The sequence below is a fragment of the Ictidomys tridecemlineatus genome, chromosome 11, assembly GCF_052094955.1.
Source record: "Ictidomys tridecemlineatus isolate mIctTri1 chromosome 11, mIctTri1.hap1, whole genome shotgun sequence".
Lineage (NCBI taxonomy): Eukaryota > Metazoa > Chordata > Mammalia > Rodentia > Sciuridae > Ictidomys > Ictidomys tridecemlineatus.
This window is the reverse complement of record NC_135487.1, coordinates 100,808,641-100,868,747: the sequence shown is the minus strand read 5'-3', so window position 1 is coordinate 100,868,747 and position 60,107 is coordinate 100,808,641. Positions and strand designations below refer to the sequence as shown.

The window sequence follows — 60,107 nt, the reverse complement described above, 5'->3', positions numbered from 1 at the left end:
TTAAGGAATTCAGTTCCTGAGCCTCAATGTTAGAGTGTTAGGCCTACATGTTCTTCTGGTAGATGCAGGGTTTCTGGTCTACTTCTCAGGTCTTTGATATGTTTTCAGTTCAGTTTTAAGAGAGAGGGGCTAAATTTCATTTGACTACATATGGATTTCCAGTTTTTCCAGCCCCATTTGTTGAAGAGGCTATCCTCAGCACACTATAGTGATATAGTCACATCAATGTTTTTAGAAGCACAATTCACAATAGCTAAGCTATGGAGTCAACACACACACACACATACATGTATTACTCAGCCATAAAGATGAATAACTTTATAATATTTGCCATTATATGGATGAATCTGGAGACTACCATGCTAAGTGAATTAAGTCAGTCTCCCCAAATACAAATATCAAATGTATCAAATGTTTTCTCTGAAATTTGGAAGCTAATCTACACTAAGGAGGGAAGAGTGGAAAAATACAAATTCCAGGTATTAGACAAAGGGAAATGAAGGAAAAAGAGTACGGTAAGGAAAGGAAATGAATGGTAAGAAAAGGAATGAACCTGACATAATTTTGCTATGTACATATAGGAACACAATGCAGAGAATGTCACCTTTATGTACATCAAAAGCCTGGGGTCCTAATTAGATTAAGATATATTCCATGCTTCTATATGATCTCAAAATGGGCTCTACTCTGATGAAAAACTAAAAAGAAGTCATAAAAAAACATAATAAAAAATGACACTTTAATTTGCATGTCTAAGTTAACAATCCAGGGGGCTGGGTTTGTGGTTCAGTGGTAGAGCACTTGCCTTGCATGTACAAGACCCTGGGTTTGATCCTCAGCACCACATAAAAATAAATAGGCGAAATAGAGGCATTATGTCCAACTACAACTAAAAAATAAATATTAAAAAAAGATAACAACCCAGGTTTGAGTTAGACTTGTTCCCTATGAAAACCTCCAAAGAGAGATCCATGAGCTACTAATTAGGAAAGACTCATTCACAGCAGAAAGAGGTAATGAAGTCAAGGAATTCAGGTACAGAAGGCAAAAAAGTGTAGAAAGTATAGAATTTAAGAGAAGGTAGCATGTGTCTGAAAGATGCTCTTCATAGGGTTTGGACTGGGTTTCCCTGCGGCAGTTATCAAGAATATTAGGAGAGCAGGCATGAGAACAGAGCAGATTTCAGAATGTAAATAGGAAATGTAGATGGAAGGGCAGGTCAGGGCTACAAGGCCATGGGAAGTACAGATAAGACCAAACAGAGGCTCCATCTCCTGTTGGAGACAAGCACAGGTGAAGAGAAATCACTGCAGAAGGAGGAGCTACAATCTTACAGAGTTAAAAGGAGTCAAGTGCATCCCAGAGCCAACATACCTAAAGCCTGAAGGCCAGGGAATCTGCATGCTAGTTTCCTCTTGCTCATCAGAATTTTTCTTGTAATCATCTTCTCTTTGCTGACAACTGTGGCATCATTGAGGACATGCTCTGTAAGTATGTGCAAATAAGACAGGATTTGTCAAATCCAATAGCACCCAGATATATTTGAAAACACTAGAAAATCAGAGTGGAGGTAGGTTGTGCTTTGGGGAAGGAAGAGATAATAAAAATCAAGCAAAATCAAAGGAGAAACACATTATTAAAGAAAGGAAAACTCATCCTAAGGAATTTGAAAATATGCATAATAATGATACACTGCATGTATACCCATTATATATGATAAAGCACATATATAAACAATGTGTAATACACAAGAGGGATCTCTATATTTATCTGATGGATAACTGCTCCTTTGGGCTCTTGACTCCACCTGTGCATGGGAAACTTGCATCTATGATATGTATGGGCTCACATGTCCACTCAAAGGCCCTTGGGCCTTCTCTGAGGAAGTTGAAAGAAGAAGAGGGTTCAGTAACAATCCCAATTCTCCCTTTGCTAACCACTCCTAAAAACCCATTTCTTATGTCCCTGCCAATTGACCCAACCTAGCGACCCAGGCACAGTGACAGAAATCATGTGTCCAATGGAGATGTCATCTTTTGTACATGTGCCTAGGTATTCTTGGGTGTGTGGTGTCCATACAGAAGTTCCTAAAATAAAGTAATCCAATTGACAAAGAGGGCTTTGAAGTAACTATGACTTTATGTTTTGTATCCAAATAAAATTAATCTTAGTCACTATTTCTGGAGAGAACATTCTACAGAGACACCAGGGCATGGGACAAAAAAAGGAATTTATTGATCTTGATCCACAGGCAGAAAATATCATGAATAGAAATGGTGGACATCATATTTTTCTTTGGGGGGGGGGGGGACAACAGTGATTTAACTCAGGGGACTTGATCACTGAGCTACATCCCAGCTCTATTTTGTGTTTAATTTGTTTAATTTACAAATTGGGTTTCACTGAGTTTCTCAGCACCCCGCTGTTGCTGAGGCTGGCTTTGAATTCATCATTCTCCTGTCTCAGCCTCCTAAGCCACTGGGATTATAGGCCTGAGCCCCCATGCCAAGCACAGCAGACATACTTTAAAGACAGAATCAGTCAGATCCACCTGACCTCTGTACCTACTCTGAAACAAGATGGGTCTCCTGCCTCTGCATGCATATATCTCAGCCTACACAGTAGAGTTGAGTGCAGAGAATTTTTGCTTTCCTAGGGAAAAAAGTTAGATTCATTTGAATTATGATAGGAATACTCACTGGCTTCATCCATAGCAGAAGTGACTGTAGGCTCAGCTGATAAGAAGACAGAGCTTCTGACAAGTTCTTGTGTGTTAGATGAATTAGGATGATCCGAGGATAGAAAATAAGTTTTCCCCAGCAGGAGGTCATCCTCTTTCTCCTTCTGCAGTTCACCATTGGGAATGCTGAGACAAGGAAGGATAACAGAAAAAATCAAGGTGGTTTAGAAGCTACAGCCTCCCAGTTGGTTATGATTCAAAGTTGAAGAGTGGAGTCCACTAACAGGTGCCTCCCTTCAAAAATGATCTAGAAAACCATTTTCAACTCATGGACATAGTTTAGGTCCATGGTACAAGAGAGAGAGGGAGAGCCACCAGTGTCCAGTGTACTGGCCAGATAACAAGCTGATGAGAAAGGAGGCTCAACTTCATCTATAAAGTACAACTACAGAAGGATCATACAATGAGAAGCAAAGCTGTAGTTGAACCTAGGGCATGACTGATACTGACACTTGCATATAGATGGCTAGCAAATACAGTCTGGTACATGAGAGAGTGCCCAAAAAATGTGTGCCTTCTAGAACTTTTTCTATCCATTTTTTTGACATAATACTTTTGGGGGGGAGGGGTAGAAAGGGAGCGTATTTCTGTTTTTCTTGCTATGACATACCTGTCCGGGATTATCAGGCCATAGTATAGAAAGATAGTATGCCTCTAATTCTGATTATTCAACTTAAAATAAACAAGTGATTTTGTTAAAAGAAAAAAATGCCCAAGACTGACTGTGCAGTTCTTCTCAGTCAGGCCCACTGTACCAGCACCAGAAACATAAAAGCTAACCTTGCTAAAGGGCTCTATCATACTGGGCTTAGTTAACATCACCACTGCCAACAGTAGTCTTTTTTACATTTGGTCATCAAATGTGTCTACTTTTGACCTCATGGTCTATTCTTTCAGGTTATCCTTAACCCCTTATTTTGCCCTTTCTTACAATCTCCAGATTATTTGTTGTTACCTGGAATTCAGTGAATTTTGGTCTTTTTCATCATCATTTTCATGGTTTTCTACAAACAATTCAAAAACATCCAGGAGTCATTACATAGTGCTTTTTCACCCATTTCAACACAGAGCCCAAGTGGGTTCTTCAGTCACCTTGGCTAGACAGGAAAAAGGATCTGCAGGAAATCTTGAAAGTTATTACAATTTAGATCAGGAATGAGCAGAAAAAAGAGTCATGGAAAATGGAGTGGGCTAAGGGGTGAAGACAAAATGACTTCTGCCACGTAGAGCCCAAATAAAGTTCAGTTGTCATAATCTTTCCCATCAGTTTTCACAATTTTTCTTTGTGTGTTGACTTAGTCCTGTTTCCAAGGAGGGTCCAAGAAGGAGCCATGTGCTAGTGACTTATGAAGGCCATGTTCCCAGAATAAAGAGGCAGCAGAGTCAAGGAAGCAGGGTAGATCAAAAGCCTAGACAGTGTGTGATTCCAGGGAAGGTGGCATGTGTCTGAAAGATGCTCTTCATGGGATTAGGACCCCCAATTAAGCTGGGCTTTCCTGTGTCAGTTACAGGGAATATCAGGACAGCAGATGTAGGAACAGAGCAGATTTCTGAATGCAAACAGGAGGTGGAGATGGAACAGCCTCTCAGGGTGGGAGACCATAAAATAGAGACATAAGACCAGACAGTCTCCATCTGCTGTTGGAAAGAACCAATGGTGAAGAGAAATCACAGCAGAAGGAGCTACATCCTCATAGAGAGAGCTAAAAGAGGTAAGTGCATCCCAGAGCCACAGAAGCTGTCACCACTCTACCCGAAGCTTGAAGTCCTGGGAATCTGCATGCCATTCTCCACTTGCAGAAGAGTTGTTTTCTTTTCATGATCTTCTGTTTCATGACACTCATGGTATCAGTGAGGACATGCAGCTCACATCCAGGTGTTTTGACAGCCAAGCCTCCAAGGGCATCACCCTCAAGCTTGGGAAGGTTCTGCAGTTCAATGCAAGTATCCAAATTCAGTTCTGAAAATAAAACAGGAACTATTATCCTGTGACACAACTATTGACCCCAAAGAGTCACCTAATCAAGAAAGCAGCCTTGCACAAGAAAGTCTAAGTATTGATGTGTAGCTTATAGAGACTGGTACTTTCAGGGCTGGGGTTGTAGCTTGGAGTTAGAGCACTTGCCTCAAATGCATGAGGCCCTGGGTTCTATCCTCAGTACCACATAAAAATAAAGACATTGAGACTGATACTTTCATTTTGTTGATGATTCTGGCATATCCAGTATGATAAACTTGACAGGAGGCAAGTGTGCTTCCAATTCTTGAAAATATTCAAGAAATATGGAAGTTATAGACACCTATAGCTCCCCAATATAAAAGGCAATAATACCACTAGAGATCCAGGCAGAGCTTTTAGTCAGGTAGATCATCAAAGTTAAGCAAAATCATAGTAGAAGGAAAACTATATGAAAGTAGAGAACTGGGGAAGAATCATCCCTGGAATATTTTAAATCTTACTCTGACTGACTTATTTTATATACAGGCATTATTACTAATAGAACTACTGTATATGCCTAACATATAATGGATATATCTGATGAACAGAAAATTATGAACATTCACATGTGGGATTGTATAATATCAATATTCTGGCCACTAGAAGTCAGAAATAATTTAGAAACCTGAGGGAAAAAAAGAGATGTTTGAAAAGCAGATGCTCAAAAATTCCCTGTGAGACACCAGAACACAATCACTCAACTGAGCCTGTAGGCTTAGTCTTGACTGGGATTGTGGGAGCACCCAGTAGAGTCCAGCAGGAAGAAAAGATGGTGAACCTCCGCACGTTTTCACACGTGCTTCAAGAACTACACACCAGTGACACACACTGAGCCAGGGAGTGCTCCACATGAGGCACAGGTGTTTCTTCTCTTGCATGATGCTCAGAGGTTTGTAATGAGGGCAAGGGTGCCCACATCTGTCAGATGAGTGTGGCACCTGACATGAGAACCAGAGGCTCCAGAAGCTGATATTGAGGGAGACAGAGAATCAAGATGAACACAACCCAGATTAAGGGGACAAGGAGGGACTAAAACTCAGTGTTTACATCTGAGCAGAATTGAGTCCTTGTGAGGACACTGGCAACATGGCTATGGAGACAGACGAATGGAGGGGATGGACTCAGTGTGGAATCAGCAAGGAGACATTTGTGAACTTTCTGTGTGAAGGTGTCACATTAATTCAAAGAGATGAGGAAAGGTGAAAAGTGAGCTGGATATGTCAGGACACAGAATTGTGGGCCCAGGATTTATACTATTACTGAAAAACTGCTGTATATCAAAAGAAAATATCTTTTGTGAAATTATATTTATCAAATCACCAAAAGTTATCTGAGGATTTGAGATTACACAGTCAAAGTTTCATTAAAAAATTTTTATTTTTATTGAACTGGTACTATGGAAATTATTTTAATAAACCATGAAAGAGATGAAAGCACTTAAGATATGCACTTGGTAAAGGCCAGCCCAGGACCTGAGAGTGTATTTAACCCTAGACCCCAGGCTCCAGCTCACATCACTATGTCAGAGAATCGCAGCTTTAAGTCTGACCAAGAAAACATGGAGAGGCCCACCATCTCTGCCACCCACAATATTCTGACAACCAACATGTGGATCAGAGCTTACAAATTCCCCTTCCTTTCCTATCTGGGAAGAGCATCCACTGTTTTCCAGGGTCAGTGTTGGCTACACAGCTATCAATAGCAGAGGAAAGACTCAGCCTGGCTCCACCATCACCACAGATTAACTGGTGATCCAACATTGTCCCCTGACAACTACTCATTTGGGCATTTACATCCAGGTGTGCATCTGAAGCTTGCATCTCTGACACACTGGGGCTCACATGCCCACTCAAAGGCCATTGGAGGCAGGCCTTCTTAGTGACACCTAAAAGGAGAAGAGGGTAACTATCCCAGTTCTTTCTTTCTTTAGTACCCCCACCCAGAATGCCCATTTCTTATGTCCCGGTCTGTTGGGGAAACCAGCTTGTATCTCAGGTACAGTGACAGAGATCATGAGTGTGGTGGATATGTCACCTTTGGTTTCTGTGCCTGGATGCTAAGAAGGCCAGAATCAATAAATGGGATGGCAAACTGCAAAGCATCTTCAGAGTAAAGGAAACAATTAATAACATGATGAGAGAACCTTCAGAATGGGAAAAGATTTTTACCACATGCACCTCAGACAAGAGCATTCAATCCTCAGGATGTATTAAGAACTCAAAAAACGAAAAACCCAAAAGAAAAAAAAAGATATTAAATAACCCAATAAATAAATGTGCAAAGCACTGAATATGCACCTCACAGCCGAAAAAATACTAATGGCCAAAAGATACATGAACAACTCTTATTATCTCTAGCAAGTAGAGAAATGCAAATTAAAACTATGCAGAGATTCCATCTCACTTGAATTAGAATGACAATTATAAGGAATTCAAGTAACAATAAATGTTGGTGGGGAATGGGGTGAGAAAGGTACTCTCAAAAATTTGAGAAGGACTGAAAATTAGAGCAGCCACTATGGAAAGCAGTATGAAGATTCCTTAGAAAACTTGGAATGAAACCACCATTTGACATCAGCAACAGATGAATGGATAAAGAAAATGTAATGTATATAGAGAATGGAATATTACTCAGCCATAAAGAAAAATAAAACAATGGCATTTGCAGGAAATGGATGGAACTGGAGATATCATGCTAAGTGAAATAAGCCAATCCCAAACACCAAAGGCTATGTGTTCTGACTTCTAGATGCTAACCGGAAACAAGGGAGATTGAGGAAGGGAATAATAGAAATCTACTGTATTGGACAAAGGAAAATAAAAGGATGGGAGGAGAGGGACAAACAGGAAAGACAATAGAATTAACTGGACTTAACTAGCCTTAACTAGCCTTGTATTTGAATACATAACCAGGGTAAATTCACATCATAAACAAAAAGAGCGGGATCATCCACAGGATAAGTTATACTCTACTAATGTGTAATTTGCAAAATACATTCTACTGTCATATGTTACTAAACAAGAACAACAACAACAAAGGCAGGTGTCCAGAAAAGAGTGTCCCTGAAGAAAAATCATCCACTTAAGATGGCTTTGAAGAAAAAGATGATTTTAAGGCTATTTTCCCAGTATTATTAAACTCCATCACTGTTTGTAGAGAGGACATTCTATTGAGACTCAATGACGTGATTGAAATAAAAAGGTTTATTGATCTCTCCCCCCAGGGAGGAAAGATCATGAAAAGAATCTAGGATACTATGGAGAGGGGTGTCCAGTGGTTGTATAACATTCCTAGTTATGGGACCCTCTCTGCATTTTGGAAGCCTATGACTCCTTGTGGCCTATGTACCACCTACAATCCATACAGTCTGTTGCCACCTGGAGGCTGTTAGCAGTTATAAGCAATGCAGCAGAGGAGCTGGCTCCTTATTGTAAATCAACTGTATGAAACTGTGAAGAGGTATCGGGTCCATAATCCTTATATTTTCCACATACTACAGAGGCAAATTGGACATTACTCCTGATACTATTGAGTTCTATGTCCCTAGGGAAATGAATAATGTCCTCAGAAATTGAGCTGACTGGAGGTTTCCAGCAGCCTCATGTCTATCCAGGTCAGACTCAGGAAGAACTGGGTACAATAGGGCCTGCTGCCCACTACTGTGTTCTCCACACACTCTCCTTGAAAATCCCTCATTCTCACCACAATCTGCTTCAGTTTTCTCAAAATTTCTTCAATCTGACTGTTTGGCTCCATCACCCTGAGAGCACACCTCATCATACTCTCATCACTGGTGTCTAGATTCTTCCACTCTCCTCCTCACTACCTTCTCTTCTTGTGAAGTTCCCCAAAGATCAACTGCCTCATCAGGTTAACGTTTGTTAAGATACAGCTGCACAGTGTTACCCATGCTGGCCTCATGCTCCTGGCCATGAGAGAACCTCCTGCTGGGACCACTGAGCCCAGCCTCATTAACCTCTAACTCAATGTCCTGCTCTTACCATGTTCCCACTCTGCTTGGGAATACTGTATTCCTACATCCCCCTGAATAATTCCAACTCCCTATCCTGCATTTGAAGTCCTCATTCCTGGCCCCACCGGTTATCCAACATCACATCCAAATAGTCCCATACACCATCCTTCCTTGTCAGGCTGTCTCCTCCCTGACTCTCACTCTGCTTCTCTGTCTTCCAGCATTCATGTCTTTGTCTACAGGTGCTGCTCCCTGCCTGTCATCTACTGTGTGTCCCCAAGTCTCAGTTCATCCATTATTAATCATCTGTCATTGAAGACACTCAGTAACATGCATGAGAGATCCTCTTGACCTGAAGGAGAAAGTATCTTAAACCAATATACCTGTTTGTGAAAGCAATGGTGAAACAGAGAAAAAAAGGAGATTAGACCCTGAAGGATTGAAAATGGCCACTGACACAAGAATCTCTTCATGGACTCTTGGCAACGTGGACAGTTTCTTCACAAAGGTCTTGTACAGCATGCTTTCTACCAGCCACTCTGTCCTTACATAATTTTGGTGGGAAGGAGAACTCCTTTTATATGTCCAACCCCTGAAATCCTGGCCCATTCCTTTTCATGAAAACCTATTTAGTATCATTATATCAAATCAAATCTCCTCCCCTTCCATCTACTTCTTTCAGTTCCTTGAGGCTGGATCCCTCAATCATTGGGTACAATATTTATTTCCACTGTGTCTAAACCTCCAGCCCCTCCTACATATAGTATCTATTATGAAAAGTGGCCAAATCTGTGAAGTCCCTTGGGAAAGTCTCACTTTCCCTCAAGGATATTACATTTAAACTACCTTGAACTCAGACTGAAGGGCTTTGGGGTAGTTTGGTCTCAAAGTGGCTGTATTTCAATGTAGACTCACTCTCTCTACCACTTCCGTGAATGACTACAGAGCTACTACTGTCCTCTAGGTCATCTGCAATAAATATTTTAAATTGGGTTAGAATTTTGTCCTGTTTTCGGTTGCCTGCTTTTATCAGGGAGGAACCTTGCTGACATTTTTCAAGGCTCACAGTAGAAGATCCTCTGCAACTATTGGAGCCATTTATCAAACTCTAAAAGTATTGTTGCATGCCATTAGTGGGCAAGATGCAAAAGTCCTCAACAAAATATCAAGTTGTCGCTTAGTTATATTCATGTTGTTTCTGCAGGGCTTTCTATGTACACAGAGGATAGGTCCGAGCAGAGAGGTCAGCACCACTACTGTAGTTACAGCTGTGTCCTGTTCACAATATACACATTAGGGTCAGTGAACCCACACAGGATGAATATTAGTACAATTAGAATGCTCTTTTTCTTCATTTCAGATTCATGTATAAAGGTGAATGTGTCCATCTCTATTTGGAGGGAATGGATGAGGCACTGGCTCTTCCCAGGGACAAAGTATACTGATTAATAGCTCAAAACCCATGTGAGAGGCCTTGTGAATTCTTTGTTCCAGAGAAGCAATGTCTGTTTCTCTTTGAAATTGTCTCAAAAACATTTGTAACATACAGAATTAGAAATGGGTGAACACCCAACCCAGCCTCCTCTTTGAAAGATCAGGCTGCACAGCAGTAAAAATATGTTGGCTGAGGAGCCAGGCAGACATGGGCCCTGTGTTCCCACCACACACTAGTGGAGATTTGGGGGCAGTGACCATGCTGAATCTCAGTGTCCTCAGCACTACTGTAGAGACACCACCAACTGTGAATAGTCTCTCTTGAGGATTTAATGGAGTAGTCTGTATACAGAGATCCCTTGGCAGTGGTTACAGTTCACACATGTATTTTATTTCTGTTTCTGAAATGTTGTGACACTGAGATTAAACTTTTGCATCACTGCACCTCAGTGGAAATGGGAAACAGAAAAAGATGGTCACACCTGAAAAGGCACTGACTAAAGCAAGGGTTGGAAAATAAATTTAGTCAGTTAATTTTACTATAAAACATTCTGATACAGTGAGACATCAGACTTCTGCTCTTCCTAAAAACTGATTTAATGAGTAAAGACTCCCAAGAATTTCAAAAGTTTATCTGAGGAAAAGTTGAACTCTACCTTGAGTGAGAGGCAAGAAGAATATATTTTTTTCTCTACATACTCTATAAAGCTTCTACCACTCATGGCTCTTGTTCAACAAGAGTGACATTCCTGGGAATTGTGGAGCGAAATGCTTTCTGTTGTCTGAATAACTGGGTCAGTTCCCCATCATGTACACTAGCCATTGACAATTTACATGAGAACATAACTCTCAGATGGAACAGATGATTCAACATGTAATCTATGGAGGAAAGAATCATTTGTGCTCCGATGGGTTGAAAACTACAGCAATGTATGGTGAAACAGAAACAGGAATGATTAATTGAAGGATAGCCTTCTCAGAGAAAGTTAAGAAAGTGCGTTAACACTCAAGAACCATAAAAGACCTCCACAATGATTTTTGAATATTCTATCTCATGAAAAGAAGAGAGGAAATCATTAGAAAATAAATGCAATTTCCAAGGACACTGCAGAAGGAATGATTTAACCCCTTTAAAGACTGAGGTCTGACCAATCCTTCCTGGAACAAGTTGTAGTGATGTCTGTGAGATGCTTCTAATCCCCTCCTCCTAACTCCAGTCTACCTGCAACTGTGGCTGGCACATTGCAGACCAGGATTAAAAAAAAAACTGACCTGGCAAGAAAAATAACAAAGCTTCAGATCCACCTGACCTCTACACCTGCTGAGAAACAAAATGGTCTCCTGGCTCTTCAGGCATATGTCTCAGCCTAGATAGTGGAGTTGAGTGCAGAGAATTTGTGATTTACCAGGGAGACAAGTTGCATTCATCTGAATTAGGGTAAGAGTACTCACTGGTTCCATCTACAGTAGAGCTGACTTTAGGCTCATGTGATGGGAACACAGAGCTTATGACAAGTTCTTGTGTGTCACATGAATTAGGATGACCAGAGTACTGAAAATATTTTTCATCCAGCTGGAGGTCATTCTCTTCCTCTTCCTGAAATTCACTGTTGATACTGCTGAGACAGCTGAGGCAGGGAAGAACAAAAGATGAAATCATGGTGATTTAGAAGTTACAGTCTCCCAGCTGGTCCCGATTCAAAGCTGAAGGGTGGAGTCCAAAACAGGTGCCTCCCTTCAAAAATGATCCAGAAAACCATTTTCATCTCAAGGACATAGTTTAGGTGCCACGGTATGAGAGAGACCAAGGGCCACCAGTGCACAGTGTAGTGATAACAAGATAACAAGCTAATGAGGAAGGAGGCTTAACTCATCTATAAGACACAGTCACAGAAGGATCACACAATGAGAAGCATAGCAGGGGCCAACCTTGTGCATAAAGCATGGTGAATTTTAGACACAAGTGTCTGATCAATAGTCTCCTGAATTGAAGATTCTCAGAGACATTTTGCCTTCTTTGCACATCCATATTATGACATAATATCATTTTTATTCTATTTTTCTTGCTATGGAATACCTGTTGATGAGCTCAGGCTAACAGTACAGAAATGATTTTTGAGTCTCATCCTGAGTTTGACATTTACAAAGGGAACATATGAATTATTTAAGATCTAGAAGTGCCCAAGGCTGCTCAGTTATTCTTGAGAAGACTTACTCTTACAATACTATAAAGAAGACAAAGAATTTTGCTAATGAGTTCCATCATCTTGGGTTGAATCAACAACTTCACTGCAATCAGCACTCCTACTGTGCCTTTAAGAAACTTTGACTACATTTGACCTCATGCTCTGTACTTTTAGGATTCCTGCACCCCTTTTATTTTATCCATTTTTTTCTAGCCCCTGGTCATTCATTGTTACCTGAAATAAAGTGACTCTTCTTCATCATTGTCCTTATTGTCATGGTGTTCTGTAAACATATTCAGAAATGCAGAAGTCATTAAATAACTCCCCTTCACTCATTCCAATACAGACACCTCCCTCAGAAGAAGACATAATTCATGTATATATAATTCAGGGAGCAACTAAGGGACTTAACCTGGGAGAACTCACATGTTGAGTTTAAAGAAATGGTCTGAAATGATATGCTGATCCATCATGCACAAGGTCTCTGACTGGGGGGATCATTATGGAATGCTCTTCATGTAATTGGACAAAGTCAAAATGCATTTTGGTCTCCTGATCCCTGGATACTCATCCAGGTTCTTCTGGATTTCACTAACTGCAGCTTCCTTCCTTCCACAAAGCTCATTCCAACACTTAGTGGCTCTGGGCCCCCTCACAATTCTCAAATAGAACCAGTTTCATTCTCTATGAAGAGGATTAAAAGCCCTGAGCCTCATTTTTCTCAATACTAGGGATTTTTTTTTTTTAAAACATCGCAAAGTTCACTTTGGCAGTGTACTAGAAGGAAATTCCTCTTTCAGAACTGTTCTGGTATAAATATTACTACCACCTGATTCTTGCATTTTAATGAAAGCAAAATTAACCATTTCAATGTTCTCTCTCTTTTATGTTTTTGGTACCGGCGATTGAACTTAGCGGCACATGACCACTGCACTACATCCCCAGGCCTATTTTGTATTTTATTTACTGATGGGTCTGAGTTGTTTACTGCCTTGCTTTTTCCTGAGGCTGGCTTTTTAAACTTTAAAAAAAATTTTTTTTTTAGTTTTAGGTAGACACACAATATCTTTATTTTTTATTTTTTTATGGTGCCGAGAGCTGAACTCAGTGCCTCATGCATGCTAGGTGACTGTCCTACCACTTGAGCCACATCCCATGTTCTCTGAGTTGGCTTTAAACTCAAGATCCTCCTGCCTCAACCTCCTGAGCAGCTGGGATTATAGGCTTGTGCTTGTAATCAAAGAATTAAACATGAGCAAGAACACTTAGGAGAGATCAGTTGTCCTAGGTTGTAAGAATAAGGTCATGCAGAGCCCTGATATGCACACACATAAATGGTCCCTGTGAGTAGGTTACAGTCTCTACAACTTCCCTGATCTTGTTAGTTCTAGGTTTACCATCCTGAATTTGTCACTGGACCCTCAGAAATATAATTAATAGAAGTGCATTTGTGTTTTAATGGAGTAGTCATGAGCTGCAGCTAGACAAAGGGAAACTTCATGCTCACCCAAGAGATCATCACTGAAGCAGGGGGGCTGGTGGATATCTGATGATTCAGAGTGACTGGGGCAAGTGTTACAGCCCTCATTCAATACGTCCTGCAGGATTTCTTTCTCCTCCTGTGGGGCTTGTCTCAGACTGGAGGGATAAAGAGTACAATTAAAGGAGAGGAATAAATATGAGTCCCAGTTGGTCTAAATAGAGGCCTAAGGGAGTGGTCACAGAAGGGCAAGAGGGTACTCCTTTCAAAGAGAAAGAAAATGATCCTCCTAGGATGTGGGCAGGGTGCACATGTCTTTATGACAGGAGATAGGAAGAGGGGCTCAATCTACTGACTAGAAAAGAGCTGAGGACAGACACTCCACTCTCCCTGTGTGATACAACCATGAGCCACAGCATACACAGAAAATGAACTTTGTGTGTGTTTGTGCGCACATTTGTATATGTGTGTGTGTGTGTGTGTGTGTGTGTGTGTGTGTGTGTATGTGTATTCCCCCCACCCGAGGCTATGACATCCCTGCCAAAAAGTCTTATCAACCAGAAAGAAATCCGATATATATCTCATACTCAATGGACCCATATAAGACAGGAGATGTAGATTCTGTGAGGTAAAAAAAAAAAAAAAAAAAAAAACAACATTTAGTTAGTTTGATTACTTCTAGTTGGATACAGACAGGAACCACAAGAAAAGAACAACAGCTCCTTAAAAGATGGACGTCTTCCATGGTTGAGGAATGCAGTCATACCAGCAGCTTGTGTTTGCCTTTGCATGTGAATAGTGTGGACACTTTGTACCTCTTGGTTTGCTCATCTGGGGACCCTCCTCATATTTAACCCATCCTCTTCCAGGCTCTTAACACTCATTGTTACCTGGGAGCCAGTAATTCCTGTTCTTTTCCACTCTCCTCCTCTGCACCACTCCCTGAAATCAAATTCAGAAATGTCCAGTCAATGAGTAGTTTCTACATCACTCAGTACAAACACAGGGGAAGCCTGAACTCAATGGAGAATCATTAGTCCCAGACCTTTACCAACACAGCCGTTATATGTCTGTGGATCTGATATGGTACAGACTGGATCCTAATATAAAAGATTTGAGCTATTCTTGAGGATGAAAAGGCATTTTCATGTCTCCAGTAGAAATCAGTAACTGGGAATTAACCTATGCCCACCCTACACTTCCCTGTAAACTAGAAGTTGCTATAGTCTTTGTGTTTCATTATTCCATTGTTAGTAAACTGAAGGCAAAATAACTATATTTTTACTTCTAGAAATGATGGATTTCCTTTTGATGAAAGAAAAGAGGAGAAAAAGTTTTGGAGAAGATCTTTTTCTCAGAGGGGAAACAGACAATCATACCTCACTTTAGTGACCATAAACCTATCTGCAACTTACGATATTTCTGGAACTCGTTGGCCAGGGTATACACGGTAGATTGACATAAGATGAATTTTTCTTCCAGATCACGGAAATTCAGTTTGTGTTCTTGTAATTCGGCTTGTAGTCCCCGTATGATTTCTTTCAATTTCATCTGAGGCTCTCCGTCAAGGTTCATTTCAGCCCCTCCATCAGGGGAAGGGCTGAAGAATACTGCCATGTTTTTACAGTAAATGTACAGCCAGGACCTGCAAAGAGGAAACCCAAACATGTTATGGGTTAAAAACAAGTGAATCCAAGAGCTGGATGCAGTGGCAAACACCTATAATCTCAGAGGCTAAGAAGGTGAGACAGAAGGACCTAGAGTTAGAAGTCAGCTTGAGCAATGAAAAGTTGCTAAGCCACTCAGTGAGACCCTGTCTCTTAATAAAATACAAAAAAGGGCTGCATATGTGGCTCAGTGTTTGAGTGCTTCTGACCCAAATATTTAAAAAAAAATAAAATAACCCAAGTAGAATTCATTGGGATTAAGGGAAGACAGCAGCTGTCACGATTCACTTACTGTTGAGAACTAAGTACTCAGCAGTCCACAACACTTGAAACTCCTTCACCTTTCAAACAAGGATTCACACACCTGAGTCTATAGCATGGACTCAAGACAGAAATGAGGAGGTAGGGCTGAGTGCGCTAGGTAACAGTCTAACAGAATCAGAAGGTGGGAGATGTCATGGAATGTGGGAGCCTCTGCCTTCCAATGGCCTCATGATGGCTGACCCACTGGTTTCCTCAGAAGGTCACTACAGATGTAGACCACCACTCATTGGGCAGTCTCAGTACTTGTGTACCCTCATGCCAATGTTACCAACTTTTCTTTGTTCCCTTCTCCAAACACCATATTTCACATTACTCCTACAGGTATATCTTGAGAATCCTCGAAGTAAAAATGGTTTCCCAACAAGTTAAAATTATCTACAGGACTACCCAGTGGTCACCTCTTTATTTCCTTAATAATAAAGTGGATCATAAGGCTTTTCCTCAAGGGAACAATGCAAAACTGTCAATGTAACATAGTCATAATGTTCTTCTCTGAATATGCAGCCAATATTTAAAAATCCACTAAAAACACAGAACAAAGAGTAAACCATGAGTGTTTGAAATTGTGTTCTGCACTCTCTTAATATTATTTTGTTATACTCCATTTTTATTGTGGCCTCTTTTCTCTCACTGGGACATCTGTTGGTGTATAGGACTCTGAAGGAATTCCTCACTTATTACAAAAGTTCCAATTGGCTCAGGCAATAGGAACATGGAAAGGAGAATAGAAACATGGAGGGGAGCCATGCTAAGTCTTTGTGAACCCTCAACTGTGGGACGCTCATTGGAAAGAAAATTTCCAGATCCCTCTTACTAAGTCCAAAGCAGATAATGTCCAGTGCTGACTCTGCTCTTCCTGGCAATCTTCCCTTCACTAGGTCAGGCTACTGGTGTCTGCAATCAATGTTCTCACCTACTGAGAACCATGGCTGAATCTGAAGCAGATATGTTAAGCTCTTTTCAGTAAGGATTTGATACCCTTCCTAGCATGCAGCAGGGAAATGAGCCCAGTGCTTTATCTGTAGGACCTCAGCAAATGCATTCATTTGCTTTAACCCACTTATAATGTAAGTTCTCTAGATACATGGAGATTTTACATTTTACACACGTCACAGGGTAAACTGAGGAGCAAAGCAGGGGAGTTAGTTTATTCTGCTTCTATGAACACAAGAGTCATGGACTCTCATCCACTTGAATGTCAGAAAGCCTGGCTTTTAGCCCCACCTTCCTCTCTTTGGACTGCAAACCTGAAAATTACTTCAATTATTTACCTGCATTTGAAATGAAGTTTGAGTAAAAACAAGAGTTGAACTTTGAGGAATGACAATATTAGTTTGTTTTGAAGTGGATAGAAAATGCTGAGGTCTAGAGAAAACATCACGATAATCTTCGAAAGGAAGAACTTATGTGTCTAACTTATCCTGCCTCTTTCTCCAGCTGGCCAGAACATACTCAGTATCTGTTGATGTCATCAAAATCATCTTCAGATCTTGAGAATATGGATTTCTATGAGCCAAACTGGAGAGCAGGTGTTGGTCTGAGAAGTCATCCATCATTATGCTGGGACCTGTTGGAAACAACCAGTAGGGGGATCAACTTGACTACCAACATTTTTTGATACAGCACTGGCTACACTCACCAATGAGTCCACTTTCAATTCTTTCACTTGCTGTTCACCAGACTGACAGTTCTGTAAAAGCTAAGATTATGTTCAACCCATCTCTGTGTTCACAGTTTCCAGTGAAGACCAAGCACTGAGGCACCTGGCAGGATACACTGAATGAGTGCATAAAAGTGGTTGCCTACCACTGTCATTACAATGAAGTCCCTTTACAGTGTCATGTGAAGCCTTCTAGTTAGTGTCCCCTTCAATAAATCCACAAGTGCCACATACAGAGTCTTGCACATAACTCTGCATGTAAAGAAGAGAAAACTACCCTAAGAACACTTTGTTTCCCACCTATAATCCACATTGCACTCTAGGGTTTGTAATTGGGGCTCTTGCCAGTTTAAAATTTTTTTTATTAAATTTTTAATTTGTATGAAAGTTAAAGGTTGACTGAAGAAAAGACTTACAGTTGACTTACTCTTATTCTAAAAGATAGGTGTTAGAAAAACATCCATGTGCCAGTGATTTAGGAAGACCATACCTCCCAGGAGAAAGAGGCAGTGGAACTGAGGGAGCTGGGAAGAGAAGGCAAAACAGCCTACAAAGTGTGATTTCAGGGACAAAGCCATGTGTTTAAAGGATAATTTTTATAGTATTTGGACACTGAGTTCGCTCTGCATCAGTGTGGCAGTTACAGAGAAGAGCAGGACAGCAGCTTTGGATACAGAAAAGTGTTCAGAGTGAAAACCACAGGAGTGAGTCAACCTTATGCATAACCAAAGTTGAATTTTACACTCTCCTATCAAGTGAATATAGCTTCCTGCATATGGAAGGTCCCAGAGAACTTGTGCCTTCTACCTACACAATATTTTGATATGTTGTTGCTGTGTGTTGCTGCTGTTCTTGCTATGGCAGAACTGTCTAGGATCTTGGAATAACACTTCAGAAAGAAGTTACTCATGTCATTCTCATTTTAGTTCTTTCAAAGGAACAAGTGACTCTTTTAAAGGAGAAAGTCCCCAAGACTTCTCAGACAGATGATAAAAATGCTCAACAGAAAACAGGCAATTCAGAGTGGTTTAGCAAGGGAAACCAGTGACACCAGCAGATGGTTTTTACCTTTGCAGCTATTTTGGCCTGTTTATGTGCTCTTTTTGTCTGATAATTACCCTCCCATGATGATTCCCTGGGGGCCAGTGATTCAAGTGATGCTTTTCTTCATCATGATGCTCTTCACTATTTCCTACAACTGAATTTATTAAACCCCCTTTAGATATTAGGCAGTTCTATCTCATCCATTAAAAACTGTAGCCTATCATGGAACAGAGAAAATATCGGTATGAATTTAGAAAGATCTCATGCATTTCTTTAAAGAAATTGCCTACCCAGGTATTCTTATCCATGAAACAAAGTGGCCTCCCTTAAAGTAGATCTCACGAGCAGCATGCTAGTTGTTTAACTGGGCAGAGGAAAAAATGTCCTTTTTTCCCCACATGAACAGAAACTGGAAACAACTGGTGAATGCTGGTAAATTTCAGCTACACCTACCTCCCATTACATGGCTGCTTCCCAGGCACAGTGATTTACTTCCCAATACGCCTTTCATAGAAAACATATTCATTCCTCTTCAGGGAAGAAAGACAACCCTGTCCCATGACACTCCATACATCTAGAAACTACACAGGACCCTCCATGCCTGCTCCTATCACTTAACCAGGGAAAATTCTCTCCATGTCACTTCTTAAGTATTAAAGTGTACCCTACATCCCACCCTCAGATTTTACTACTTCAACTCTCTAAAACAAACCCTGAGAGTGACTTTAAAAAATACACTCATAAACATTCCCTGTTTAGATGCTACAGCTATCATGCCATGTGCATTTTAAGCAATATTTTTGAGAAGAGAAAATATAACCAGAAAAGATAAATCTCCCTTGGCCCACAATTAAATCAGCCTGCAAATTCCTTAAAAGTTTTCTTTCTTAGGCCATGCTCTTTTCAATTTCACAAACTTGCACCTGTCACACTCTCCTTCCTGAAAGTATGCTAGGTATTTGCTGCCTGCCATCTTAAAGGCACATGCCTGGTTCAGGAAGGAACATTTGGGATAGTATGACCTCTGCCTAGTGGGTGAATCTACTGTCCTCCCACTTAGGCAGTCTCCATCATTCAAGACCACACACAAGATGCAGATACCAGGAGAGCAGGTACAAATATCACTTGCCTAATGGAATCTCTCATGAGCTGGGCACCTTGGAACATCTTTCTGTGAGCAGGGCCTCTGGGCACCTTACAAAATGCTCTGCCAACTTGTGCTCTTCAGCCAGTTCCTCTCGATGGCCCTCAGGGTCATGCTGGATGAGGAGGTCCTTGATATGCCTACTGAGGAAGAAAGAAGCATCTTCATCTTCCTGCAGCTTCAGGGGGCCAATTCTGGTGCCTGAAATTCAATCAGGAAATTAAAATCCCTAAGGTAGGATACAAGGGGAAATTTATAACTAGAACTCAATGAATGATGGGATAGTAGGATTTGGACACAGATTTCTATGACAATATCCCTTTGAAGCCTTCAAACCAATATTCTGGTACTTTTTGAGCAATTGTTCACACATTCTTGCACTTGCCAGTTTACCTCCTGCAGACTACTAAACACCCAATGTTGGTACTTCATGTACTTTCTTGGTACTTTTCTTTTGATACTATTAAAAAATACATTTGTACATGTGTATATATTTATACATTTAGGCATATAAATGTATATGTATACACATGTACACATACATATGTATAGATAAAAACATACATAAGTACAGATATATATCTAACTGCATTCCTTGCTTTGAGAGCCCTACTACAAAAGATGAAGTATGTGGAAGGAAGTCTGAATTTAACCCTGCATTTAGACTCTACATGAGAAGGTGGATGGGACCTGGGTACAGGAAATCCCGAGACTGATTCATTCAGAGTAACTCTACAAGTACCAAAAGGAAAACAAACTTATGTGGGGAATGACATTGCTGTTTGGGTGAATGGAATTGGTAGTAATCAGCAGCTTGTGTGTACATGGTCGTGTTTCTCTCTGTCCTTCCACCTGGGTTGAGCTTGGAGACAAAGTGCTGTGCCAGGCTGTTCCTATCAGCAATTTGCTCTCAGAGGACCTTCCCCAGGGGACTGTCAGAGTCTTCCATGTGAGGAAGTCCTTGAGATGCTGACTGAGGAACAATTAGGCATCTCTCCCTTCCGGGGACTGCTGGGGTAACTGGGTGACAGCTCTCAAGCCTGAGCATGACTTAGAACAAAGAATTTCCTGATGCAGGTAGAAAGGAATGCATCAGAATGGATGCAGTATTGAGAAGCGATAAGGATTTGAGAGAGGTGTTTCTGAAGATATTATGAGGAGTTCTTCAGTGCAATTCTGACTCATTTAATGCCAGAAGTCTATGAGCATTCATAGTTTACTTGAACTCTATTTCAGTAAGTTCAGAAATAATAAGTTTTGACATTTAATACAGGAATATTGAAGAAAGCAAGCAATATCCTTTAAAAACACGCTTTGAAACTCTGTGCAATACGTACAAACATACAGAAGACCAATTTTTCCCTGGATCTGGAGGGAAGAATATATACAATCAACATATCACATTGGTTAGCTCAGCACCCCTGGATGATCAGAATTACCTGGGGGCATTTGGCTCCTGTCCTTCATCCTTACCATGTTATTTATTTCTTGCCAATAAAACCAGACTGGACCAGCCACATTAAACTACTCCTGCTTTACACATTGTAAACACGAGCATATAAATGTTCTCTGGGTACACTGGGATGTCCTGAGAAGAATACTGAAGGAGAACTTAAAAGAAGGTACCCTGCACTTACCATAAAAACTGGCCTTGTTTTGGAGATCAGGTGAGTAGGCAGTCCTGTTCTGATAAATTATTGACCCAGATCCTGTCTCTGAACTTTGGAAAAAAGTCAAGCATGCACTTTTTCCCCCCAAGAGATTCTGGTAAAAGTGCCTAGCTGCCTTCTAAAACACATGGGTAAGTTCCCTCAGCAGACACTTTGTTTCACGTTGGTTCAGATTAGAAAAGACACTGAAAATAGATTTAGATGGAATATGCAAACTCTCAAAAAGGAAACATTTATTGGTGTGCCATTGACACAGTATCCTTGGCTATTAATGGATTTTGCAGGTGACAGGGTAAAGCCTTATCTTCAGGGAAAATGCCATACATAGGCAATGAGAATTTGGGACTGGAGCTTAGAGCCAAGCAAACATGGTACCATCTTTAAACATATGAGCGATTTTGCTGTCCTTCTTGGATAGCCACAAATGTTCAAAAAACACTGCGGAGAATTGATATTTTAACAGAACAAGTAGAGGAGAGATAAGAGGACCCACTGCAAAAGAGTCTTTTGGATAGATGATTAGGCATCTGCATGCTAAAGAACTAAATGAGATTCTTTGAATACATTCACTCTCCTCATCCCTGCCTGCAATGTTCCATAACTTGCATTTGCCAGTGAGTGCCAGGAGGGACAGGTGAGGCTAAAAGTTGGAAGAGTGCAAGCTACCTGACCCACCCAATGCCTGTACTTCAGACCTGGTCCTAGTGTTTGACTCATACCAATGAGTAACTATGGGACCTGCCTGCAGGGAGATCTCTCTACCCACATAGAGGGTTGAAATTGAAGAATAGGGAGGCTACCTGGGAACCCACTAGGAGCCACCTTTTTCTTTTTAATTTTTTTAATAATTGTAGATGGACAGTTTTATTTGTTTTGTTTTTATGCTCTAATCTCTTTAGTTTTTTATGCAGTGCTAAGGATCAAACTCAGTGCCTCACACACATAGCCACGTACTCTGCCACCAAGCTACAGACCCATTCCACCACCTTTTTCATGGAAGCAGTGTATTCACTGGCCCCATCCAGAGTAGAGTAAACCACATGTTCCTCAGAGAGGGAGGCTGGACTCTTGCTTGGGAGGCCAGAAAAGTGAGACAAGTCATGACAGCTGGAATGAGCCCAAAGCACCTCTTTCAATGAGTCCATCAGCACTTCATTCATATCCTCCTCCACTTGCAGCTCCATGCAGAGACCTGTATGTAAGGAAAGCAAAATATTAAATATGAAAGATCAGACTTTACAACTACTTAGCTGGTCTTGATTAAAACCTAAAAAAAAAAAGTCCAGAATGTAGAGTGGTTATCCCTCCAAAGTGCAGGAATGAATCAAACCTCTTTGATTACAGAGTGTGACTTTCATGGGAGTTTAAGAAAGAGGGTGGAGTGTGAGAGAGAGTTTTAGGTACTCTCAGTTCTCTGGTTAGGTAACACTGGATGAAGAAGGAGACTCATCTTTTCCTGTGTGGTTCAGGCTTGTCATACCACAATGTCAGCCATAACAGATGGTACAACTCCAGTGTCTTCTGCTCCAGGTTCCTTGAACAGTTTTGATAAATCAAAGTTCCTGAGGCATTATTGATTCCAAAAGATGTTGGGCATTTAGGCCTTGTTCTTTAATATTTTGATTTTATATGACTTTGGTGTGGTTTGGTCACATTTCTTGCTATGGAATTCAACAAAGCCAACAAACTCAGGCCAAACCCACAGAAAATGTTGTGTGTCTCCTCCTAACTACCTTTTGCATAGGAGAGCACAGTGGTTCACTGTGAGTGAAGGAAACTTGACTTTAACACCATGGGAAAGACTGTCTCTAGGTTGCTAAGGTAAAAACTAATGGAAGGTAGAAACCAAGAAAAGAAACAACGGGCCCCCTTCCTGGTTACCAGAATGGATTGAATAAGTACATTCTGTACTTTTGCTCTTCCTTGGGACTTGCAATCTCAAGATATCACCATTACATTCATTATCCATGACTTTCACATTTACCTGGAGTGCACTGGCTCTTTTGCTTCAGATTGCTTTGAGTTTCTGCAAATATATTCAGACACAAGAATAACAACAAAAACTTATCCTTATGTCCTGTTATCAACCCTGTACCAATTTATTCACGGGGTGAGTGTTTTCTTTATGTGATGAAACAAAACTCTGAGGAAGACACTCAAGGAACTCTTGGGGTGTATCTTCTGAGAAATGGAAAGTTGTCCTTTCCTTAGTCACTGGTCAGATATCCCTTGTTTGGTCAATTAATAGCATCATACTCTATTTTCTGAATCTGGTGATCAGCTGAAACTATTCATTATCCAAGTGATCAAGACTGGATTCTAGATCAATTTCTTCAAGATTCAGACCTTACTCCAGAAGCTGGTGTTTATTTGTAGATCTGAGATTATTTACTGGGACTGACATTCTGTTTGGGATCTATAGACCTTCCTTGAGGAAAGATCTTTTGTGCTACTGAGAAAACAGGATAATTTCTATTAAAGGGAGTGGAGTGTGTCAGGTTCCATTCCAGGCCTTCAGGAATAATTCTAACACATTTATGAGGGACCATACAAACTATCTCCCATGATGCAATCAAGAGCACTAACCTATTTGTACACTCACCAATCCTCAAAGTAGACTTAGGATCAAACATTAGCAACGACATTATAGGAGAGATCACCTGTTACAGCTTGGAGGAAAGAGACCATGCAGATCTCTGCTCCACAGGTGCATCAGTGGTGCCTGTGGGACTGTTGCAGTCTCCACAACCACCCCACTCTGGTTATTCCTGTGTTCACCATCCTGAATTTTCACTGAACTCCAACAGAAATCTGACTGATATCAGTATAATTCTCTTTTAATGAACTACTCCCAAGCTGCATCAAGAGAAGTGACTTCATACTCACTAAGAGGTCAACACTGGAGCAGGGAAGTTGGTGGATATCAGGCAGTTCACAGTAAATGGAGGATGTCTTGTGGGTCTCATTAATGAGTCCTTCGGGGCTTCTTCCACTTCCTTCTTTTCCTCCTGTCCCTCTTTTTCAGTCTGGTGTGATGAAGTGTATGGTTAAATCAAGAAAGTCAGATGCAAGAGTCCCAGGTGGTTCTCAAAGAGGCCTAAGGGAGTGGTCACAGAAGGTCAGGGGAACTACCTTCTAAAAGAAAGAAACTGGTCCACCTAGGATAATGGCAGAGTGCTGCTGCTTTCATGGCAGAACATAAAAGAAGATGCACTGACTAGAAAATGAGCTGAGGATGATGGATTCTCAATGCTCCCTATCTGATACAAGCAGGACCCACAGCACACACAGAGGACACAACAGTGGCTCCAACTTTTCTAAAAATTGCATCGATTTATACATATATCAGAATTCAATGCCCTTGAGACATTGCAGAATCCAAGAGGTTTTGTGCATTCTAGGATTCTTTCTCTATATATTGTGAATAGCTTTCATTTTTTCCTGGTTCCTTAGTATGAAATCCCTGCCAATATGCTACAGCCAACCATGCATAAACCAGGTACACATCTCAATCTTAATTTATCCATACAAGAGTGTAGACATAGATTCTGAGTTTAAAAACTTTAGTGAAGCTGATTATTCCTACTCTCATGAAGCCCATCATAGGACAGTTCCAAAAAAGCTAATACACTAAACTCACCCATTTATAAATGCTTCTCTAATAAATGTCAATGTATGAAAAGTGACTCAGAAACTAGCCTTTTCATTAGTTTTTAATCATTAATGAAAAGCAAATATTTCTGCTCCTTCCTTCAAACAAACCCTGAGACTTCCACTATGTGTGGCAGTAGTATGAATCCATTAAATCTATTTTAGCTATGTCTTTCTTATAGATATCTTCTTCAACATTACCTAATTCACTTGTGCTATTGTTTTCATACAATTCAACTTTTTGGGTGCTGAGTTCCTATTTGCCCTGCAGAGGTTTAGTGCAGGATCTTCTCTTTTGCTTGAATAGAGTTGTTCTGTTTTTCCCTACTGCTTCATACCTCTCACAGTGTAACTCAGTTCCCAGGCAGCAATAAGTGCATTAAAAACTAGCTTTCCCCAGGTGCACAGCATCACTAGTCTTTAGGGAAATGCAAAATAAAACTGCAATGAGATAACTCCTCACACCTGTTAGATTGGTTTTTATACAAACTTAGGAAAGAAAAAAGATATCAAGCATTAAGATGCCAAGAAAGGGGAAACTGTACATTGTTGGTAGGAATGAACTTTAGTATAGCTACTGTGAAAATGGTATGGTGACTCCTCCAAAACCTAAAAATAGAACTACCCATATGATCCAGTAATTCCATTTTTGGATATATATTTACAAAGGAACTGAAATCATATTGTCAAAGGATTTCAGCATTCCATGTCTACTGCACCATTTTACAACAGCCATGATAAGAGGTCAACTTCTCAACAGAGAAGTAAGTAAATAAAGAAAATATGTTGCTCAGCCTCATATTAGTCAGCCTTTAAAAAGGGGAGAAATCCTTTCACTTGGAAGATTCTGAAGTCCTTCAGGCTAACAGAAATAAGCATGGCAGACAAAGACATATATATCCTGATCTCACTTATAGGACTGAAATGTGGAATCTATAATAAAGTTGAACAGAAGTAAGGAATAGAGTGAGGGGGGGGGATATATCAGGAAGTTGTTTATTAAAGGGTACAAAGTTTTGAATAGACTTAAGGAATAGGTTTTAAGATTTATTACACAGCAAGATGACTACAGTCACTAGTAATGTATAATTCCAAAGAACTAAGAATAAATTTCAAATGTCTCACCATAAGAAACCAGGGTGAGGTGAGGTGATGAATATATTTATTAGCTTGATGTAATTATTTCACATTTTATTTGTATAGTAAAACATCACTTTGTACCCCATAAATGTACATAATCATGATTGGACAATAAAAATAACATTAGTTTTTAAAATAGCTGTTCCTAAAACATCACACTTTTCTCCATTGCAAAGTTAAAATGAAGAAAGCAATGATTGATTACTCTAGTTTCTTTAATGGAAATTTCCTAGGTGTTTACTGTAGATCTTAATCTATTTGAGATTGGGATTTTGGGGGAGATATGTAGGAGAAATTATCATCATAGCCAGACTTGAAGCTTACTTAAGTAGGTGGTTCAAAAAAATAAGGAGGAAAAAAAAACTTTCTTTGGCTAAAAGGTGATTCTTGCCCAGGAACCCAAAGTTGGATATGTGTACCAGGGGAAGTATATGGATGCTTGAGTGAAGAAGGGATTTTGGTGTCAAGAATAAGTCTTAGTTTCCAACAAGGAGAACACAACCTAATAAATAAGGAACCATTTTCCTAGAAAAAAGCAAATGATTTTTTTTGAGAATCTGGACACAAAACACAGTTATGGCAAAGCAAGCTTTATTTAATTGAAATAAAGAGAATCACAACTGTAAACTCCAGAAAAATGAAGTAAACTTACAATGACTTCACATACGAAGGGTCCTCCTCCCCAAAGCTGAAGATTGGTTTTTTAAAGAAAAGGGGATAAAAAGAAAAATGGTGCTTACCCAAAAGACTCTTCATCCAACAGGTATACTTATCTGTCAAGAGTCAAGCCCTAATCCAGAAGTCTCTCAATTTAAAATTATATTAGGCATCTCCTATGCCAAGTAATATTGCAAGCACTGCAATATGACCCAATGTAAAAGTCCATTTCCTAGCTGGACTGACCTCATCAAAATAGGGTTTGGTTGTATTCTCCATGTTAGGCTACAAAAAAAAAGCTATGGAAGAAATGACTTTCAGTTTTCCTATAGGACTTGTACTACCAAAAATAATTTATACCATGCAAATCAGAATCTGAATCTCCTTACAGCTGTGCTTCCTGCTTATTTATTATAAGTTAATCCCATCCCAGTCACTAACCATCAGTGTCCAGCTGCCATCCCAAACTAGTTGTCTTAAAGTGAATATCTGTTCATTCTGTAGGTTCCTTTCTCTTACTGAAGATCCTCAGTGAAATCAGGGAGTGAAGGGCAGAAGCATCTGTACTGAGGGGCAGTGGTTTGCAGAATTAAATTCACAACCTTTGGTGAGAAGGACTCAGAAAAAGATATTCAAGCAAAAGTAGTGGAGCTGATGCAAAAACTCAAGGGAGAAGTGAAGGTTAGCTACGGTTAAAGCAACAAAAAGGGACTCTTGGTAGAAGGGAAATTCTTGAGGACGTATTGAGCCATATCCTGTAAGATTTGGGGACTGTTCACTTGGGCTCCTTTCACTGGTTTATTAAATTTTTCCTCTTTTTCTTATGCAGGTGATATATAGACAGACCCAGGCATCCTCATTTCCCCTACAGGTTTCCTCATAGTCCTAAGGAAGCCATCACTGGGGGAGCCCGGCTGCTTTTGCAGAAGGATTTCTATCAGGGATCTACTTTCTCTGCAATAACTTAGTTTCAGGCATATTCCATCTAGAAGATGCAACTTTACATGTCACTGGGCAAAGCGGAGACACTTAGGAGTTCCAACAAGTGTTGTGGGCTCACTATCAGTGATAATCTCTGAGGTCCAGGACGTTCACTCTTGGACTTGAGAACGTGGCTTTCTCTGATAGTGGGTGGGGACTGTGTTTCAGCCTTGGATACCAAGTTGAGGCTTGATAGGGGCTTGCTGTTGAAGGGCCATCTGCTGGTCATTGACTTAGTCACAACCTGGGTAGTCTGTCAGGTTGCACTGACAAGTTCTCTTCTATATGAGACTCCACTGAGAAAGATCCCTGCTATGGAGACATTCTGATCCTCTTGGAGTTTCTCAGCATTCTCCCCATGCAGGTCCTAATCCCTGCCACCTCCCCAAGCAGCCCTTCGATGTCTCCCTGTCTTCTGTGGTGTGTTTCAGTTACAAAAGCCCAAGAGGGGAAGTATCCATTGTCTTGTAAGTAAAAATTATTCTGAAGCTATAGCTACAGACAGTAAATAAAGGCAAAGGTGGGTAGAAAGAGGCAGGAAGCAGAAGACAAACACAGAAGTAGTAAAACCAAAAGGGTCTATTACAGAAACTGACAATGTGGGTTGGAGAGGCAACTGGGATGCTCAGGGAGGACAAGCAGCAGACTGGGAAGTGGTTTATATAGAATGATGTCTTCTCACGTTAGGAGCACAAAGGCTGTGGGAGACCATCAGACCCCAGAAGGGCTGTGTACCTTCCACCCAGGGAATCTCAGGCCCTGATACTGACTTACTTGCTGGTGGCTGTTGTGTGCAGCCTCCTCCTCAATACTGTCAGTGAATTCAGTGCTGGCATCTTCAGTGTCATCCCCTGCCGCTGCACCTGGGAGTAAGTTCAGAAGAGAAAGGTGAGTCCCTTCACAGATGGCTTCCAGACAGCAGGTAAAACAGAATACAACAATTACTAATTGGGCATTATGTAAAATTGTGGATGTGTAACCGACGTGATTCTGCAATCTGCATTTGGGGTAAAATTGGGAGTTCATAACCCACTTCAATCTAATGTATGAAATATGACATGTCAAGAGCTTTGTAATGTTGTGAACAACCAATTAAAAACAATAAAATTAAAAAAAAATTACACTCTTTGCCATCTACCTCTGATTTCTTTCTTTCCCCAAGTGCCTGGAATCCTAGCCATTAGGGAAAGTAGAACCAATCCTTCTCAGTGTATTTGCAATAATTTTTTACTAACACTCAAGCTTGTACAGATCTATAAGCAAAAAGCTTGACTGTCAAGAATGATCACCCTCTTATCTGTTTTTTAAAATTCTAAATGATTCCCCATCCTGGCTATGTAGCAACTTTTTCTTCTGTAACATGGGCCAAACATAAATAATCTTTTCCCCCCAACAAATGCTAAGAGTTTCCCTCATTTCCTAGGGATTAAGGCACCCCAGTTCCTTTCCCACTTTTCCATTGTTGTGATCAGCTATGCAGAGACTGATGACATCTCTGAGGTTCTCCCATCTGGGGGTCCTGTGTCCTGGGGAAGACTCAGGTCTAGTCCAGATTTCAGACACAGAATGATACTATTTCCTAATTCCCTCCTCTTTCCCTCTTCCCCATGTCTCTCAAACTCTGTTCAACGACAACATCCTTTGAATGGAGGGGTTTTTATACTTTGTTCAAATAAGGATTAATCCATTCGTTCATTCCCCAATGTACACAGTCACCACGTACACAGTCACCCCACAGCACAAACATCCACACTCTGCTCTAAAGGACAAATCACTGCCATCACTGGTCTAGGCAGCTAGTGGTCTAGGACAGTGCTGACCACAGAACCTTCTTTGATGATGGCACCGTTCTTTGTCTACAGTACCCAATAAGTAGACACTTGTCACATGTGGCCATTAAGCACTTGAAATGTGGCTAGTGTGACTTAGAAACTGGATTAATTATTTTACTTCAATTAATTTTTATTGGTATAGCCACATATAGCTAGTGACTACAATAATGAACATATCTAGAGAATTTCTTTTTTACTTTTTTTAGAATAAAAGACTGTCCATACTACTTTAGATCAATAACTGTGCCCACATTATAGTTTTATTTTATCAAAATACCAAAGAATATCTCCTGTGCCACCTTGTATCTTACAGAACCTACCCAGGTTAGAGAATCTCAAGATCTAGTTCTGAGCCTGGACTCAGCAACTAATCTGTTAAAGTCCTCTTCATTCCACTCAATAACCCTGGCCTTAAAGAGATTAAGTGGCTTATCCAAGGTTACCCAATTAATCCTGACAAGACCTATGTCAAGAAGTGTCTGTACTCTTAGGATCCATTCATTGTTTCTTCAGGTGATAAATCAGAACTTTACTTTTGCTTCTTTTTCCCAGTCCAAGGAGCTTCCTCCTGAGCTCAGATTTCCATAAATGAAAGGTTCTACATGAATAATGAGCATTCACTGTCCAAGTGGTTATCCCTCTCACCTATTCTTTCTTAAGCCTGAATTCTTATTCACCATCCTGCAAATGAGTTGAACAGGGACAATTTGTATTTAGATTCCATTTCTTGGCATCTGCAAGTTTATGCCAGAGATTTGCAATGGCTCATGCTGACCTCATCAAGGTATAAAGGTAATTAGGCATGCTGTTCTGTTTAATTTCCCTGATCTTTTGGTGAATGTTATTTATCGTGGACAAAGGCAGGATCCTATTCAGCAAATCCCTCCACAAAGAGAAACCTCTAACAATGAGCATCTTAATCTGTGGCAGACAGTGTACAGCAGGGATTTCCAATACTTATTATTTCAAACTGGCCCCAGAACTCTCTCACTCAAGGCACTGGCTGAAGAGAGGTGAATATGTTCACCTCTACTCAGAGGTGAATGCTCTGACTGCTTCAAAACACTAAATGATAATTCACTGAAGGACATTTATATTATGCTTACCTTGGAGAATCTTTCCCTGTACAATGACAGAGATCATAATCTTATTTTTCCTGTGTGTGTGTGCACACACACACAAATTAATTGTCCTACTCAGTGAAAGATTAAAAAGCATATTTTTCCATTGTTTTCCTCTATAACACTGAGCCAGAGAATGATCCTGTAGTTCAAAGAAGCTCAGCTCTGTTAGATCCAGATCTTTGTCCCGTACCATTCTTGGTGGCTTGCACAGCCTATGCTAAGTTCACATCCCAGGATGATTCCTTTATTAGGTTCCTCAAGTGGAATTAGGAAAGGTGACTGTCACGAGTTTTGAAGCTTTTTATCTGACACTTTTTGCCCTCCACTTACCTTTGAGGTCCTTTCTGATGCCACATTTACATTTCTAGATAATGTTCCTTTTTAATTCACTGGGGGGAGGACACGATGTGTTGGTTCTGACTTCATCAGAAATTAGAGAAAAAGGAAGAATGCCTCTCTTACCTCAACACTCTACCACACAGGGATTTTATTTTTCTTTCCTCCTTACCCCCCAGAGTTCATTCAATCTGCTGTAGTTACTTTATGGCAGTTTTAAAGTTGCTTACCTTTTACCACCTTGAATTAGAAAGCTGAAAACAATATTTGTTTGTTTGTTGGCTTGAGGACTAGAATAAAGCTGAAAATATTTTATAGAAAATGTTGGAATAAAATGAAGATATCTTATATATCATATCTAAGTGTACATTAGTCATCCATCTTTCTGTTATAATTTACATTTTTTTAAATGAATGAAAATAAAGAACCTCTTTTGTGGGGAATCCCCTTTTCTAAGCTTTTTAAATGGCAACAGAAGTCTATCTTTAGAACTATCTTGGACTTCCTCAAATTTCTAATTTAAATGAAAGGTTCTAAAACTTGTTATACTGATGAGTCTTCTGCTTTTATGGATAAAAATATAAAATAAACTGGTCTGTCACTTTGAGAGTCTCCAAAACCTAAGAATCTATTCATTCATAAGTTGACTCAATTCTCCAAGATTAAGTTTTACATGTTTCATGTTAACATGAAAACATGCCTGCAATCTTAAATACTTTTATTTGAGGTTTTGATAGAATTGTGGTCCTTATAATATTCTAGGCTCTGAACTACACAAAATAGAGGTGATAACAAAATGTCTATTATCTAGATCTTGAAAATTATCTTCTACCATCTACTCAGTTCTACAAAATAAACAAAATAACCTTCTAAAAGGGCTGGGGTTGTGGCTCAGTGGTACAGCGCTCACCTATCACGTGCAAGGCACTGGGTTCAATACCCAGCACCACATAAAAATAAAAAATAAATAAAAATAAAGGTATTGTGTCCAATTACAACTAAGAGAAATATATATATTAAAAAAAATCGGGGCTGGGGTTGTGGCTCAGTGGTACAGCGCTTGCCTTGCCAGCACATACGAGGCCCTGGGTTCGATCCTCAGCACCACATATAAATCAATACAATAAAGGTATTGTGTCCAACTAGAACTAAAAAATATTTTTAAAAATAACCCTCTAAAATGTAACATGATAAAATCCTTTGGCAACAGTTTAAGCATTCTGCAACCATAAGGTCTTCTTTGACCAAGGAAACAAATTCTTACTTTTATAAATCTTTTTAAATTGAAGATAAATTGCATATTGAGAATGTGGACTTTGGAGCCAGTCGAGGTTTGAATTATTCTTTTGTCACTAGTCTTGACTTTAAGCAAGTCATAACCTGTCTGTAACTCAGTATCCTCATTTGTTAATTAGGGTTAATAATATCATCCATTCCATGCAGCTGTTGTGAACTTCAAAGGGTTTGCTAATTTTAAAATGCTTAGAACAGTGCTTAGTACAGTATATCCTCAATAAAGCTTACCCTCAGACACTATTGCTGTTTGTTATTGTTGTTGCTGCTGATAAACTTTTATTTATGGTTTTAATGGAGTTGTGGTTCTTACAAGATTCTAGGCTCTGAACCACACAAAACAGAGGTGACACTAAAATGTCCATTATTTAGATCTAGAAAATAATTTTTCTATCAACTGAAGTGGTCCTTGGACTAGGGCTAACTAAACTGAAGGCACAGAATCTAAATGTAAGCAGAAGGAAATTCTAGACCTGATGTTATAACTAGATGATCTTGATTGATTCTACCTGTACTTCTTCACTTATGAAGATTGGTTTTTCTCAGCAAGATGCTTGAAATAATACTTTGTGCTCTTTCTGCTTTCCAGGACAGTTGAAAAAGAATAGAGTCATTAGCGAAATAGAATGAACTCTTTTGGAAAAGTGCCATACAAACAGGATTCACCAGCAGTAAATTATAACTGTCTTGAAACTCCACCATGCAAAATAAGCTTTACAGGAAAATTCACAAAGTTTAATTTTAATTCTTAGTAATAAGTCCAAACTGGGTGGGGTCAAGATCATTCCCCCTACTCTATAATCATTATTTCCCCTATAAGCCATTTATATGGGATCAACAGCAAAGAGATAAGACATTTTAGTACAACAATCAATAGATTGATTCCCCTGCGGAAACGAAAATGATATGTTCTCTACTTTGCTCATAAATCTTTAAGAACTAAACCAAGAACATAGCAGTGTTCACATTTTACTAGTCCTGAAAGAAGATTTTAAAAGCTAGTACTTGACAGCATGAGTTAAGTTTGCAGTGCCCAGTGTTCTTTCCCTCAGTGCCAGGTCCTCTCCATCCATCTCTTTCATTCCTGGACACTCTGCTGTGTGCTCATTAGCAGAACTCTCATACTTTATGTCATGAACCAACCATCACTGACTTAATATTATGATGCTAGCAAGAACCAAAGGAGAACATTCTTCTATCAATTTTATCCGCATCCATTCCCTTCAGAGCCATAAGAAAAAGTCAATATTCTATATATCTCTCCATAGCCTCTACTGAGAAATAAAATTCTTTATTTAAACAGATGCTTGTTTTGGAACAACAGAAAGCTGCTGCCTGCAAGTCAAGCCCCTTTGTGGAATACCTTTGTCTTTAAATTGCAACACATCTCATGCAACCTGAAGGCCCCTGACCCATACAGTATTCAGAAAGCACTGTTTTTAAGTGGCTTTACAAAACTAAATTAAAATCCAGATCACTTTTCAGGATATGAAATATCAACAGGGTTTTGGAAAACATTTTTACTTTTTCAAAAGGGTGATTATTCAATAAACTAGTCACTTATCCTTAGGATGACCAGTACATGTGTAAATTAGGATGTCCTGGAGAGAAGATATGCTCACTGGACTTATTCTGTAAATGTAATTCTGTAATGTTGAGGATTTCCTCCCACTTATGGTCTCTTCTTTAAAGAACACAAGGCTTTTCTAGGAAGATTTACAGAGACAGCACCAGCCACCATAACAGTGGATCCTCAAATCCATCCTGCTTTCTCCTAATCTACTTCAGCAAGGAGAATTAAGAGAGGATTTTTAAGGTAAAGCAGCCAGTTTCAGTTTTCTGGAGAAAAGTGTAACACTGTCTCTTTAGTCTCACTGCGTTGGGAGGAGAAAAATTCAGGTTTCTTCTTCCTTCCTTTAATAAAGTACTCATTCCAAAGAGCCTTACTTTGACTTGGAATTTTAGTACAATGATCAATAGACTGATTTTCCTATAAAGGAAAAGAAAAAAGATAAGTATCCTCTATTTCTTTTCTCATAAATCTTTTAAGAACAAAACCAAATAGTTTCTGTTGGCCTTTGATACTTTTATTAGATCAATAACAATTTGTTGTGTCTCAACTAAAGTAAGCTAAAATTCTAACACTTATATATAAAAAGTACACTCTCCATTTTAACACAAATATTAATACAGATTAACACCACAGATCTATGAAGAAATTAACTTTCAAAGAAAAATATACAGCTTAATTTGGTGGGGAAAGTTCTAAAAATAATTTAATGCCAAGTTTCTGATCATTTAACCCGTCATTTTCTTTTTCATCTGAAGTTATGAATCACTTTAAGCCCACAAAATTTAAAGTGATAAAAGCAAACAAAACTTTGCTTTTAAAAAAATTAAGCTAATAATGCTCCATGGACAGTGATGGGAATTCATGAGTTATAAAATATTCTTGCATGTATATATACACACCTCTGAAGTTTATAAATTGAGAGATAAATATCTTACAATAATGACTTTATAACTACAAAAAGCAGCACCTCGTACTCAAGTACTAAAAAGCAAATCTACAAGAATTTGCCATACAATTAGACATTCTCCAGGGAAAAAAGTTAATTTGGTTCAAGTACTTAGTCCCACTCTTAATATTTTAGACCAAACATTTTCTGATGCTGCTGAACTTTCTGTTTTATTCTTTCAACTCTAGCAAAGGAAAACAGTATAATAAAGATTTTTATTTCTGGAATTTGATTTTAAACAACAGAAGGCAAGTAACACAAAAATATTGAGTTTATCACTTTATAAGTTTAAGTGTTCTTACTTGAAATCTGACAAAGTTTTGGGTTTCCCCTCCATTTCCCTGTTGGAGGCAAATGATAATGCTAATTCTTTATTTGGGACACTCATCCTGGCTCATGTGATTACATAGAAAAAAGCTGAGAACTTACCTTCTATCAATACTCAAGACTATGTAAAAGTATTACTTTGTTTTCTAATCATAATAAAATGTTTTAATAAACCTATAAATGGTGAAGGAGTGGCTTAAATATTTCAAAATGCATTAAGACTCAGAAACTACCCTATAGAAATCTGTCCAGCACACTACCTATTGATTTGTCCCTTCTCTTTTTTTATTAGAGTTACCATAAATGAGCTCCATTTTTTCAGCTTTTTTTTTTCTTCCTGAGTACAAGTGGTTCTATACTACCCAAAGGAGAAAAGCATCCCAAGTTTTAACTTAAGAGCAAGGAAGAAATATGTGCTTCTATCTCACAAGATGTTTGTATTTGAAAAAGAAAATTCATTTCACTTATTCTACCTTTTGTACAATATTTCGATGTAAGATGAAAAATGGATTTCAAGTGTGTGAGTTACTGATTTTTTTCCCTAACTTCATAGACATTTTGTCCCTTATCTGGAGGATACTGGCTACAGACTTGTTGAATATGAGGCCAGCTAGTATTAAAGAGACAACTATTTCAAGTGTGAAGATTATGTGGCTCTTTTGTAAAAAGACCAGAAAACAATGCCTTTACCCAAACAATTGGTTCTAGAGACTTCTATTACGAGCTCAAGGAACGCAAAAGTACTAAAAGTGTTCTAAGATTATAACTTTTAGGTAAGCCAATCAACCTTTACTTCTTTAAAAAAGGAATAATTTTAGTATAATGTAACCTGCTGCTTCTTTCCCTAATCAGAAGATTCCAGAAGCAACTCAAAACTCAAAGTAAAACTGAAATTAACAAAATGAAAACTGAACTGTTTTGAAACTATGACTCAACTTCTTACAACCCACACACTAAACTAGGAGCATAAATTAGCATAGAAGTGATAGGTCTTTTAGGCATAAGTCACTCATGTATAAACTAAGTAAAATATATTAAAGAATCTTATAAGGAAGCTACTTTTTGTGGCTGAGATCCTATATGGGTTTAGATTTTCTTCAACTTTAATAGATTTTTTTAATCAAATATGATATAATTAAAAAATATTTTAGTATTATGAACAAGAAAAATGTACTAAGATACAGAGGTACTAAAAATATTGCTGCTGTCTACAACTGAGTGAAGAAAAGTTGCCGTGGCAATGGATAGGTTGAGGGTAAAGGAAACAGGGGATAAGAGTATACCTCTCAAAGTAAATAACTAAATAGCTTTAAAAAAAAAAAAGACCATCAGACAAATGTTGACGTATACTAGTCTCTAATAATCATTAGATTTCAATGATTTAAACCTGCAGTAGAGTGGCTAGGTAGGTAGCTCAGTCACACAGCACTTGCCTAGCATGTATGAAGCTCTATAGTCAATCCCTGCACCAAAACAAAAACAAAAACAAGACCTAAACAAACAAAATAACCCCTCAAAAAACAAACTAACAAAACTTTCATAAGAGTTTAAACATGTCATAAGGACTTCCATTTCACTCATTAAAAAAATACCCTTAGAAGTCCTTTTTAACTCTACAGTCCTAAAAACTATAGACTTTATCTACCCTGATCCCTTTTAACCATTGCTTTGTGGACTTGCATTATTCAAAAGAAAATGTAATACCAATGAAATCTATCAATATGGATTTTTCTAAATTTAAGTTCTGTTTCTGATTAAAAATGGCCTAAGTGGGCTGGGGATGTAGCTCAGTGGTACCGTGCTTGCCTAGCATACTCAAGGCCCTGGGCTTGATCCCCACAGTAAAACACACAAACATGCACACACACACACACACACACACACACACACACACACACACGGCACTCCATGTTTACCTAAAATTATTGTAATGCTGAAAAATGCCTGACAAAGGTAGAGTAATTCAGAAGACCCTGTGTTCCTAAAGAGAGAAAAGAAGCACATTACATAATGCTAAATGACAATATGAATGATGTGTCCAATCACAGCTATCTGTGAGTTACACAAAAATGTTCATCAGAATTGTGTTCTCTAATCATAATATGTCAAATTATCATGTCATCTACGACTAAAAAAAATATTTTAAAAAAATGTGAAAAAAACAGTATCATGTGAAAAACAGAAGTATAAAAGAAAAAATTATGTTCCATCTAGCTTAGAAAAGAAAGTCAGACATGTTTAAGGTACTAAATCCCTGCTCACTTCTTACCATGTTTAAAGCAACTAAAATCTCAGCTTCTAATCTAGGAAACAAATATCCTCAAACAGCAAGCTCTTTCCAAGTAGCACTATTTGCAAGCCTCAACCCAATCAAAACTAGAAAGTTAGTATTAGATTTTAGTTACATTTATGGTATCAAAAACAAATTCAATGTATTCTATCAAATGGAAAAGTGAGGCGTGAGGCCAAGTTTATCCTGAAAAAAAGAAAAATGTATTTGCACATACTCTGACCAAAAAGTCCCAGTCTTTTATTATTTAAGATCTCTGTAGTATCTTACAGTTTTAATCAATGACACAATATCATTTTATATCTTAGCTGAATTCAGATATGAGCGCAAGAAAGAAAAAAAAGGAGACAAAAGTCAGAAGCATAGGAAAGAAGCCCAAAAAACAGTGAGAAAGGATAGGAAAGAGGGAAACATACAATAGGACTTTCTAGTTTTCAATGTTCATGCAATTAACATTTACTGAGCACCTTTTAATGTGACAAACTCTGTTCTAGTTCTAGGGAAAAGCTTACTATCAATCATACATATGTCCTGTGAGATATACTACATGACATAAAAATAATGGGCTATGATAATGTATAAATAGCAGAGATGTTTAAGCTAAAATTAAAGCTGGGGGCGGGGATGATAAGAACAGTTAGTGAGAGTAATGGTAATGGATGTAGAGCATAGGTAAATAAATCTTTTTGAAAAAATTTGGTATTGAAAAGGTCAAGCATAAAGTAGAGCTACAGAGGAACTCAAGGCAAAGGCAGGGTTGTTTCCTCTCTTCCTTTTTTAAATTGGGAGTTGTCTGAACATGGCTAAATGCAGGCAGATGAGAAAGAGTAAATTGAGAGAGAAGTGACTTATGTTTCAGAGTGAAGGATAACTGACAGTATGTGTCCAAAAGCAACTGCTACTCCTTTCAGAACTATAAAGGTTAGAAATAGGCATGTATGACTGCTACTAAGCAAGGTACTGTGGAGTATGGATTCTCTATGAAATACCATCAACTGACCTAGATTTTTTTTCAAAAGTAGTTGAGATTGACAGTCTTTCTATTGCTTATTTCAAAAAAAAAATAAACTCTGTATTTCAATAATTTACCTGTTGTCTTTGGTTTCCTGAAATTTCTTGACCCTGGGATTCTACTGAAGCAACTTTTTCTTGAAGAAGTAAGACTTCTTGTGTCAGGCGTTCCATAGCTGGTATGTCTTCAGGATCAACCAGTTGTATTTGCAGGTCCTAGAAATTAAAAAAAACAAGTAATAAGTATAGATATTAATATAGTAATAAAAGCTGTTCTAGCAGAGGAGCAAGGGAACAGATATTCTTGAAATAATCTACTATACTTTCAAGTGAGATATTGATAAGCACTGGCCAAGGGACCAAATGTATCCACATATTGTTTGAAGATGCCCTACAGGTAATCTGAGTTTCCAACATTTACATTGGTCTTTAAAAAGCTTTGAAAGACCTTTATGAGGTCTTCTTTTATCTGTATGTTCCTGGTCAGGGACTCCAGATCAGCAGCCTGCACCTGTAGCTCTTCCTCTTGTACAGCCATCATAGACTGTAGAGCAGAAAGTTCCATCTGGGGACAGAAGAAACACTGGAGTCAGCAGGTAGAGGAAACAACAGCTGTCACATTTACATTTTAACAATGAGGCAACTGCTTTTCATATCACATCACTATCAGCCAATAATGCAAAAGAAAACAAGAACATGAATAAAGCTCTACTGGAACAAATAAATAAACCACACAGCATGGTACCAAATGTTGTTTCATGGGAAGTTGTAATGGTTGTTTTTAATGGTGTTCCTTTACTTGAGTTAGCAGTATAAAACCATCAAATTTATTTAATTTAACCATATTTATTATGACACCTAAAACCTGGTTATCATTAGCAGAAGTAAAAGATGAAGTTCTTCTTCATATAAGTTCCTTAGCTAATAGATTAAAACATTATAGAACACCTCCATTATGCAAAACTTAATGAATTAATAAATAAGGCATCAAACAAAAATAGCTGCTAACATCAGAGATCACTAAATATTACATGCTTCCTACTAAACATGCTACCACCTACAATGGAATCTTACACATAGTTAGCACTGTAGGCCCTAAACTTTCAGTGTTGTATTTTCCTTCCCTCCTCATCAGAAAATGATAAACATCGTTATAACAAATTCATTAAAAATTATGATAATAACCATAGCTGAGTTGTTCTCACAAACTTAGCGATCTGGCTAATCTACTTCTTGTCCTTCAATATCGGCCACTTTTATCCTTATTCTTCATTTTCTAGGAATACAAGACTTTTTTTGTTCTTGTAACACAGACTCTTGATTCATGGGCTTTATACCTATTACTCGGTCTGCCTGAAATATCTTTTCCAAGGATGCTTCCTTCCCATCCTCAGGACCCCAGTGTCATCTGCTCAAAGAAGTCTTCTTTGACCACTCCAGTTAAGGTGGTCCCCATCCATGTTACTTTCTATCACATTTTTTTTGTATCACTCATTTTAATCTTACATTATAATATCATAATATTTTATAATGCTTATATTAGCAAATATATCAAGGAAATCTTATGTTTATAATTTATAATATCTAATGGCATAATTATTATAACATATTATTTATAATATAACATGTTTCTTGTCTTTTATCTCTCTAGTAGAAATTACACAGAACCAGAATGGGACATTGTTGATATTGCTCACTACCTCAGCCCTGCACTAGCTTACAGAAAGTATCCCATATATGAATGGATGAACAAATGAACAAATGAATCCTCACAGAAATCCTATGGGGCAACTACTTTTCAATTTACAGATAAGGTGACTTCTACACCTCAAGTTACAGATGAGGTGATTGAGACAGAAATTAAGGAACCAATTCAAAAATCACAGAGCTAGTAAGTGGAAGATCCAGAGTAAGAACTTGTGGAAGCAAACTTGATTCACTAGGCATAATGTCTTTCCTGTAGGTATCATATTCCATATAATCTTTACAGCAATGGCAAGTTATTTTAAATAAATATTTTATAGAACTATTTTAAGGTAATCTTTAAAAATTCAGTGGAACAAGTGAAGAGATGGTGGAGAAGCCAATTTAAGGTATAATTAAGCTTCCTAAAGGAAGCAACACTTCTTCCTTAAGCACATAAAATTTAAGTCAAAAGTAAGAAAAATTTTATTTGTGTATCTTCTAATTCCATCAATGCTTGCAGTATAACTGTGTGGCTCATAATGATTTAGTAACAGTTATTTGATAGTTTTAAGTACCTTTATTTTCCTTCCATGCTGAAGGAGCTTAGTTAGTGTAACTCTTGACATTTCTTTGCCCCCAATCAGGGGGAGGGACTTGACTTATCTGTACACAGTGGAAGAATAAACCAGGTCTGCTTGGCTCACACCCCCACTTCCTCTCCTTAGAAGACACTGGCCTAAAGGAAGACTATTTCTTATTGCTGCTTCTCCAAAGGCAGTTTGTTGCCCACCACAGAATAGTCTGCCAGGCCAATGCTGCCTGTGACTGAGCAGGTCAATTACCCAATCCAGGTCCAACATCAGTTCTTACATTAATTTTTCTAAGACTCTGTCAGTATTAAATCTGATAAAGCTTCAGGTTATCTGCCACCAATTTGTTTTATTTCTCAATTTGTTCAGGGTTGGGTATGAAAAAAGGGTGCTATTTATCAGATCCTCTTCAAAGAGATAGATAGATAGATAGATAGATAGATAGATAGATAGATAGATAGAGACAAGACATCCAGGTACTTGGTTCCATTGAAGAAAAATGAAAACATGAAGAAGAAAACATTTTTACAGCATGATAAAAGGTCTGCAGGCAAGACTGACACAGGTTTTAAATCCTGGCATAAACTCCTTTACAAGGCATTTAAACTAATGATTTACTCAAGTGTAAAATGGGAATAATATAGCTACTTTTCAGGGCTACATAAGAAATACAGAAAATGTTTTACAAATACTTGGCATATTACAGGGAATTAATGAAGTAACTACTGCTGCATCTATATACTACTATAATATCAAAACAGGAAATATGGGGAAAATCGACATAGCTTTTGGTAAATACCTCATGTTAGATGGAATATGGTAATACATCTATATGTTATTGGACTTAGAAGAGGGTAATGGATTAAGGATTCATGAAGTTAAGCAATGGCTAAATATCATTCATTCAAAATGTTCATTCATAAGCATTATAATTTTATGATCACGAAAATAGAATAGAATCAAAAAGTAACATTACTCTGAATTTGGTACATATGAGAAAAACAGAAATAGTGTGTGAAAATTAAAATATCTGACATGAATAATCAATCAATGGCTAAAGTAAAGGAAAAAAGGGAAAGGACTAGGGGATTTAAAAACTAATTTTTTAAAATGCCATGCATGAATTGGTTTATAAGCAAAAATATGGTAATAAAATCAAAAGGTATAATAAGACAATTTCATCATAAATATAAACAGATTTTATATTATAGATCAAATTACAGCAAAAAAGGTAGAAAAAACTAGGAACTGAGCTAGCTAACTTAGGAACCCATGACACTGACTTTTTTAAAAAATATTTTTTGGTTATTGATGGACATCTATTTTATTTGCTTATCTATAGGTGGTGCTAGGAATCAAACCCTGTGTCTCACACATATGAGGCAAGCACTCTACCACTGAACTACATACAACTCCAGCCCCTGACTGACCTTTTAAAATAGATGCCATAGCAACATGTGTTTAGTTTTTGTCTGTAATGCTATGTTGTAGCCCTAACATTTCTTCTACATCATAGCTGGACATACAACTGGCTGTATGGGGAAGACAGAGGAAGGATTTCTATAAGACTGACAGGATTCTTCTAAGAAAATGGATGAAAATTACTGATAGAAAGATTTCATGCATAAGATGGGGAAGAGTATCTATTCCAAAAAATGACTTCTTAGAAAGAAAATATTTGGAGACACAAAAGACTTTTTGAGTCTAAATCTTAGCTTTGACATTTATTAGTTAGGACTAATCCCTGTCCCATTAAAAATAAATAAATTAGTGTTTCAGCTTTTCCATCTATAAAATAAGTCCAATGTCATCTATTTTGTGTAGAGTTGTGAACACTGGCATTAATTTAAGAATTCAGCACAGTCTAATGCATATAAGAGTACTCAAATATTATTGCGCATACTCAAATTTCTCTTGTTTAATGCTTCTAAACTCTAATTTCATGAGTCTAATGTCATAATTCTAAGCAGCAATAACATAGCATTTCCTCTTTTCACAAGTGTTTTACAATTATTTTATTACAGTTATTAATGGGTAGAAAAAACTTCATTATTTCAGTAGTTAAAAAGCTTTAAAAGTCCCTATTATAAAAATAAGAGGATCTTATTGGATAATATATATATATATATGTATGCACATATATTATATATCTTATTTACATATATATTTATATTATATACAATGTTATATATTATCTGTATCTTACATACACATTTTTACATATAGACACACACACACACACACACACACACACAAAATGATTTATATTTTTTTCCAAAAAGAAAAAAGGTATACCTTATATTTGAACTTTGATATTATACTTAAAGAATTGTACTCTTTTAAATATAAACTATTCTGGGGGGAAAAAAACAAAAACAGGAATTTAGAAATTAGCCTTGACTATAAAACTCACCTGACTTCCACTTTCTTTTTTAGTCATAAGTACAAGTTCCTCAGTTCTTTCTCCAGTCCTGCAACTGTGTCCAAGTCTCCTAAAATGAACACATAGTGCCAGTTTTAATCACTAAAAACATGTAATCTCTGCTGCCTCATTTTTGAGAAATTTACTTGGAATATGCATTCCAACAATTAAGAAAAAATAAACACACACACACACAGGTTTTTTCATAGCATTATTTATAATAGTAAAATATTGCAATCACTCTACATTCGAAAGAGAAAAGACAGAATCAGCTACAGTGTATTCACACTAAGAACTATATATATACAGCTATAAAAAAGAATGAGGAAGTTCATGAACTTATATGGAGCAATTTCAAGGAAACGTTAAGTGAAAGAAGCTATGTTCAAAAGAATACTTCTACCTGGAAAAGGGGGAAATATGTGACACACACATATAAATTATGTATGCACATGATTCATCTGTTTATTTTTGCAAAAAAATATTTCATTAAGGATAACACAGAATTTAACAATTTACCTTCAGAGAATGAAAAGAAACATGAGAGAAAAGATTGGAAAGCAGAGGGGACTTCTGAGAATATTTTTTTCATATACTTGACTTTTTAACTGTGTTAATGTTAAATTTTGAATGTGTAAGTTAGTTTGACAATAATAGGACATAAAAATCTGAAATTATGGAATACAGAAGTAGATATTATAATAATTTTTTAAAAGACACAATCCACTTACACAACAAATGGAGTGTGAAGATAAGGGCAAGATAACTCTTTTTGTAAAAGAATTTCATAACAGATAAGAGAAAAAATTTAAGAACTAGGAAATTAATTTTTAAAAGTTCAAGCAAGGTTTAAAGACTGCTAAAGCCACTGACTATTGGGAAACACAACTGTCAGCATCTCAAGCTATCAGCCTGTAGAGCACTTACTAATTACAAAGGGGAAAATGAACCTTTACAATGGAGAGATCTGGCACACATTACAACCTTAACCAAAGGATAAAATTTAATACCACTACGTAAAAATTTTTCCACATTTGATGATCTGATACTTATTCCTGTATATCCAATTATTCAACTTGATGCAAACTGACCAATATGCACTAATGGGATACACCCAGAAAGACATCACTCATAGGATTCTTGACAAAAATGTTTAACCTGAACCTAACCATGAAGAAACAATGATGGGCAGTGCTCTGAATTCTTCAAAAATCCTAATGTTGTAAAAGACAGGAGGAAAAAGGTTGGAAAACTGTTCTAGATTAAAGTAGACTGAAGACAGGACATCTAAGCACAATGCATGACCCTTGGTGGCAAGAAGAAGCAACTACAGAAAATGTTATTGAGACAATGAGAATTCTAAATATGGATTATAAATTTAGATAGCAAAAATACATTAAGGTCAAATTTCCTAAACATGATAATTACATTGTAAACATGTAGGAGAATGATTTTGTCCTTAGAAAATACTTGCTGAAATATTTACAGATCAAATGTCATGATGTTTATAAGAATTTAGAAAAAAAGCATTATATCTACATATGTTGTGCATACAGAAGGAAAGAAATAATGCAAATGTGACAAATGTTAACAATTGATGAGTCCTAATAAAAATGTATATGGGTATTCACTACACTATTGTTACCACTTTTCTGTAGGTTGGAAATTTCCAGAATAAAAAGTTGGGGCAAAGTATGTTATTTTTCTGCTATTATATATACCTAATTAAAATAAATAAATAAATTTTAAAAAGAAAAAGGCAAATATAAAGTAAATTACACACTTTGCGTGTGCAAAGTCTGCATGCACGTGCAAAGTCCAGGTGCTTGCACCAGATGCGGAAGAAATAGGCAAGGGAACTGCGTGCCTGGTGTGAGCGTGGGTCCCGGAGGACTGTTGAGTGCTGACACTGGGATGTGATTCAGATCCCGCTGGTCCACCTCCTGACCCAGGGACGTTTCCGGATATTCTCGGAAGGGTTGTAGATGCTGGGTTTGAGGGGTGGCAGCTATGGCAAGGCCAGGGATCTCTCCCCTCAGACTGGTGCAACGACCCTGCCCCTTCCCAGAGGCAGCCAGGATGGCAGCACAGATGGGCTGAACTCCAATGGAGGGGGGAGGGGCAGTCTGAGGGCTGAGCAGGCTCTTGCTGCAGGTTGAGGGTAGCTCTTGGGGCGTGGAGCACGTGCGGACTAGGGTGATGAGCAGGTGTTTGGCTGGCAATACCTGCACCTCCCGTACAGGGACAGGTCAGTGCCTCCTCGGGAGAGCTCTTCTCTGAAAAGGCGGGAAGTGGCATGGCCCCAATAGAAGCGCCCCCCATACCTCCAAGCTTGGAGCAGGGGGTAGCCTCCCTGGGCCTCTGAAGGGGAAAGCAATGTCATTAGATAGGCGGTGCACCAGCAGGGGAGCAAGTGGTGGTGGCATCTCCAGGATCTCGCTTGCTGGGGCTGGGCAAGGACACTTTGTCCTCCCTTGAAGGTTTGAGCTAGTGTTTGTATCTAGCCTTGCTCTGGTGAGGGTGGGCGGGACTTAGTTTGACAGCCAGGAGCTCTTGCAATGGCAGGAATCCCTCAGCCCATGCCCCGCTCCTGAGCTGTCAGAGTTCTGTCTGCTGTCCTGCCTGGGCCTGGCCAGTCAGAAGGGGAACTGCTGGGGGGCAAGTTCCTTGGCTGAGCAGCATCTGCAGGTGGTTGCAGCTTTGGGATCATGGCCTGTGTGTCTTCCTGCATTTCCTCTGGGAACAGTGGAGAGAACAGCTGCTGAGAATGCATTTAAGGCATCCCCCAGAGTCTGGCTGAGGGGTTCAGCAGGGCAGGGTGGGAGGGAATGCTACCCTCTGTGCACAGTCCTTTCTCTTTGTGTGGAAACCAGAAAAACCTAGCTGTGTGCTCACAAAATCGAGTTTTATTCATATTTGGGTTGCTTTCTTTGAATTTTGGTTATCAAGATTCTCGATTTTTAAATTTATTTTTTTCATTTGTCAACAGGCCTTTATTCATTTCTGTGCAGTGCTGAGAATTGAACCCAGTGCCTCCCACATGCTAGGCAAGCACTCTGCAACTGAGCTACAACCCCAGCTCTCCAATTTTTTGACTGTTTTCATTGTTTAGCTGTTCTGGGAACAATACTAGGCCTCCTAGTGTTCCTACAGTGTAAGATATGTTACCTTTCACCAGTCCAATCCAACACAGACACCTACAGACCCAGAGATCCACTCAGCATTCACTCTTTGAAGGTTCCAGTTGTCATGGGTCTTGGCTTTTCCTGGATGGAAGGGCACCCTGCCAGGGTTAGCTGTGAGGTTTCAAGCTCAAGCTTCCCATAACCCACTAAGCAGCCCTGCATGCTCCTCCATGCTCAGGTATTAAGAACTGTCCCTCCTCCTCACTGGTGGAGTTCTGGGCTTGCTTCTGAACTGGGCAAAATATCAGTGAGTGGGGACCTGGAGGAGTGAGGTTGGAGGGAGCCTCACCTGAGACTGTTGTCCCAAGTGGGTGCTCCTTGGGCCCCTTGCATTGCCCATGGCCTTTTCTGGGTCCACTGGACCTTCAGTAATCAGTGAAGGCCGCTGGGTGAGGTTGTGGCAGTGCTCATCTCTCCTGGTGGGATAATTCCTGGCATGGTATCCTTCTGAACCCAGTTCGAGGTGCTGCCCAGTAGGCTGCATTGGGAATCAGGGTCCTGGAAGTAATGGAATCACCTGATGGGCCAGTGCAGCGCAGACTTGCAGTGGGTGACAAAGTTGGAGTTGGGTTGCCAAGAACATGGTCCTGGGGCTCAGTCTATAGGTCCTTCCTCATGCCACACAGCTGAATTGGCACTTATCTTGAACTTTCCTCTGGAGTGGCCAGAACCAGAAGCTCCTCCACTTCCCGAGTGTCATGAAATCATAGTGCTTTTGAGAAAATGGCTAGAAGATGGGTTTATGTCCCCCACCACAGGCCTCCCCACAGGCTTACAGGCTGGGAAATTCTCAGTTTCCTCTTTCTGTCACCATTTCCTGCTGCCTAGGGAGGAAAAATGGACACCCTCCTAGATCTTGCCTGCCTCTGGAGTCAGGGTACTGACTGCATTGATGGACAGGGTGACCAAATGTGGGCCACATCTGAGTGGTCCTGGGGTCTGAGGTTGGCCAAACTCTTTATTTTCTACTAACAAAGTTAAACACAGTCTTTATTTCTTGTTTTACTTCTTATTAAATCAGCAATTCATGCTTGGGATAGATCAGATAGAAACTACAGATTGCTAAGATTCCTTGGAATGTGGCCTTGGGTTTGAGTCTATGGATAGTGTTGTGTACAAGTGTTGTCCAGTCATTTAAAAGGAATATACATTGTGGTGGTCGCAAACATACACCTGTAGGATGAAAGTGCAAATATACTAAGCCACATGAAGGCCTCACAGTGGTTTGTCAAGATCATCCTGATTCACAAGGACCCGTCTTTCCCTCGCCTCAGAGGGAACAGAACCCAAGTCCTGGAAACTGCCTTTAAGACTCCAAATTTGTTTTGGAGAGGGTAAAAAAACACCAATGTTGGAGAGGACTCTGATGAGGTTTAGTTAAAAATTGATTTCTAAATGTGGAATCAGAATAAAGAAATACATGTATAATAGAAGCATATATCATTGTTTCTAAATTGTCATGTTAAATTTCATAAATATCTATTAGATCTCCTAAAAAGTTGTGATTTTTGTCTTTTAATAGTGCTTCTACTTAGAGGAATTTGTGTTTTGTGAATACAATAGAGATAGGTCCTAAACTAAGTATAAAGTTCTGACTACATTTTTCTGTTTTGTCCTTGATATGCTGAGAGGTAGTAGAACAACCTTCAAGGCATGAACTACCTGTTATGTTCTAGCCATCTGAAATTTAAATTGGTTTAGCATTTAACATACTCATGCCTCCTGTCAGGAACATGAGCATGAAATGAGAAGTCCCAATTACATTAAAAAAGGGTCTCAAGGTTTCAGTTTTCCACCAGCATGGCTTTGTCAGCTTTCATCCACGCTGTGACCTTGTCAAGACATTGGGAGAGTGGTTTTGCCAGCACTTATCTTTACTGTGACCTTGTCAAGAGTCACAGTGAAGAGGGGGAGTGAGAGGGGGAGTGCCTTCACCAGTCCAGGAACTGCAGGATGATTTCACGGAATGACTGCCTCTGCAGTTGGCCTGGGCTCCTCAACTCCTGCAATGTAGTGCTTCCAGCGGGGGATGTCAGCAACAGGAAGGTCTGAAGACCTATGGCATGATGCCCCAGCCCCTCAGAGCTGCTAATTCCAAAAGAGGCAGGTGGCCACAACCTGTAGCTAAGGCAATGGAGCAGGAGAGGTGAGCAGCCCTAGAGATCAGCTCCATGCATAGGCCACTCCAAAGGCTATCTTCATTTTTTAATATTTTGAGATTTACTTTCCTAATATTTGGTGGTGTTTATTGTATCTCTGTTCATGAAGAATATTAGTTTGTCATTTTCTTATCTTAAAATGTACTTGTGATGGCTGAGGTTGTAACTTGGCAGAAGAGTGCTTGACTAAGGTTCACATGGCCCTGGGTTTAATCACCAGCACTGCAAAAAAGTAACACTTATTATAAATTTTAATTAAAAAGTCAAAATTTGGGACTGGGGATTTGGCTCAGCAGTAGAGCGCTCACCGGGCATGTGGGGGTCACTGGGTTCGATCCTCAGCACCACATTAAAAATATATATAATAAACATATTGTGTCTGACTACAACTAAAAATATATACATATAAAAAGTTAAGTGTTGTTTGAGTATTTTGTGATCAGGATCCTTCTGATTTCATAAGTTGTGTTTGACCATATCATATATCCCAGACATGTTATCAGAAAATCTTTGTATAAAACTAGTATTCTTTCTTAAATAGTTGATAAAATCACCAATGAAGTCATATTTTTAGAGTACATTTGGTAAGTTTTTTATTATTTAAATTACTATCACATGTATTCAGGTATTCAGATTTTTCACTTTTCTCTTGTATTTATTTTGATTGTTTTCCAAGATTTTTTTTTATCTAATGTTGTCATTGAACTAAATGTGTTTTATATGATATATCCTTACAAGAAGATACACAGCACTATATTATTGTAATACCTTAGGATCTGTAATACCTTTGATTATGGATATTGCTTATTGTTCTTTTCTCTCTCAGTTGGTCTTGCTGTCATCAAGTTTATAAAACTTTTTGAAGAATCATTTCCTATCTTCTTGCTTTTCTTTATGGTATCATCATTTTCTATTTTATTTATCTTATCTCCTATCTTTATTATTTTCTTCATCCATGTACTTGGTTTATTTCCTTTCTTTATTTGTAGTTTCTCAAGGTGGGAGCTAAGACAAACACTGATTTTATCCTAATCATTTTCTAATGTAAGCAGGTGGAAGTAGAAATGCTCCTATAAGAGCTTCTTCAGCTGCATGCTCTTGTTGTTGCTTGTTGAATCTCAGTTATCCATCAGCTTAAAATAATTTCCAACTTCCCCTGTAATTTTTTTCTTTAACCTACTGTTAAAGTTAAAGCATCATCCTGGGGTTTCATAAAATGACTTCCAGACCACTCACATATAATCGATTCAAGCCTTTATTGAAGCACACTGGTGGTGACTGACTAGAACAGAAAGCTCTTTCCCTGATCAGCCCCAAACAATTTCAAGGGCACTCTTCATAAGCCTGAAAACCGTGAAAGGGACATTTGCAGGGTCTTGAAAATGCAAGCAAGCCAAGTTATAGAAGCTGGAAAGTGCAGTCTGGTGGCAGGACGCTTAGCCAATCACAATTAGTCCAGTCACCCCAATTACAGAAACACAGTCCCATTACCCTAGTTACAGAAATAATGCACCAATAAGTAGTTCTGTGTTCTTAAAGATTTCCATAGCAAAAACAAAAAACAAAAACAAACAAACAAAAAAACAACCTGCCCCAGTCACGACCTTTCTATTTGTAATGGTTGTTTTACAAAATGGAATTACTAAATAGAATAGAGTCACTTTGGCTTGACTATCATACTACATGTATTTTTTAAAGAAATACATTAGTCAAATTCCAAAAGGTTTGGTTACCTTTCAGATATTTACATTGTTGTTACATAATTTAATTATGTTGTCAAATATTATATTCTGAAAAAATTCTTAAAATTTTGAGGTGCACTTTATGATTGTAGTAGGTAACTTACAAACACTGACAAAATACCTAAGAAAAACTACTTAAAACAAGAAAATACTTGTTTAAGCTAATATTTTGAGAGTTTTAGTCCATTGTTTCTTGACCTCTTTCCTTTGACCTGTGGTAAAGCCAAACACTTTTGTTGGGGTCATGTGGTAGAGCAAAGGTGTTCACGTCATGGTGTGGGGGATTTGAGAAAGTGGAAGGGATACAGGTCCCAATATCCCCTTGTAGAGTATGTCTCAAATGACTTAACTTCCTCAAAATAGGGCCCAGCTCTCAAAGTTTCCATCACCCCTAATAGTGTCATCAGCTGGGCACTCAACATTAAGCACATAGTGTGTATGGAAAATACAAGATTAAGTCTATAACAATGATCTACCAGACAGTTTACTTTTAGTGAATGTTTCATGTAATGCTAAAATGAATTTGTCTTCTCTATCTGCTGGATATAATAATTTATAAACCCTTGTGGTGTTCAAATCCTTTATAGCCATACACACTTTTTCTTGTACTTGTTCTATTCTTTACAGACAGCAAGTGTTTATAACTTTATATGTGACAGTAGATTTCCTTTAGTTCTTGTCATTTTTTTCAACATGTATTTTGGAGCTATTGTATTGGTCCATGCACATTTATAAATTCCATATTTTTAAAACTATCAACTGCTCTTTTTTCTGGTAATTTTTCTTGTCTGCAAATCTATTTTAGGGATCTTCTATTTTGTGCCATGTCAACTCAGCTAATTAGGACTAAGTTCCCCATAATTTCCTTTGTTGTACACTTCTCAAAATTGGCCTAAAGAGAAATTAGTGAAAAGAGAAATGTGTATGAGAGTAAGCCCACATTATTATTTTAGGACTCTTCTGGCTAAGTGTGGTGATGGACAGGTGGAGAGGTACTTGTGGATTCCAGCTTTCTTTTGTTCTCCAGTTGAATGGAGCTCTTCTTTCATGACTGCAGCCAGCACAGACCCACAGTGGCATCAGGCCCATAACCAGATATTTGGCTGCAGACCACAAAGGAATAACTCTCTCTGTGAGTCCAGCACTTCTTTCTTTGAGGTCACACTTGGGCTACCAGATATATCAGCTTTCATGCATAAACACTTTGGTGACTCTTTTGACCCTCCAACTCCACTGTTCAGATCCTCTCTTGCCCAATTCTTCCTCTAATTTTTTATGAGAAAATAGAATACCATTCTCTGAAAAAGTAAAAAATAATAACATTCTAACTGGCATTTATGAAAAAAGAAAGAAAACACACATTAGTATTATCAAGAATGACAATAAGATATCATTAAAGATCCTAAAAAGATCAAGAGCATAATATGAAAGTATTATAACATTATTAACTACCCTACATACAAAAATTCAAATGTGGATCCATTTCTTGAAAATCCCAAGGTACTAAACGTACTCAAAATGAAACAAATAACTTGACTCGTGCTCTATTATTAAAACTATATTAATAATAAAAAGTAATCTGTAGGTCCACATTGATTAACTGGGCAATTCTATTAACAAATAAAAACATTAAAATGCTATAGAATTTTTTTTCAGAAAATGGAGAAGGAGGAAATACTTCATGATTAATTTTGTGAAGTCATCAGGACCTTTATACAATACTAAAGAGATCCCCGCCTTCTTAAAAAAAAAAAAAGCCAAAGAAGCCCAAAACCTATAGATCAATAACCCTCATGATCATATATGCAAATTTTGTAATAAAGCATTAATAAATTAATTCCAGCAATATATAAAAGAGCAATACAATAAAGTGGGTGAGATAATTTTTTTAATATGAATTCAATTGCATGAAAGTACACACCAAAAACTGGTGACACTTTTTTTCTGCTTGTGTAAAGATTAGCACTTGACTCAGAGGACTGGCAAAGAAGATCCATTTTCACTGATGTGTAACGGAATCAAGCAAATTCAATTCATTGATGGTCCCATAAAAAATAAAGGTAAAGGGGCTGGGGTTGTGGCTCAGTGGTAGAGTGCTTGCCTTGCATGCATGGGCACTGAGTTCATTCCTCAGAACCACATAAATAAATAAAATATTGTATCCATCTACAACAAAAAATTACAATAATAAAAATAATAATATAGGTAGAGGGCTGAGCAGGATGGTGTACAACAGCAATTCCACTTCCTGGGAAGCTGAGCTAGGAAGATCTCAAGTTCACTGCCAGCCTGGGAAACTCAGTGAGATGCTGTCACAAAATAAAATAAAAACGGCTGGGATGGACCTCAGTGGCACATTGCTTCCCTAGTATGTGAAAGGCCCTGGGTTCAATCTCCAATAGTGCAAAGAATAACAACGACAATAATAATCAAGATGCAGGTAGAAATTATTCACTTTGTCTTCAGAAGCTGGGACAGTCATCTCTTCCTCTCTGCAGTGAAAGCTCCCCTGCTTCTATTCTGCTCTGTAAAAGGTCATTTAGTGAAATACAAGTCGAAGTAATTTGTGGTGTATTTCAGTCCGTAGTGTTTGTCGAGTAATCAGTAGAAGCTGGAGAGTCTACTCAGTTATCAAAATAAGGATCTGCATAGCTAAGAGGAGACTGCAAATCCAATCTGTATCCATCAATGTTCTTTCTGGAGAGTCATCTGATTATAATACAGCAGGTGATGCTGTAGCCATCTATTTTGTTCTCTTGCTGCCGAGAAATAGGAACTGCTGTAAATTGGTAATGGTTACTGGAACCAGGGTACAGGCCTTTATATGTGGCATCCCCTTGGCTAATGAAATACTGCACAGGTGACTGGATCATATCCTATCCAGAATGACTGTCTCTGATTCGCAACAGTGCTGGCAAGAAAGAAGTGATACTGATTGACTGAATGATGGGTGACCTGTTGGTTGATGGTGGATGAGGAAGGATGTGATTTGAATTGGTCTTAGTCTAATGTTGACATAGGTATAATAAAATGTTTCTGATTCCACATATCCTTTTGTTTTTATTCGATAGCAGCATTTTTTAAATTTTTGTTACAAAACTTAAGTCCATATATGAAAATAAAAACACTTTTAGATACTTATTTTGAAAGAACATTTTAGTCTATTTTAACTGAGTTTTAAAAAATGAAAATAATGCAATTTTTAAAACACTGTTCTGAGAACTTAAAAGTGCAGCCATATACTTAGTTTCCTTTGTCTATGAGATGGTATAATTCCAATTCAGAACTGGTAAGGTCATAACAAACGGAATCAAGCAAATGCACACATATGTCTGCTTTGATGCTAATGTTTGCTTACATGTTAGTTTGCACTTAAAGCCCAAGAAGAAATAGGAATCATCATAGTAAAGCTGAATTTTAATCTCAATGTATGCAAAATTTTAAAGATAACTGTCAGTTAAGTATGAGAGTCTGTAAAAAAAACTAAATTGGAAGGGGAACAATACACAATATTCAGACAATTTGCACTTTAATGGTTTCACCAACATTTGTGACCATAATTTGATTTGATTTTGTTATTCCTATTTTCAGTGAACACTACACATTTAAAAAATGTATATTATAGTGTCTAAACAGAATGCAGTTACCATATGAAGCTTTAACTCAAAATTTGGATAAAGAAAAAAGGCACAGTGAACTTCAACTCAATTTTATGTGCACAGTTGAAAAATATGAGCCACCCTCAAGAGAAAGTGATTCTAAATTTGTAAAACCTATAAATAATCATAGGCCAAACCACCATATTAAAACAGATTCTCTAGCAAGTACAAATCTTGAAGTGTGAATATATGCTTGTGTTCCCTTTAAACACAAGACAAAACTCACTCTTCAAAGTGGCTCTGCCTTGGTAAATACATTTATTTGTAATGAATGCACACCTACCATGTATAGTTTATCAGTGAAAAGACCCCGGTTGAGTCACAAAGCTCTGATGGCATCTGTGTCATCTTCCTCACAGTAAATACACTCCCCATAACTAAATGAGTTTAGAGTTTATATCCCTTCTCATCAATGAATTGGGGAATTATATCTGGTAAACAAGAGCAAGTTTCTGTGGCAGCACAAATTATATAGTTTAAAATTTTTCAAATCCATATTTGTTTATTAATAAATGGGTCCAAAAATTTACCAAAAGCAATAACTTTACATAGTAATACCAGATTTTGCAGAACTACTTCAAGATCACTGCAAATCAGGCTTATGTTAGATAACTGCAGAATATTCCTCCACAGAGATCACTGTTTGAATCTTTTAATATACCCAGATGCTTTTAGAGTAAGATCTGAATGAACTGTCCCAATACTCAAAGAATGAAGTTTTATTACACTTCTAAATAGTTTCTGTTTTGTTGCCAACCACATTATCAAAAGCTCTGGTAACTAAGTAAAAACTCTCTTAAGACTAAATTACATGAAACATGAAAGCTCCACAGTTTAAAAAACCCAATATAAATCAACCATATCCAGTTAACAGATTAGAACAAAAATATTAACTCCTGAAAGCTGAAACCAAGATTTTTTTAAACATCACCAATGAACACTTTAGATCTTTATGGTTTTGTTTTGCTTGTTTCCCTTTGTAGACAGGGACTCTTGCTTTCAACTTCAGCAGAAGTTCAAGTCTGTAACAGGTAGCAGCTCAGGTAAAATATCAGTGCACACCATTTGATTACTTCAAAGCAGCAGGAACACTCAGGCTGAAGTTAGTGGTCAAATGGGGCTTGCTGTTTTCAAAAATTGGGTATAATGATGAAAGCAACACCATCCATATTCAAAATTCTACCTCCAACCCTGGCTTTTGAGGCAGATAATAAACACATCAATCACTAGAATAGTTTTTTTTTTAAATGTCTGTTTAATCAATAACCAAGTTTCTTGTTTTTTAGTTACTTTTTTGTTTCAGTTCCACCAATGAAAATCATTTGGCTTGTACTTTAAAATCTTTTCTTCCACATAAAGAAGATGAAAATACGTTTGTGGAGGACAGTGATGGAGGCTCAGAGCATATTGTACCTCTTCAGTCTTCCAACATGAATATGCATCACACCAAGTCTTGATCCACAGTGCATCATTTTTCAAAGTAATACCAACAGGTAGTTGACATGCCACCACTATGGAATAGTTTAAACTGGAGACTGCAGTTGTCAGTAGGTGGCCCCAGGGATTGAGGAAAATAGGGTAGTTGAGATTGTTAAGACAAAAAAAAAGTTATTCCACCTACAAAGTGGAATAATCAGAGTGTTTGTGAAGGAAGAGAGGGCATCTTGGATGACTGTCATCTTTATGGCATCAAAATAAAATAAACCCCAATAAACTGTAACAGCCTCCCTTACTTCTGCATCAATAGATTTCTTCAACAGTTTCAAGAAGGCAGGTACCGACCAACATTTTCTGTGGCTATTTGGTTTTAATCTGTGAACTTTCAAAAAACAAGTTTTTAGAGGGAAATACAAGCATTTTTCTGACCTTCCAAAATTTTGTGGTCCACGGGCTCAAAACAGGTGCTTGCTTCCCCCTACCTTACACACCTCCATCTTCACTTGTCTGTCATCAAAGCACAAGTGCTGGAAGTAGCCTGCTGTGTTTGCTTGGGCAGAGTTTAACTGGTGCTGCAGCATATGAATGACCTCAGCCAACTCAGGATTTTGCCATGCAAACTCCCTGGAGTCTTTATGGATGCTATTACTTGGTGAGAATTTTGTGGTGCCATCATCAGCCAGTCTTGCCTGCTGAAGCCCATTACAATTGCATTCTTGAACTGGACTCTGTACTGGCCTGTAGGGCTCCGTGTAGGTTGCTATGGTGTTTAGAGAGTAATTATTTGTTCAGTATGGAAGGGTTCTCTTTTGGCTGGATGTCTTTTGTAGATTCCCAACACCTGAGCCTGTGTGATTAAGAGCCATCTGCCATCTTTGGAGCTCCACAGTTCTTTGGTATGGGCTGTGGTACACTGGGATGTAATAGGTCCTCCTCTTATATACAGAAGACATAGGCCAAGGAAGGTCTTAGCTGGCTGTGCTGACAGGCATAGGAACTCTGTAAGTAGTAGGGGTGTCTGGCCAAAGTGGAACAACCATCTTGTAAATGTCCTACTGCTGTCCAAATTGCTTCATCCCATGAACACTCCTTTGCAGTGGAGATCTCAGATGCTGTGGTGCTGCGATCATTCCTGAGCATTTGGGTAGTGATGACCCCACCTGGCCTTATGATGGGGCATCTTTTTGAGTCTGTGCAACTGTCAGGGTCCGTGGGGATCCCACTCTGGAGGTAGATTGGCATTGAGGGACTATTCTGTTAGGACTGGAGGTCTGTCAGAAGGTGACTGGACCAATCTGCCACACAGCTCCTGGGAAGGAGGGTCTCCGTGAGTAAGAGAGACTGTGTGAGCTGAGTGGTGGAAGAACTGCACTAGAGTTCAAGGTTGGGAGTTGGTCACTGATAGGGAGCCAAATTCACTACCCAGAGGAATTCTGTTACTGCTTCAAGGAGCCATCCCTGTGCTGAACCAGTGTTTATCCTTCAGTTCTTTAATCCCTCACAAAATGGTTATTGGTTGATCCTATGAATGAATGCTGCTATTATCTGCCTTGATCACATTCTGGTTGTTGTGGAAACTCCCCGCTTCCTGGTGTCCACAGTCAGTATAAGAATTCATTTGTGTTGAATGTTTTGAATTACCCAATGATCTTTCATGGAGAGAAGTCTGTTCTGGTGAATAGAGGATCCCTTGTTATGGCTCTGACCTGATGAGATAGTTGTTGGGGTGAACAGTGTTGGCAACTCAAGATTTGCTTAGAGATGCTCAGGATATGGCACATCTGTTGATCTCCAAGGAAATGACTTAGTTGAGCTGGTGGTAGCATGCTTGGTGATTTTGCTGCAAGTCTGCACCTTTCTAGGTGACTGACAACAATCTGCCTTTCCACTTCTAGTTCTGTGGTGAGTGGTTGAAACTCAAGCTCCTTCTCCTTGAAGGAAGATGGACTAGTGGTGGCTGTGGTGTCTGGCTCTATACCTGAGGCAGCTTCCTTGCAGGTCTGTGGTTGCCCCTCCTCCACCAATGAGGTCTGCTCAGGAGAAGACTTTTCTCTTTCCAGGTCAGGAAGACAGATGAGACTCCTCTTTTACAACAATATGATCTCACAGGAACTGACCCAGTCAGGGAATCATGGATAACTTCATAAATCCCTGCTGAGGTTACTCCCCCTGATTTAACTCATCACCATCATCTCAGTACTGCTACAGTGGAGAACAAGTATCCACCATATGAATCTTTGGAGGACACATTCAGATAACATCCACACCATAGCGAGGAGTCTTATACTTTGGAATCTTACATTTATATATGTGATCCATACTGTGAAAGGTAGAAGACCACACTCTAGGCTCCATTTTTGCATGTAGATGTGCAGTTCTTCCAGCCACATTTATTGTTTTTCACTTGCCTTTCTCCATTAAATTGACAGTCAATTTTTGTTAAAGAACAGTTGGCTTATTTCTGTAGGATTGTTTCTGACCTCTGTATTCTTTCCATTGTTATATCAGGTTGTTTTTTTTTTCAACCAATTTCACACTGTTTTGCTTACTATAGATTTTTACCAAGTACTAATGATAGAGTATCAGTCTTCTGGGGATTTTTTCTGATCTTCTTCAGGAGAACCTGGTTGAGTTCTCTTATGGTTTGGATTTGGAATTTCCCCCAGAGAATGATGGCATTGGTCCCCAATGCGACAATGTTAAAAAGTGAGACTTGGGGTGGGGTTGTGGCTCAGCAGTAGAGCGCATGCCTAGCGCATGACAGGTCCTGGGTTAGATCCTCAGCACCACATTAAAATAAAGTATTGTGTCCAACTACAACTAAAAAATAAATATTAAAAAAAGAGTGACCCCAGCAGGAGGACTCTTCTCTCATGAGTAGATGGATCTATTAATAGCTGAGTTGACTATAGGAGGTGAGACTGTAAGCAGTGGGGCAGGGTTGAAGGTACAAGGTCACTGGAGGCAGGCCTTATAATAGTATTTCTTGTCCCCTTGCCCTTTTTTATTTTTGTTTCTCTTTCCCTTTATCTCTTCCTGGCCACCATGAGCTAAGCAGCTTTCCTCCAGCACATCTTTCCACCATTATATTCTGCTCTACTCAGACCCAAAGGCAGTAGAGACAGCCAACCTGAACTGAAACTATAACCCAAAATAAGTCTTACTTCCTCTGTGCTGTTTTCCTTAGGTAATTGTGTCACATTATTCAACAACAAGTTGAATAATCATTTCCCAGAGGTAAAAGTCACAAAAGTGTGGGCATGCTCCCCGATCTCTGCCCTGAGAAAGCATAACTTTTGAACCAGGGCCCCCTCAAGTTCTACAGATTTTTCAATAAGCATTTAAGTGTTCTACAATTTGCTTGCTCCAGTAACTTTTCCTGTTGGTGAGGTGGGATTCCCTGTTTTAGCCTGTGTTTTTAATACTTGGGGCAGGTAAATTTCTTGGGAACTTATTTCAATATAATAAGAGCTGTTGATTTAAGTTTTCTAACCTCTTTCTTGTTGTTTGGATAGGTGATGACTTTGAAGCTCTTTACATGTTGGAGTAGAAATCTGACATTTCGATTTTCCGCTGGGCTGGAGCATGAAGGCCAGTGCTTTTCTGGGGACATCTGTAGCATCACTACAGAGGATTCCTTTTACCCTTTGAGCAGGAGGAGAGGTGCAGTTTGGTGAACACAGACAGCATCCTGGAGGGTATCCTGGAGGCAGCCACCTTCCTATGTACTGCCTGTGCCAATGGCATAGGGCTGCTACAGGCACTGGTGCAGTGGGGCCTGCACATCGAGGAGATGGCAAGAGACAGACCACAATGGCAAGACCAGCCTTACTGTTGCCTGCTACCATGGCTTTGTGAACTCTATGGTGGCCTTAGCACAGAGCCCCCAAGTTAACTTCAATTGGCAGTACAACTATTTCCCCTCGTCTTGACTTTAAAAGGAGGAATGTGTTTGGCTTTAGTATCTTGATGAAAGCCACATTTAAGAGCCAAGAGGAGTGTGTCAGAGCCCTGATACTGGCAGGGACAGATGCACATGCAAGGGACACCCATCACCCAATGTGGCCTCAGGATTGGTCCACTCACACAGGCTGGGTGAAGGCCATCAGACCCATGGAGAGGCTGTTGAAGTGACCCTGTCCTGAACAGTTAGAGGAGATGTACAAGCCAGAGGTCCCATTGTCCCCTGAGGCAGTTCTGAAGCCTGTAGCCTCTAAAAACCGCTAGCAGGGGCTCACTGAGTTTCTGTGGTCCTTGCTTAAGATGGTGCGTGGAGAATTGGGTAGTCCTTGACCATGTGGTCAGAATGACCACAAACTTTCATAGTCTCTCTGTAGCCAGCATCTGCCTAACCGTGTACCCTGAGGTTCCTCCCCGGGTGGGAAAAAGGCAGTAGTCAGTGCAGGAAGTCCTACAGCTAGGGGTAACCAGGACACTCTTTTCCAAGAGAGGGGCAAAGTGGAAGGTGTTTGACAGCAATTCTGGACTTCTGATGCTATGGGGGCCTTCAGAGAGAAGGTTCCATGAGTCAGTTCCCTGTTTCCCTACCTACCATGGGCCCAAGGGTCAGCCTTTGCCTGGCAGAAGGCCAGATTACTGTCCCTGCAGCTCCTGTGCCACAGAAGTGTGTGGCTGGGTGTGGTGGTCCCCAGGGTCTACATCAGCAAGGTGCAGGTGCCCACCTTCCAGGGGGAGAAAATAGCCCTCAGGGGCAATGCCAAGGATAGAAGCCACCTGCAGATCCC

General features: G+C 38.9%; 3 pseudogenes; all 3 read right to left on the bottom strand.

Annotated features, from left to right (window-relative positions):
- Positions 1-52,801: 52,801 nt before the first annotated feature.
- On the bottom strand, positions 52,802-55,397 carry LOC144368629 (plakophilin-4-like; annotated as a pseudogene).
- A 72-nt stretch (positions 55,398-55,469) lies between these two features.
- Positions 55,470-56,492, bottom strand: LOC144368217 (plakophilin-4 pseudogene; annotated as a pseudogene).
- Positions 56,493-56,798: 306 nt separating this feature from the next.
- LOC144368628 (plakophilin-4 pseudogene) lies at positions 56,799-59,210 on the bottom strand (annotated as a pseudogene).
- Positions 59,211-60,107: the final 897 nt, after the last annotated feature.